A 72089-nucleotide genomic window follows, 5' to 3' on the forward strand; every position below is an offset into this window, starting at 1 on the left:
TTAGAAGTAAAGGAATTGTAAAAATGGTACTCTGTATGGAAACTTGTTTGCAGGATTGCTTATACATTGATATATCAAGAAGGGGCTAACACAAAGAATTTGATTGCTTATGGGTATGGGTTCAAAAAAGAAGAACTGTATTCTTTTCAGATTGAACTTTCTTGGTGAACATCTTACAAGTGTATTGCGTATTTTATTCAAGTCTCAGTAGTTTTACTCAGGCTGCTGCTTCTTCCCCAAAAGAGCTTTCTTCGTTATTCTGGTGAAACCTTAATCACTTGTGGGTCCTTGCCCTTCTGTGAAGTCCCTGACAAGCAGAATCGATAGCTCCATTTTTATTTCCCTTAGCCCTTTGTTACCTTACCACACGTGGAGCTTTTGTATCTGCCTCTCCTGCTCTGCCTTCTTGCATACAGAGATCAATTAATCATTCTACCTTCTAACTTAGCAACTCTGTACAGTACTTAAGTATAGTAGATATTAAAAATATATAGATTAAACTGATCCAAATATAATTTTATTTTTATATTCAACAGATTATTTTGATTATCATTAAAAGACTATACTACCTCAGTATTCAGAAACTCTACTTTTATTTTTTTCTTATTTCTCAATAAAAGTGGTGGTGATGTTGGCATTTGTTCTAAAGCATTCTTTCTTAGGTGAATATGATGTGAGACTTATTTCCCACTGAGTAATTCAGAAACAAACACACTCAATCACTGTGAACTACCCTACGGTGGAGATAGAGGGATAGGCTTCATCCACACACTGCTAGTCAAGGCTGAGTAATGGAGTTGAATGAGAAAACAAGTGAGGAAAGGCCTCTGCCTATCCTTTCCTTACCTTCCTATGAATGTATAATTTCAGCAAAACACTATTTTATGTCTGGACCTTTTCTTTCCAACCTTAGACCTACTTTCTCTTCCCTTTCATGTATACATCAGGCATAAAAATGCTATACACAGTGACTTTCAATACTGGATATTCTCTCTTAAATCTTTCAGACCATGAAGAAATGGCATGTCCATTCTGACAACCTGATTAGGGGTTCCATTTAAAAAATTTATATCTCATACTTTTAGATATTCCACACCTAGAGCAGGTCTCATTATCACTTATATATTTATTATAACTTTATTCGGCCTGAACAAATTAAATCACTAATGCATAGGAAACCATATTATTGTAGTAAACTAGGATTCAGGATGGTAATAGGAAGTTGTGGCTTCCAGTGGTCAAAATAGCCTTGTTTGTGATTTTAGCAAAAAAACAAAAGGGTTGTTTACTTAAGTCCAATATGTAAGCAGAACATATTTTATAACATTTCAGTAATTCTATAAAGGTTTTGAGTGATTCTGTTGTATTACTCATTGTACTAGATACTAGGAGGAATAAAAAATGAATAAGAACAAGTTACTTTATTAAAAGAGACTGCAATATCAGTTAGCCTTTCCTTTCACTGTAAACAAAATAATTCTATAACTTCCAGAGACATATATGCCAAACACAACTTGCTAAAACAATTGCTAAGTTCTGAAGTTCAAGTTTAATTAATTTCATACCACCTGACCACATTTAATTTGGGCTTGTTATATTAGAAAAAATATTTTATACAATCATCCATCAAATCATTAATTTTGTTAAATATCCCCTCCTCTCTCTCTTTATTTTAGAGTAAATATACATTACATAAAACCATGGGTAAATAAATTTTTAAAAAAACCACCTAGACTTTTTATCTTTAACTGGATGTTGAATAGTGAATGCCTCCCCTCAGGCAATTTAAATAATTTACATATATTCTCCTGATTAGTCTTATAGAGTCAAAATAGATGTGCGTGTGTTTTTTAAGTCTTATGTTTAATTACTTATCAAAAATACTTTAAGACTGGAAAATATAGAAGTTAAAAATATACTATTAAAGTATGGTAGCTAACAACTCAGCCTATAAACTAGAACTAGACTGATCGGGCTCAAATTTCTGCTTAGACATTTATCAGTGTGTCATCTAGGTTAAGTGCTGGGAAAATTAATGGGAAGAGATTTCTAAGAAGTAGGAACAGCAAGTAAAAAGGCCATGAGGCAGACCTGAATTCAGGGATCTAAGAGCAAACAGAAGGCCCACGTGATGGAGTGGAGTGACATCTAGTGTTTGGAGATGAGGTTGGACTAGTCAAATAATTTTAGATTAATAATAGATTCATTCAATGAATCAACAGAAATAATGGAACATCATGATAAAAAAATACCACAAAAAGTATAAAATCTTATGGAAATTAAGGGCATAACTAGATACTCTTATAAACGAGATTTTAGGATGTTGATTAGGATTTTTTCTGTTGCTCATAATTGAAAAGAAGAGTAAGTTACCTCTTTCCTATGAGAAACTCCAAAGAGATGCCAAAAATTGGGGACAGACACTGTCCTCTACTAAGGGTAGAAACACTGAGGTGAAATAACTTGCTCTCCTAACAGCAACCAGCTCCCAATATGACCAGAAAGAAAATTAGGGAGAAGAGTGGTGAAAATTAACAAACTTTTGAAGAGCCCAGTGTTCACAGGAAAAAGTTACACTTCTTTTTAAGGGAAACAGAAGGATGATTTTTTTTCTCCTCCTGAAGCCAAATGATGGAAGCCCATTGGGGGAATCATGTGTAAAGACTGCATATATATCTGCATGAGGGAGACTTGCCTCTCTTTCCTCAGCTAGATGGATGGAAGGTACTGAACACACATGTCTATCTGGAGCTGCTTTGGCAGAATACCATGGTTGAGAGTCTTCTTGGAGGAGTTAAGCATTTGCCACCTAAAGTTTGAGAGACACCTATGAACCAAAGGCAGCTGCTTATGTCTAGTCTTCAGATATTTGAAGAAGAGGAACTCACTGGAGTAGCTCACATTAACAGGTAAGAGGGACTAGAGTTCATTTTTGAGAGGGAATAAATATCCCCCTTGACCCTAACTCGGTGTCCTGTGGCTCTTGGAGGGTTCAGATGATGATCTCAGTGGCTACTATGGCTATGTGCAAAGTAGCACGGAGCAAAGGGACAGTATGGCTGCTAAGTGAGGGGAAACTACAGCTAGAGTAGTTAGGGGCAGAACTGGTGTCAGAGCCCGAAGTGGACATGGTTTCTTTCCCTGAGAAATTCCTCAATGATTACAGGGCCAGGGTAAAGCTGAATGCCATCTGAACAAAACCAAGCACATCAGCAGCACAGAGCTCTCAATAGCAGAAACTATTAGCAGTAGACAAAACTAAATCGAACAAGGAAAAGAGCTGGGACACTTTCCCACACCTACACATGGCTGATTATGTAGAGTTCTACCACCCTTATCTCCTCTTTCTGATTCCAAAACTAGAGGGGCTAACAGTGAGGAAGGAGGAGTCAGACCTCCTTCTACCTTCTCTACTCCAAGCAGCCAGCATTGAAATTTAAGCTTGTATTGAGGGGAAAAGAATATGATCCTATTTATATCAGATGCACAACTGAAGTTTTAACATTGACAAAAGTTCTAATAGCTGAAATTCGTGGAAAATGATGGCATCTATCAAAATTTCATTAAGGAATATGAAAAGGAGATTCGATACATCATGGTTGGAAGTCTTGATTGGATTAAAAATAAAACAATTTTGCATTAATCTTCCTGTTGTGAAACATTGTACAAGTAACCAAGCAATGAAAACATAATAATACAAACCGCACCAGATTTACTGAGTAAAGATACTCTAGTCTACTCTAGTCTGAAATCATAATCTCATGGGATTTTATTTAAATGTGAAATTTCATCCAGCTCCTCAGTTTTGATAAACTATTGATTCTGTCAACTGCCCCTTTGGTTTAAGAAGGTAGATTGATCTTCCCTCCATCAGCAATATATAATCTATCTCTCTAGACCTTTGCCAGGGATATGAACTCAGACTATCTCCTATTCTGTTCTCATAAAGGTCTTCTGAGAGAAGTGATAGTTGGGAAAGCTCTTCTAAGGAACATGGTACCTCTAGTATACATACTTTGAGTTCTATCTTTTTATCAAGTTAAGTCAGTGGACATATACATTCATGACCACATAAATACTCCTATAAAAATCTGTCACCAATTTCAAATTCAAAGTTATGTTCATAGGCTTCTTTAAACTTGTTATAAGAAATAGTTATATAAAATCCTCTTCTAGTTTTCAATAAAAATGTTGCTGATATTATTCAATGCATTGCTCAGTGTAACTATATATGAGAAATTTCTTCATTTAGTGGCAGGAGAATTTCTCTCTTGAAGTGTTTCTTGCCTTTTAATAATGAGAATTGTAAACTTTCTAAGTTTTCTATGTTATCCTTACTGCTAGGAAGTTCAAAGCCAAATTTGTAGCTCTATCAGAGCAAGTATGTTTAAAAAAATACATAGAACCTATTTGCGTTTGTACTTTTTCTTGAATTTTATCAATTTATTGTATATTTTAGGGAGTGTTTACTTGTAAAGTATAGATAAAAAAATTTACTTCACATCCCAGGAAGAGTCTTTTCGGGAGACTGAAAGTTGACCCCTCAACATGAAATTGACTAATCTTAAAAATATTTTTCAAAGACTGATGCAAAATTACTGTTTTAAAATTAATATAGGCCCCAAAACATTATCTTCATATACTCACTAGTTTAATAATATTAACCAGTCTGTATTGTATATACCAATAAATTATACAATAAAAATATTGTTTTAACATTGTTATTGCCTGCTAATTATAAAAACCTTATCTCTGATTTTTACTTTATATATTATTATGTACTGCAAAGTTTAGCAGAGCCTTCCAGTAATACCCAGAAAAATTAACTCCAGCATCATGAAGACAGTTATAGCAGATGCAGAATATCTTATAGAAGAATAGAGAAAACAAATCACATTTTGGTTAAGAAAATAAGACCAAGAAAAGGAAAGTCAGTGACACACAGTAATAGCTTGTTCTTCAGCAATACTTTTACATGGCCTCTTTTTGCTGAGATAGAAGCAAAGGTTAATTATGCTGATGTTCTTTGTTTTCTCAGCTTAAATAAATTAAGGTGCATGGGTAGGAGGAAATGGATTCACAAATGACAATAACTGTGTTTATCTGATAACTAGGTCATTCACTAGTTTATCTACATTGGTCAGTCTGTAATGTACAACCCAGTAAATTGACCAATAAAAGGATTGCTTTAGCATTAGAGAGACATAATTTAGGTATAATTTTGAGGGCTTCCATAAATTAATCAGACTGCCATGTATATGTATCCATGTATTAGCAGGCATAAAATAACTTGTTTCAAGCCAGGGGATATTTAAACAATGATAAAAATCATCCATGACTAGCTACACTGGCACTATACTTCTTTAGCATAATCCACGCTTATAGCCATCACATGCCTCGTTGCTATGACACTAATAAGTATAAAAAGGACGATGAAATAGTTTGTTGGCTGTTAAAAATGCCTATGGTTATGTTGGTATTTTACTAGTTATGCGATGTAACATATCTACTGTGGGTTTCAAGTCCACAAATATATTTCTTCCAACTCTGCTTTCACATTGCACAGGGAACAGGGAGGACAGACTGCTCTGATCTCGGACACAAAGAGAATGATAAATCTTTGAATAAATTTTCTTCACACCATAGTTTAGGTTAAAAGAATTGCAAAATAACATTTATGATTTCAGAAAAAGCAACAATGCAGAAAATAAATATTTGAATGAAAGACAAGGTTTTGCTCTAAGAGCCTTTTTTCTCTTAGAGATCAATTAATTTAAAAATAATTTACTTTGCTTATGTATCCTAAAACTCTAAGAGTAACTAGCAAATAAAAACCTAAATACACAAAATGCTCCATTCTATGGATAGAGTCTGAAGTTTCATTCTTCTTTTTTATTCCCCTGTCATTCTTCAAATTTCTACCGAAGTGTAAGTAATATCATGAAATTGATGACAGACTGTTAATGCTCTTTGAGTAGCCTGAATGAAGACTATTAATATAGAAAGGATGTAATTATGAAAATCTTTTGATGTCTTTAGGCTGACATTCACTTATCCTCTATTTATATAGCCTTAATCTCTGGTTTTCTGGTTTTGTATAAATTCTAGTTTATATTCATAGTTTTCAAAAATTCATTTTTGGGTGTACATAAACCTAAATATACAAGACCATAGGACCACATAAAAAATTTATTTGAGTTTGGAATCTGGATTTTAGGAAAAAAAAAAAAAAGTCCTGAAATTCTGTTAAAATGAGTCTGACAAGTCTTGGCTCAAAGTCACACTGGGGAGGAATCTGTTTTTCTTTGAAAGCAAGAGTATAATCAATATTTTCATTGAATGAGTATAAAATAGAATATAACATTATTAAGCCAGTATTAACATTTAGTTGGTGAAGATTTCGCTTTTTAAAGGCTGTAGAATAAGAACAGTTTAAACTCATAAAATGAAAGTTTTTACTTCATTATTGTTACCTCTTTATTTTTGGCTAAATTGTACTTTCAAGGGAGTAGTCAGAAAACTGTTTCTATATATTGAATAACTTCAAGTAAGTATACATGTTACTCAACAGCATTAAGTGATCTATTGGCCAGGAACAAAGAGTAGATACGATGCTCTCTCTAGGTTCCAGTATAGCGTGTACTAACTTAGAGGTTTTGGGGAGTTATTGTTAGAGAGAGATTCAATTCTTTGCAGTATAAGCCCACACTTTGCTGTGGATCCCAACTTCTACATCCGTTCAGAGAAGCCATTGGCTAGATGGATGTGTAGTAATAATAAACAGTGTTTATTTGCTTTCTTTATGGTGATTTTTAGGACTCGTCACACATACCCCATTATATCTTCCTTCCCTCCCTCCTTTCCACACATATTTTTAAGAACCCATATGTGTTAGGAATAGGGCTGCTGTCTGTTACTTATTCACAGTGGAGTTAAGACACAAGCAAACAAAAAATTCTAGTATAATAAGGTAAGTGTTATAGCATGAGAGCACAGAGGATAAACACCTAATATAGTTTATGGGGATTAGGGAAGGCAATTTAAAGATTATACCTGACACAAATACACAGATATTTGCATGTACGTCTGTGAACACATTTAAAAAAAAATACATTATTTACTTCCCAGAAATAAGACAGTAATGACTCATTGTTGGCTGATATACCTGTCTCCAGTATAATGAAGAAAATATACTGTCTCAATTGGGGGCTAATGTTTGTAAACTACTGGACTTTTCTAGATGAATGATGCCACATAATTTTAAAATATTAATGCTCTTCTAATCTCTATTGTATTTTTAACAGCTGACTTATAGTCAATACCAAAGGAAAGCTTTCATTATGTGCATGGTAGAGTGGAAGTCATGTCAAAAAAGTTTAAAAAATATGGGTGTTTGTCCTGATTTGGTGGTTCATAAACTATGGCTTAATTGTTTGCTCAAGTCATTTAACTTAATTAAACCTATTGTCTTCATTGGAAACACGAAGAGGCCAAGCAAGATGATTTTAGTTTCTTTCTAGATTTAAACATCTGATTCCTATAAATATTCTGGTTTATGTTAACATGTTTAAGTTATAATCTTAAGACAATAGCTTTTAAGTTCCCACTCCTAGAAAGTGTTTATAATTTATGTTCTCTAGCTCCCTATAAAATTTGACTTTGTCGTACTGGTTACACAAATAGTCCCGAACACACTAGCCAAGACCCGTCAGACTGGTTCTGTTTAGATCATCAGTGACTTCTTTCTTCACCTCCATCCAGCCCAGGAAGCAGCTGATAGAGCCCGAATGTACTCACTTGACTGCAGACCTCGATCTCCACAGGACTCCTTGCTGGTCAGCAATGTATTCGTGAGTTCCCTTTTTCTTTGTCTTAAGTTAGCGTCATTTAAAAATGACATAAACCACACCAAGGAATGTGAAAATCTCTGATTTATTGTTTGTTTGATATAGAAAAATGCTTTTGATATTTAACATGAAATTATGTCAAGAAATAGATTTCTATTCTTTCTATATTCATGTTTCCTGTTCTATATCCCATCGCAAAATGTTTTTCTACATATTTTTAGAAGAGTTCAATAAAAGGTAAAGGTACATTTTTTTGACAGCTGTCTTTTAGTTAGTTTTGTTTGTTTCGAGAAGATTAGAACACTTTTTTTAGCTTGGGCTTTGTTTGATTGAAAAAATACTCTTATTTTCAAAGTTATATATGATAAAAAATCTGAAATCATATAGATCCAAATTACAGTTATTTCTGTAAGTAAATAGTTAAATTTAAAAAGCACATGTTGTGAAAGAATAAGAAATAATTTAAGAAGACAATATCACTAAATTATAGTTGTATCTGGACACAATCAACTTTTTTAATAGGTAAATCATAATTATTTTAAAGTTGTTTTCTTTCAAAGTTAGAAAGTAAACAGTAACAAATTTTCAGTGTACTAGTTTGGATTCTGAAAATAATTTTATTTTCGGATTAAAATTTTATTTTCTTCGATTGATATTTTGGCATATTTTTAAAAATTAATTTCTACTTTGAGAAGAAAACAGCTTGAAAAATGTAAAACTTCCAATGGAATCTTAATAGGAAAAAACAGTCTATGTAGTTGATAGAAAGTTTTACATACTTGTTATGAGAAGTTTACTACTTTTATGCACATGTTAATGAAGAAATTAAGAGCTACAAGTATTACAAATGTAGTCAGACTTTTCCAGACTCCCTGCCTTTTGCAAGTACTTCTCTTAATCCATGATGGTTTTATGTCCCACCTTTTTAATCTGCATTATCATTAAGAACACTACCACAGAAAAGAATGCTTTTATTTAAACATATAACCTCTACCAAACTCAAGATATTAAATAGATTTCAGATTTTTCTATGCTAGATCTAAGTGAGTCTGGAATTTGTATAGAGGAGCTATAATGTAGGGGGTATTGGAGTGAATTTTTCTGCATATAGTCTCTAATTTGAAGCAAAAATTTTTAGTTTTGTTTCAGGGTAGATGGATGGTGCCTGTCAAGGAAAAATATAAAAAACAAAAAAAACACCTTTTTGATCTAAAAATTGTATAAAAAGTGGAGTACATCCATGTTTGAGTTCTAGAAAGTGTTAAGATAGTGAACGAGAGTGGAAAGGGATTAAATTTACTATGCACGTTTGCTGGAGTAAGTGTACCAACAGGAATGCTTTTATGAAAAAGGTACTATTGAAATATCTGAATATATGTAGACAATTTCTTTTTAAGGATATTGGCTCATAACTGTGAAGACATATAAGAAACAGGAGGATAGTTTTATCACATGGCATGCTTCTTCCTCTTTTGCCAAATTTCTTATAGTCCCTCCCCCACTTTACCTGTTTTAAAAGGGAACCACTATTTTAGAATTTAAGGGTAAGAAGATATTTAATCCGAGTAAACATTCTTCTTATGTTGTTATTTCTCCCAAACTCTTATTTTGTACTATTTGTTGGCATGAAAAGATCAACACATAGGTTTTATAAACACACACCCACAGTAGAAGATTTAAAAAAATGTTATCAGGAATAAGTTTATAAGGAAGGGAGTTGGGAAGAAAATAATATATTATTGGTGATGGGGCTATACGCTAACTGTATTCATCAGTAACCACTGATAAAAATTCAAGGTGAGCAGACCAAATTCATAGACATTTATATCTATACTTGTTTAGATAAATGAAGGTGAAATGAGTGTTATGCAAATTAAGCACAGTGGACAACTTTAATTTTTACTCAGTAGGGTAAGATTATCTCTCAATGTGTGGCCCATGGAGCCCCTGCATTAAATTCACTTAATTCACTTAATTAAATTCACAATGCTTATTAAAAATAGAAAAGTCCAGTTTTCATTCCAGGACTCTCTAATTGAGGCATGGAAAATGTATTTCTAAAAGTTACGCGAGGTAATTTTTATTTTCACTAAAGTTCGAGAAAAACCGATACTGCGAAAAGCCATAAAAAAAGAAAGGAACTTGTAAGATGGAAATAAATTAAAGCAGAAGTGAAGTGGGTCAGCTTTTAAAAGAGGCAGCCTTCTGTTTCATTTAAATTGGTATAATTATATCTTAATGGTAGGTACTCTCTCCCTAGTCACCTTTTTCTTCAAGGGCAAGGAGTACTCATTTATGCAACATAGTGATGATTAAGGAAGAGAGGGTAATTTCAGAAGGTATTGGAAACTGAAAGGAGGAGACTGACATGATTTGCAGTTTGTGTCAGAGAGGGTCATCTTTTTTTGGATTAAAAATCTGTTTGTTTACAGGGAAAACCTCAACATAAAACGAATCCGGCCAGATCCCCCCTGAAATTAGTCAATAGATAGTGATGCTGAAGGGCCACTCTATAGAGGGTTAGGCCCAGATTTACTATATAATTGAGCTCCAAGTGCTTGACACTGGGTCTCACTTCTCCTTCAGCTAAGATCAGTCATGGTCCATGTAACAACTTTTGGCAAGTTCTCATTGCGTTCTCATGGAAGAAAACTATCTGTTGAGCATTTATTATGTATTATACATTTTGCAAAATGCTATTATTTAATTTTAACAATACCTTGAGAAGCTCTTATTGTGATCATTCTTTTAAAAGATGAAATAACTGCAGCTCAGATTGTACATGGTTAGTAAGTGTTGTAGCTAGAATCTGACCTTGGCCTTTTGGGCTCTAAAGTCTACACGGTTTCTATTGTAACACATTGTCTATCACATGGGGGAACTAAAAGAAGAGTCTGTGGAAAGTTTTCACTGTAACAGAGAAATGGAAAACATGCACACATGCATATCCATGCGTGGAGAAAATGTGTTTATATGTATATACATACATGCCTAGGCGATGTATAGGCAAAGAAACAGATCATAGACAGATTAATATAAAATAACACACAGATATGCTGAAGGAAGAAAGATGGTGGTATAATTTTACTTTTATCGAAAGGTTTTTAAAAAACATGAAAGAATGCATGAAATGCCCTTATTTATTTTTCTTAAAACTGTATTTAAATAAGAATGTGACCTAATTTTTTCTGCACTATCTCAAAGGTGATCAGTGACTGAGAGTATAACATTTCAATTACATCATCACTATTTTATAAAAAGAACTACATTTGTTATTGTGTGAAAATCAAGTTCATTCTAGTGCAGCATTTCATGGAAAGAATTCATAAGTCTCTAGTAACTATAACTGTCCAATAGACCTTTGTTATTCTTTCATCGTTGTCTACTTTCCTCAAAAAATATGTCATCGCTTTAATATAAAGAGGGAATAAATAAAAACATTCAAGAAAAAAAGCAACATCATGTGCTTTAATATTTGCACTGAGGTTTATAAATACACCCGATGGCTTTAGTGCTTGAGAATGAAGTGAGTCCAGCAGTTGTGGATCATGTCTTCTAAGAAGGTAGATGGTGAAAGGAGTGCTTCAGCTACATTTCTTGCTTTGTCAGGGTCAGGATTTAAAAGAACTGCAGTAAGAATTTCTCAAAGCACACTCCTTTGGACATATTCTCATCAAAGATGGTGGGCGAGAACTGTGAGGAATGCTTTCGCAGTTTCAAGCATAATTTAGTAGGTTTGAAATGAGTGGATTAGAGATTAGGAAAGTTTTAAGAGGTTGAGAAAGAAAAAATGGGCTGCAGAGACACCAAGTCATGCCAGAACCTGCAAGCTCAACTTTCTCCCAGGTATAAACATCACCTGCATGGTTGGGCAATTTCTGAGATTTCTAAAATAATATTTCTGAGATGCTAGAATTAAGCTTCAGGGAATCCAAAGTATCATAGAGTCATCATTAAATTCTTATCTTGCAACATTTCATCTGAAGTTTGTCAGATGATGTCTTTTTTTCCGTGAAGCTGCAAAAGCAGATATAGAAGGATTTAGCACTATTTAAAGTCAAACTATGAGTCAGTGCAGAAGAAGATAATTGCTATTATTTGTTTCACACGTACTATGTGCCAGCTACTTTTCTAACACATCATGTGCATTAATCTTTATAACAACCTAAAGTTATATTATTATGCTCATTTTATAGATGAGGAAACTGAGGCTTAGACAAGTAACATTATTTACCCAGAGGCAATAAATGGCAGAACTGGGAATTAAGCCAGGTCTATTTCACTTTAAACCTATGCTCTTAATCACAATTTTATACCATCCTCACACAGTCTCTTTTATCTATTTAGGTGGTTCTACTACTAAAGATATTTAACTGTCTAGTGTGTTAAAGATATAAAAGTTAAATTTGCAGGAAACAATGTTATTATTCAATGGGTAATCTTCTAAATGGACCTCTGAGGTTGGTAGACAGGAAGCACTGCTGTCTGCGTTCTATAAAGTCAGGGATATAACATTCAAAGATTAGGTAATTTGCATGTGGTCATAGGAATGGGTGTGCCAGTCAATGCTAGAGATAGAATCTGTTCTCACAGTTGACCTGTATGCTGAACCCAATGTTGTCAAGTAGAAGAGTTAAATTAACATGGGTGTCTATATGACCAAGGAGATAGTATTGTGACTGTTATTACTATTACTATTTAAACTTGTATAGCAATATATGACCTTTTAAAAATTAGTCATTGTAAATTAAAACTTGTCAGGTCACATTTAGTAAAATTCAGAAGAGTACATATAGTAAAAATATATATTCATATATGCATTATATATAATATGTATGTTCTTTATACATAATTTTAACACACATTTTCTTATTTGGTATCTATCAACAACCTTGTGAGACAGACTGTTAATATTACCATAATTTTAGAAATAGGGAAACCAAATATTAGGAAGACTGAGACTTCCACATCTCTGAGTAAGCGATTGGTGGAGCTGGAGTTTGAACACACATGCTCCAATTCTATTTCTGTACTTTCTAGTACTCCCTGCTTCCTCCACTATGTCATGATTCCTGGAATCACAAGTACTCTTTTGGTTAAGCAGAGTTAACTTTCTGTGTTCTTCAAACAATTAGCTTAATCTTAGTGTCTCAACTTTCCTAATCAAGAGAATACCAGAGATAACAAATAATATATCCAAAACATTTCAAACCAATCTTTCATTCTATACAATACTTTTAAGCCATAATTAAGCACTTGGACATATATTACTGAATTCAACAGCAAAGCTAGATTTAGGCTTCATAAGTAGAGTTCTAAATCTTTACACTAAACTCTACACTTAATGGCTGACCATTGGCCTGACTTATAGCTTCTTAGAGCCAGGCAGGTCCGAAGATGAGTGTTTTTCCACATTTCCTTTACCAGTTGAATCCCTTTTGCACAAAAAGCCTAATGCAAAGCTCTGTTACATGGACCAGAGTTTCTATGGGTGGAGTGGGACTAAGGCTTTGAGACTCACCTGCTCTATCTTCTCCTTATTTCCTCAGGCACACGTGAGGAACTTGAGGGATTTTCCTACCCACTTTAAAAACAAATTAATTTCATTGTGGTTTTAATTTACATTTCTCTGATGATTAGTGACATTGAGAATCTTTTATATGTCTATTGGTCATTCGTATGATACCTGTCAGAATGGCTATCAATAAATCAACAAATAACAAGTATTAGCGAGGATGTGAAGAAAAGGGAATCCTTGTGCACTGTCGGTGGAATTTCAAATTGGTGTAGCCACTGTGAAAAACAGTACAAAGTTTCCTTAAAAAATTAAAAATAGAACTACCTATGACCCAGCAATTCCATTTCTGAGTATTTATTTGAAGAAATCCAAAACACTAATTCAGAAAGACACATGCACCTCTATGTTCATTGCAGCATTATTTATAATAGTCAGGCTATGGAAGCAACCTAAGTGCCTATGAATAGATGGTTGGATAAAGAAGAGATGATACATATATACAATGAAATTTTATTCAATTACAAAAAAGAATAAAATCTTATCATTTGTGATAAATGGATGAACCTAGAGAAATGTCAGACAAAGACAAATACCATATGATTTCACTTATATGTAGAATCTAAAGAAGCAAATAAATGAACAAACATAACAAAAACAGACTCATAGATACAGAGAGCAAACTGATGGTTGCCAAATGGGATGAGAGTTGGAGGGCTGGGTAAAAAAGGTGAAGGGATTAAGAAGTACAAATTGGTAGTTATTAAATAGTCATGGGGATATAAAATACAGCACAAAGTATATAGTCAATAATATTGTAATAACTATGTATAGTGCCAGGTGGGTACTAAACTTATTGGGGGGATCACTTCATAAATTATATAAATTTCTAACCACTGTGCTAAAACTAACATAAAATAATATCAAATGTCAACTCTAATTGAAAAAGAAAAAAATTAATATCTCCTTATGAAGGAAGAATAATGACAAAACAAACATTTGTTGAGCATTTACTGTATGCCTGGCAGGACGCCAATTGCTCTGTAAATGTTATTTTATTTAGCCCTTAGAAGAATCTTATAGTCAGGCCCTATCATTATTGTCATTTGTAGGTGGGGAGATTTAGACTTAGAGAGGGTGACTAAGTTGCTCAGAGCCGCCTAGCTGGTGAAAGTCAGAACCAGGACTAAAGTCAAGTTGTCTGATGGTCGAGCCCAGACCTTCTCCCACTAAGCAAAAAAATGAAGTCATTTACTTAAAGTCACAGAGCTTGTTACAATGAAATCATTGATGGAAACTTGATCTCCTGATTTATTAGTATTAGACATATTACTTGTATTTCAAAATCATGCTGCTAGAGAATATTAAGTAAAAATATTTTTATCATCTTCCTCATATACATAAATTATAAGAAAATTAGTAAATATGTTTTTTGATGTCCTCTTTTCCCAAAAGTAATTACCTAAAAATAGCAATTTACTTTGATCGTGACTAATCTATTTTGCATATTGTAATAGTACTAGATTTAGCTGTGAGAGGCAGTAAACCTAGGGTAAAGTGGCTTTAGTGTATGAAATGTAATTTATTTCGGTTTAATGTAAAATAAGTCTGAAAGCAGGCAGATAAGGACTGATAGGGAGGTTCACAAAGTAATTGGGAATATATGCTCCTACTATCATGCTGCCCCACCAACATGAACATATATCCTCTGAATCATGGTTCAATATGGTTACCCAAGTTCCGACTAACACATACGTATTCCAGCTGTGACATGCACACCTTGATTTTAGCCATCAGAATAGAGACTACGTTGGTCAGAACTTATTCAAATAGAGACTCCTATGGACAAGGGATGTTATTCTATTTTCCAAGTGGCTATGTGCTCAACCCAAATCCAAGATTCTATTATTAAAGAAAAAGGACAAATATTCAGGATAGGTACCTGTGAATCTCTACCACGAACATGTTAAGTTTGAATAATGACAGATATATCCTGTTGTGATGAACAGTAGGCAGGTAGATCTCTGGGTCTGAAGTTTAGACAAGTATCTGAGCTGCAGTTACAGATTTGGTAGCCATCAGCATATAGACATAAATTAAAGTTATGGACATTGGTAACTAAAAATATTTGGTTCTTTTGGATTAAATAATACTTTTATTATAATATTATGTTATTAATTTGCACAGCAAATTCTACTTTATTCTAACATGAATCTGAACATATGTCACAATGTTATTACAATGCCAATACATTAGAGTCTAATTAAGTTAAAGTGAGTATATAATAATCAATTTCACAAATCTCATGTTCCATCTAAAAGTTAAGACTCGATACTTGCATAAATTACAGTTCAACAATTGGAGCAGAAAATTCATTAATCAAGAAGTCTCACTTTTGGAAGAATAATATAAACATTAAAATAGTTCAAACATTTTCCAATTGTCTTTCATTACAAAGTTAATTCAGACAGGAAATTTTTAGATTACCTGAGGGATTCTTAGTTTGTGGCTTAGAATCTTGCCAGGGAAAAATAGCAAACTGGAGGACAGCACGGGGTCTTAACGTGTGTTTCAAGGGGCACATTTCAATTTTAAGATTCTTCAGTGGCTTATATAAACTAGATTTTATGGGTATATGGATTTTAAAATTGGCTTAGGATTCAAGTAATAAAGGAACTTCATGTCTTACTTATATGTATGATACTTGTATTATTTCTAATGACTAGTAGTCCCTTATTTTGACCATCCAAATTATTTGGCATATAGCCACCAGAAAAGTGATACATTTTAAATATTATGTTAGAGCTTATTGTTTAATAAGTGCTAAATTTAATTATAATAATATTAACTATTTCTAGGTTATGTGAGGCATGAAACACTAGCTTTGGTGAAAATTCGAGAGTATCTAGGTCATTTTAAATCCTCTTTGTTTTTTTTTAACAAATGAAGAAAATGAGAGCACATTCAACATCATACAAGTTGTGGGTTAGAGGATGCTGGAATTTGTGTGATGCTGAATATGTTCTCAGATTTCTCATCCGAAAAACTCAGGACTTAGATAAAAACACTTAGTCCTTAAATGAAAATCCTTAGGACTAAGACACTGGTCATTGGTCTTCAGGTTCAGAGATATTTCCACTGTATCATAGCAACTCTCGTAGGATATCTAGACAAAATCATGAGAAAGATTTGGTAGAAAGACATCTAACATTGCAGAAAGTCAATGAAAGTCTGTGTTATATATTAGCAGCCTCAAGCGTGTCTGTAGCTCAAGTTTTTCAATCATCTTTCTTCTGATAGACCTGCCATGACATAGTCACACATTCTCTATTAATTCTTATTTATATACTACATTTTAAAGTGTGTATAATTTTCTATGAAAAGTTGCAATGGCATTCCTTGTCAATATTTCTACTAGAAAATGCTGCATTCAAAGTTGTTTACTCAGATCATGCCAGTTTATTATCTAGAACTGGAAAGAGTTGAGAGGAAAAAAACAAGTATATTAATGGAATTAAGGGTTAAAATAGCTCAATCTATAAATTCTCTATAAACTCTATATTTAATTACTTAAAAATAATTTTGAACTTTTTGCTCCCCATCTATGTGTGATAGTAAATTTCTAGAGGTCAGGCAAAGTGTTAACTTAAACCTCAGTTTGTAATTTTCAATGCTGTACTGTATCTGGTTGGGAACTTAATAAAGAACTTGATGATAACACAGTGGAGATCAGAGACATTTTTTACTGTTGAGTTGCTACTAATACTTATATAGTATATGTATCTAGCAAAGTCTAATGATATCAGAGTCTATCTTCACAACTTTCTGTTAAAGTAGGTGGGAGGAAAGATATTATCACTAGAGTTTTATGGTTGGTTAAATTATAGGAATGATTAAGCTATGGGTTTTGCCTAAGTTAACAGTTAATGAGTGGTAGAGTTTTCTCTCATTCATAATATTTATTCAAAATTTCCTACTGTGCTAATACTACATTTATGAAAAACTTACCACTGTTATAAGCTATGTCTTTATATCTATGATTTCAATAATCACTAGATATTTTATAATGTAAAATGCCATACAGAGCCACTTCAGTAATACTTAGTGAAGTGTTCTCAGATGTTTTAAAAATTATCATAGAGCTTGGTATCTGAATTATTTCACAGATCAAATCGCTTTTATGAAATAATAATTGGTGCATTTGTTAGTATTGAGAAACCTTCTAAGAGTATTGTAATACTAATTTTTGTTTCTGTGCTAAGAATATTTTAGAGAATACAGTTCATTACATTACATAATTTTAAGAAAAATTTAAATAACTGTATTGTTGCTGAACAATTGCTCAGTTTTTATCTTATAGGTGCTGTGAAGAATGTACCTGAGCACGATTTACTTGTTTGCATCATTTTGTTTAGTTTTGTTTTTGAGATGGCTGCTAGAAAGCTACAAATTTTGTGGCCTGACTTAAGGAAATGTCTAGATGGGAATTATGAAATACAGTTTTAGTAGTATTTCCATGTTTTCACTTATGTTTTGCTTTGTTCTTGCATTTCTAAACTTAATTTAATACCACATATTTTATATACATCTCCTTGTAAGCCACCTTAATCCAGTGCAGAATGAAGTGGAATATAAAAAGAGATCAAATATATGATCAAATAAATAAATAAATATCTACAAGTGAAAAAAGTAAAAGAAAAACAGTTATAATAAAAACAATGAATTTCCCACCATTTGTCTTGGTGCTATAAAGAGAAAACGGAAGCAGTTGTCTGGTAATTAGACTACCACCTTAGTATAATTATAACTTCTCTATGAGAACAATTTATAGTTATTATTGTAGGGAATGCACACATAATTCAGCCCAAGGACCTGGATGATGCTTTTAGACCCTTTATAGATGTGTTTGTGTAACAGTAGACAGGACAGAATATGTTACTTGCAATTTTATTAAGGAGTTATTTGTTTCTACTGTTTTTTTTTAAACAGCAATAAAAAATATGATCCATGCACACAAATACAAAATTTTAGTTCCACCCTGGATATTTTTATAGTCTTATTCTAGAAAGTATAAAAAAGATTGCAGATCTCACTAATACCTGCTGGTATGAGTCTTCCACAAAAAAAAAAGCATCTGAAGTATTTGTGTGGATAGGACAAGGAAGCACAGTCCATTGAGCTAAGAAGTAAGCTAGAGCCAAACACAAAATAAAAACTGAATAAAATTCATTAATTTAAAATTTGAATCTTATGTACTAACAGGGAATTAGCAATGTCATAAGGTACTATGCTGTTACTTCATTGTAATATCTTTATTTATTGAATATTGTAACATGCAGACATTTAATGACCCCCAAAATAATATATTTCTTCTGAAATTAATGTCCCTTTATTTTCATTTGTTACTTTCTGTACTATGATAGCACTTTATGGTAGATAGGTCGAATCACAGTTGGAAAATCATATATTTTAAACAGAGATGAAATAAAAATGTTAACCATAAAGTCTCATCATTATATAAAGTGTTTTATGAAAATCAGGCTTTACTTAAATAGCAATTATTCTTCACAACGTTTGGCCTGTCTTTTGTTGTATGTAATATTCCAGTTTTTTTTCTAAAACTAGGGCAGACCAGAAGTGCTTTGAGAGAGATTAAAACCCATACTGTGGTACTGAGAAATGGTCAGTTCAGTTTGGTTCAGTCAACTTTAATTCTCTCTACTAACATCCCTTGAACACACAGTCAGAGAATATAGAGATAAGTAAGGCTTAGACCCTATTCCCAAGGAGCTCAAAATGCATACTTCAACATGATACTCAAGGGTGAATAGACCTAACTGAGGTGAAGGGGACTTTTTGATCTGGCTTTTAAATACATACAGGCTTTTATAATGCAGGCAAAGAACAGACTTTAAGTTACTCTACATAGGAGGCAACAGGAGCAGAGACTAAGAGCTTGAAAACTTGTAGAACAGAGAGGGAATAACTGAGGCTGACTTGAAGTTCAAGCGGTCTCACCAAAAGACTATATCACTTCTAGAAAGACAGCTTACTGTAATGGAGAATGATTTAGAGATTGAGGAGACAGAAGAGAAATCTATTATGAAGCTATAGGACAAGTTTTGGTAAGAATTGCCAGAACAAGGTTAGTAGCAATGGGATTGGAGATAGACTACATTAACTTTGCCATGAAAGTGAGACTAAAAAATGAAAAGGCCTTTATAGCTCCCCAACACAATTAGCATTGACTTGTAGGCTACTGGTAAGTCAGCCATTACGAAATTACAGCCCAAAGGCCAAATCTGGCCCACCACCTGTTTTTGCACAGTGCTTGAGCTAAGAATGGCTTTTATACTTTTAAATGATTGAAAACAAATCAAGAGAAGAAAATTATTTCATGATAAGTAAAAATTTTACTAAATTCACATTTCAGGGTACAGAAATAAAGTTTTATTGGACCTATGTTCATTTGTTTATGTATCATACAACTACAGAGGCAGAGTTGAGTAGCTGCAGCAGAGAATGTGTGGCCCAGAAAGCCTAAAACAGTAACTATTTAAACTTTTACAGAAAAGTTTGCCGACCTCTGGCTTAAGTAATTGATTATAATGCTTTGGCACCGCCAAATTTATAGATATAGATATAGATATAGTTGATTCAGAACAGCCCAGTTGACTGATCCCGTGAAACATGTGAACTAAGAATATCAGTGCTGCTTACCATTACAGAGACTCAGAAAAGAGTTCATAATCCCCTATCAATTAGTCCATGGTAAATTTTTCCATGAAGGACTGCGAGTCTTGACTTATTCTCCAGGGCCTGCCAAGAAGTTTATGTTATTGCCTTTTTTCCCCTTGCTTTTTTGTTGCTGTCGTTGCTCTTTTTTTTTAAATACTATTCTAAAAATGACATATTAAAAAGTGATAATGGTAATGTAACTCTGCACATTTAATTTGACTTCTGGCAATTTGGGGCTTATATACATGCACCTGTGTTTTAACTGCTCTAGTCACTGCTATGTTCACTGTCTACTCACATATGTCTCCAAATGGAAAAAGTAAATAATAGAAAGCAATTTGATGCCATTGAAGCTATTAGAATTCAACCAGTCCATGTGAAGTTGATTTTACATGAGGAGCTTCAGATAAATTTCAACAGGCTGAAGTGATGATTGGACAAGGGTTTATGTGCAGAGGAGGGTTAATTACATGTGTATGTTGATATATAAAATGGTTTTATTCCTCTATTTTACTAATTTTTTGGAGTAACTTCTGCTACACTCATTTGGAGCAATTCAGTATTGAATCATTTGCTGAGAAAGCAACAAAAAAGTAATTAAGAAACAGAGTGAATCAGTTCAAAAAGCAATGTCATACAGACTGGGAAGGGAAGAGATAGTATTTCAAATGACAAACATCTCAGTAATGTGGTCATTACCATTATTATTAAACATTAAAATAATGATGATAATAATAATAGTCCTTGCTAGTTGTACAATGATTTTCTTCTTGGGAGCTCGATGTAATAAAATACCTTATTAGTTTCATCTCTACATAGCTCATCAGGTTAGGAGGGGTCTGTGATTATTATCCCTGTTTTTCATGTGGAAAAAAATAAGAGAGATAATTGAATCTGCTGGTATAAGACTATGCAATACATAAGTTGGCGACAGGACTCAGCAACGTTCTCTCTTGTTTATTCAAAGTATTTTTTGATGGTTTCTCTTTTCTCTTTGTCCTATACTATTCCTCTTATCTCCTTTAAAGCCACCAAAGAGCATCACTGAAAGAGTTGTAAAAGGTAGGAGTCAGGAAAGAAGGACACACTGGTACTTTGGGTGTGATAATAATAGAAACTCCACAAAAAGGTGTATAATCTTTCTTGTTATTTTTCTATCTTTTGAAATTCAATCTCTCTCTCCATTTCTCTCTCTCAATCTCTCTCTTGTTTAATTTGAAAGCCATGAAGTTTATTGTTAGAAAAAATCCAGCATAACACAAAAAGTACATTAAAATTAAAGTTTCTCATTCCGCATCCTATTGTTTATAATTTTGTGTCTCTTTATATTTTGCTATGTATATATAGTTTTATTATTTACAGAAACTGGACACAGAATGAATATTATTCTACAACACTTTTATTAAAATATATGATTAACCTTGTACATGTTAATACATGTAGCTCTACCTCATCAATTTAGTGGCTGCATTATTTTATTATCCTTTCTTGATTAAAAATTATCATAAAACAAATAGAACTTCTGTCTTATATTTCACAATTCTACATAGTCATAATATACTTTTGATAATTATATTATGTTTCCTACAATTATAAATTCATGTTCTTTATCTGGCATGTTTTGATATTAGTGAGAAGCCCTTCCCTTCTCATATTTCCCCCCAAGTTTTGCTTACGTCTGCTCTGTTCATCTCCTTTCTTCTGCAACAGGTGAATAGCAAGCATTCAGGGATGAAAAAACAAGAGTCAGTTTTTAAGCTTCTTAGGCACATTTACACATTAAAAAAATAACCTTTTCCCAAAGAAGTCTTTTTATATTGTAGTAATTGCCATTCTAGGAACAGGTGTTTGGAATCTTACTCAAGGGAGAACTGGAGATAGAAGAGATTGGGGAGAGGAAGATGAGGTTTCCTTGACTATGACCCTATGGGAAAGTCACAGGAAGAATTAAGGAGACCAAGTAGAGTCCCAGGAGCCTTCCACTACATCCCAGTGCCTTTAGCACAGGCAGAGTCAAGTAGCGATGATGACACTATTGACTTCTGCAACAATGTTCCTACAGAACAGAATATAGGGGCAGAAATAGGATGTGATGATGGTGTGGCAGGGACCAAAATAATATCACTTTCTGGACATATATCACCAGGGAACAGAGTCCCCTTGATTTCTGTAAGCAAGAATTATTTATTGCAAAATGCTTTGCAGTTTGCAAGTTTTCACATTCATGATCTCATTCTGAGTCCCACAGTCAACTCTGTGCTTTAGACAGAATGGGTATCTTGTTTCTTACTGACAGAGAAACTCAGCTCAGAATCTAAATGATTTGTCCAAGCTGGTAAGGAAAGAGCGGACTCAGAATTCTCTTTATTCTGATTCAATTCTCAGTGCTCCTCCAGGATAACAACACACTGTACCCCTGGTTCCCACATATCAGACAGTGTTTTGGAAGTATGAATACATGCCACTGATTCTACCAGTATGATAAATATATCATATTCAAATTCTTTAGCCAACTCTGACTTATTGTTTTCTCTAGCTTTTGAGTTTGCTTAGCAATTATAACACAAGGAAATACTAACTTTACTAATCAAACAAAAACAGGTTGACCAACATTTTTCAGTAACGTGTTTTGAAGGCAGAACAAATGGGAGAGGTTGGGGGAGTCTCATGAAGAAGGGATTTCCTGCAGCATCACTGAAGTTTAGAGGTAAATGTTGGCTCAAACATTCAGGTTCTTTAGAAGAGACCTCTCATTATCTCTTATATATATCCTCAAAGCTTGTTTGGAAATAAACCAGAAATATAGAAAGAGATTGAATTAGAAACTTTATCTGGAACCTGGTCTAGTTCAAACTGTAACACATTTAATAGGCCTTTTAAGATTCTAGAATGGTAGAAACAGGCTTTAAACATTTTCATAGCTGCTACAATGCCTAAATCAGTGTCTTGCACATAGCCGGCTCAATAAATCCTAGCTAACATATAGCGCTTTCTACATGCTAGGCACTGTTGTAGGCACTTTACACGCAATAATTCATTTAATCTTTACAACAATCTTATGAGATAGGTACTACCATTATTATCTTCATTTTATGGACAAGGAAACTAAGGCACAGAGAAGTCAAATTACTTGGCGAAAGTTCAGGTAGCTAGAGCCAGATTGGTTTCAGGAGCCTGGGACTGGGGTGTGTTCTCAACAAAAATGGTATTCTACCATCTAACTGAGTGTTCTGAATTCCCCCAGAAATATCTGTTTTACTTAAGGAGTGGATGCAGTATACACTGTGATATAGTCCGTCTATTTGCTTTCTTTCTCAGGTCTCCTGTGATGAGGGCCAGGAGGAGAAATTGTTTGAAGCCATGGGTCATTGGACTCATCTCCTTTATATCCCTGATTGTCCTGGCAGTGTGCATTGGACTCATTGTTCATTATGTGAGATACAGTAAGTATGGGCTGCCCTGGCATCATGTGATTTACTCTGAATATTTCCTCATGTACATTCCTGTTTTGATTAGCCTCAGGATCATTCATTCATTACTACAATTCATTTGCATAGCTGGTACAAAGAACTCTTTAGCTGCCTTGTCTCAGGTTTAATCTTCACAAGCCAAGGAGAATTCTTTTTTCTATCTCTGATGAAGCAATACTTCCTGCGGGGAATAGCATTTCAGATTTCAAATTCATTGATGAGCAATAATCAAGTGTTAATTAGTAGAAAACCATAGCAGAGGTAGAGTCCAGTGTCCTAGAGTTGTTTGAGGCCTTAGGGCAATCACCTTGATAAAAGAATTCCAACTCATTGAAATCCTGACAGTCTAATACATTAATTACACAATCAGGGATCACAGAGAACAAGTAGGCTCTATTTTGTGCTAGTAGGTTGGAAAAATGCTCAGAGATATATTTTTGAATAAATGGCTATTTCTGTTATTTCAAATCTCACGGGATATATTAAAATTGATTAAAGAGGTAGGATATACTGAGAAGGTTACTTATAAAGAAGTTCACTCTGCAGTAATCGGGTGCCTCACTGCTAGATGAAACATGAACACTGCTGTTATTAGTAAGGTCCCCAGGGTACTTCAGAACTGTTTTTCCAGAGTACAACAACCTTTCTGAAGTTTCCTTCTACTCTGCTCAGATTTTAATTAGTTGACTCCACTATGACCTATTGGTTTACTATCTCCCTTAGTGACTAGATAATGCTTTGATGTTCAAGACTCTGAAAACAAAGAAGCTAATTACTTGATTCTAATTTAATTGGGAATTTGCAGAAGTTGCTTTCCTGTAAAGAGAAATGGTGATCCATAAATTGGTGATCTTCTTCTGCCAGGAGACACAAATTCAGTCTTAATTTTCCAAACAAGGTAGATAATTTCTGAGCAGGTTAAAGAAAAAACATTAAATGTAAAGCATTTTGTTTTTTCTTTTGGTAGAATTTGCCTATATGCAGATCTTTGAATTTGGAGTATCTGCATTTTGGTAATTTCTCTGGGACATATTTTTAATAAAAAAAGAATATCTAAAATAACTTTACAATTCTACAGTTCTGTTATAAATATATTGAGTCCCATGGTATTGTAAGCATCATTATTCTTCTCCATGGATGCCTAGGACTATGTTTTATTCACTTTTGTATTTCTAGAACTTAAGATGATCCTGGCAAATATTAGAAACTTAATTAATGTTTATTGAATAGTTAATAAAAAATGAGTGAGTCATAGTTATGACATTTTCTTGGGGCATACTTTGGCTTGTCTGACTTCATAAGGAATTCCTAATAATGCTAGGAGTCTCATTACCTTCATGACAGAAAACGTTTCTTATACTTCTTTGCCTCTTTCTAAGCCAAGTATTTATAAGACTTACAAATCTTATTCATATTCATACAATAAAAACCTGGCAAGATTTTTCCAATAATTTGTTACTGGATCCTAATATTTGGATGATCCACTGAGTAATATGGAACGCACAGCTTCCACTACCCACACAACACACCTGAATAAACAACAGTTGTTGTGTTATGTGTTATTGTCATATTTGTAACCTGCCCTCTGTTTGGGGATGTAAACTAAAAACAGACTGGATATAGCATATGTGCCATTTAGGAAGTGACACACCTAGATAACCAAACTAAACCAAACAAATCTGTTACAGAAACAGATAGGTAAAGATGGAAGTGATTAGATCTAGAGAAACATTGTTTTGGCATAATGCTCAAGATGGCATAGAATTTTATGTGAGATTTTTGTCCAGTGGTCTTTGGAGCTACATTTCTGTCCCCTCTGTGATTTGAATGACAGGAAGTGAATCTATTATGAGCAACATCATTGTAGGTTATAGAATCACAAACCTGTTAGAAATTATCAGCAAACTCACATTCATCCCTATTTTTCTTATCTGCTGATACTCTCAATGATACTTTTCAAGAACTACACATGCTACATAATTCTGGCAACTGGAAATATGTTTTGACACTTAATGACCTGCTTGAGTTTATTGAGTAAAGTAAAATATTGGCTACAGATAAGTCTTTCATTTGGTTGAAACATATGAAGCATTTGACCATTTTTGAACTATACAAATGGCAATTTCAAATGATTCAATATTAAAAATGATTTGATTTTAAAAAATCCAAATAGGTCTAAGGATATAGAAGAGTATTCTCCTCCTCTTTAGAAACTTAGTATTCAACATGTGATTAGATGCCAGCAGCATCAGCATCACCTGGGAGCTTGTTAGAAATGCAGAATCATGGGCCAGCTGTAGACCTAAGGTAAAGGTTTCAATAAATTAAAAATTTTATTTGAAAATTGTATATATTGCCAGGGACCTGCCTGCATTTCAAGTCACACTGGCCATTCAGGGGAAGGAGGTAAGAAGGAGAGAGGAAGGTAAAACCTCCCAGGCCCTCACTTGGGTGGCTAATGCTTAGGATACCTTGACCTTTCAGTGTCTCCAGCCTGCCATCCGACTCCTTTATGCATCACTCCAGGCCTTATCAGACTATGACCAGAGGCTTCTCTCTCTGTCTCACCAAATACTCTGGACAGACAGGATGTTCTTTTGAAATTTACGGGTAGTTTTTTTTTTTTTTTTGCATAACTTGTGTATAACAAGAGATTTCTCTTATAGCTTCAATGAGTAGGTTTGGTTTTTTTCCTCCCACCCTAAAAGCAGTATGTAAGCAAAATTTATGCTTTGGGAGTTAGACTTTGGCTTGCAGCCCAGTTCCGTCTTTTCTGGCTATGTCATATTAGGGTTAGGCAATTTATTTAAATTTCTGAGACTGTAGCCCTTATCTGATAAATGTGGATAATACTGCCTTTCTATGTGGGTTATTGTAAATAAAATGAAATATGTGAATATGCCTGGGACACAGGTGCCCAATGTTCATTTCCTTTCCCTTTGTAATTTAAGTAAAAAAGGGAAATAATTAGAAGCAAGAGAGAAAAGCATAGAGATTGAGATTTGGTAAGGCATGCTCCATTTTCCTATAATAAAAATACACAATAGTTTTGATCACCATTGTATTCCTAACATTCAGCACAGAGTCTCTCACAGAAAGTGTAGTTGGCATTAATATTTGTTGAATGAATCTTTTGAGAGCTCTGTGTTTGCTTCATGTGAAGGCGGGTAGACAAAAAGCTTTGCTTCATTGGTTCTTCTGCAGGCCAAAAACATGGCTGCTTAAACTGAGTGCAAAAAGTGGAGACAATGGATAAGGAAGCAGACAGACCAAGTCCTGTGGCCATTGGATGGAAATAGAGTGACAAGGGAGCCAGGTGAAACTAAGTAGTGTTCCTGGAAAGTTGTGCCAGGTGGGGGCTCTAGTCTCCTAAACTATATACTAAACTCCTAGCATTTTAAGCCCTACCTTCAACTTCGTTCTTTAGCCAAAATAAATTTTTTTTACACGAGAGTCCGTTTGGCCAGAATTGATGTGTAGTTTACTGAACTGGAAGAAATCTACTTTTGGAATATAAAATTTACTCTTGGGAAGCTTCTGAATCTATCCCTGTGAGTACGCTCAGATGGCGTGACTTGCTGCCTTTTGTGGCTTATTCAGAAATGGATAACACATGACTAATTAGCCCACAGGAACATCAAGCATTTGTTATGGCTTTTACACTCTAAAACTCATGATGATGAATTGTTGTTGTCTTTCTTTCTGAGATAATCATGAAGCTCAGGGCAGGATGATGAAGATAGTAACCTGGCTAGGGACATTCTTTCCTGTCTCAGCCTTTCCAGCAACCACCAAATGGGAAAATGATGATACTTTACACACGACTGATAAAAAGTATGATGATGTGTTTTTATCTCTTTCTTTGTAGATCAAAGGAAGACCTATAATTACTACAGCACATTATCATTTTCAAGTGACGAATTATATGGTGACTTTGGAAGAGAGGCTTCTAAAAATTTCACAGAAATGAGCCAGAAAATTGAATCAATGGTAAGCATTTTTTCCCCTCCATATTGCTATCACTTTTTAACCAAAATTTTTAGTACCCTACCTTCTAAAACATCTATTCAACTGATCTTGCTTATCTTCACAAAAGGAGAAGAGGCTACCTAAGAGATATAAAACAAAACTGACAATACATGACTTGAGAGAGCATGTCTTGCAGAACTGAACCAAGTGACCTTGGCCATTCCTTTATGTTCTTTCTGTTCCCCCTTCCTTAGCTAGGCCTATAATCTTAATCAGCAGAATTCAAAAATTCTGAGAATGTGAGGGTTGTGGTATCTTAGACTTCCTAAAGAAGAGACCTTGGGCAAAAGACCATAAGATTAAAACTATTTAGACACATACTTGAATAGTATTTTAGTATTTAAAAATATCTAATCTTGGACAAATACTTGGTACATAAGTATATAGAAAATCCATGGATTCTCATTCTATCCTTAAGGCAACAATATTCATCCTGAAGGATGAATCAAATATTTTGAAAAGTGGAAAAACAACCAATAAAGGCCAAAAGAGCAAGGGCTTGGGTGATAACTTTTCTTTGTACTTGTACACAGCCAGGAAAATATCGGAATAAGTTCTCCTTTAAGGCTAAATACATATGTAAAATAAAGGGAATTAAATGGAACTAAAAAGGTCAAGAAAAGATGCAACTATTTTTCTTGTTCTTTGTGCCATTCACTAAAATAAATTTTATGAGATTCGGACTGACTGAAACATATAGGAATATAGACAGGACTCTTTAATACTCTTCAGAATTAATAATAATTTTGAAATTATTTAACTAACAAAATCATTCAATAATAATTTCCAAGTGAATGCTGTCATTAGAGGACTCATTTGTACTGTGCTGATTTGTCTCATAATGAAAGTAACTGTCCTTGGTCACGAAGACTCAATGAAATGTAAGAAAGAATGAAAAGGCTCATTGTTTGCCAATCACCAGCTTGTAGTAACTACGTTTGGTAAATCTCTACACACAGAAAACAAAAAACACTCGACAATGTTTACTTTGACTCTTAATTAAAAATTTTAAGTTGGCTAGAATTCTTATTTATAGTAGTAAAAAATATCTCCACAAAATGCATTCTTTCACCTTATTAGAGTAAACCTCATAGGAAGTGTGTTAGGCTGAGTATCCCAGATTGCATGATCTTTCCAAAGAGCATTTTGAGTGCTGAATTGGGTTCAGAATATGCCAGGATATTAGAAAATTTTTTATAGCTTTGGGAGCCACGTGACACTGTTATGCACTCATTTCAATGACCCAACTATCACTTGACAGAATTATTTCATTTTCTTTGTCTCCCTTTGTCTGTATCTCAGAGTGTAAGCACTTATTTTTCAAAAATCAATGTTAATTCTCTTTGGTCCTTTTCTGAGTGTAGCACAACATATGTCACTCCTTGTCCCCCCCACCCCCCGCGCCGCCCCTCTACTATGGTTCCTGGGTTTCTATAACTTCCAAGGCAGAGTTCAGTGGAAATCACAGAGTAGAATGCCAAAAAAGATTCCTCAAGTTCAGCACATTGTGAAATATTGGTCGCTGTGTTTTTTTTTTTTTTTTTTAATTTATAAAATGTTTTTAAGCTTCAAATTAACTTGCAGAGTTTCAGAAAATTGTTCTTGCTGACATAATTTGAATATTTTGGAACAGGTGAAAAATGCATTTTATAAGTCTCCATTGAGGGAAGAATTCGTCAAGTCTCACATTATCAGATTCAGGTATGTAGATCTATAATGATGACTACAATTTAAAGCTAAATTGTAAATTTAGAATACAATTTAAAGCTAAAGTTGTTAACTTGGCCAGTAATAGATACTTTTTTGTTTGAAGTTTGAAGTATTATGATATGATGTAATTGAATTCAACAGATATTTATTTGGCACCTGTTCTATGTAAGTCATGGTTTACAATGTACTTTGCTTATTCTCTAAATCCAAAAGATAGCATTTGCAAGATGATTGGGAGGGACATATTATTGGTGGCTATGTTATAGAATTTTTTTGGGGGGGGAGAAGAGTTCTAATTAGCATAAATAGGGATCTAAGCCACATCCTCTGGTTTAATAGCAAATACTGTAGTAGATGAGATTTGTATTTACCGATTAGTTCTTATTAATTTTCTTTAATTTTACCCTTTCTACTCCAAATATTTAAGAAAATCTCACTTCTGATCACCAGCCGTTAATAAATAGAAGTTCTGAGCATCATATTTTAAGCAAAATACTATATGAGAAAATGAATATATTGCATGAATACAAATTAATTGTATTTTTCAAAAAATAGGATAAGAGCTATTTCCAATATTATTTCAATGACTAAATTTCCAAAAATTACTTCTTTGTCTATTCACTGACATATTTTAAATGTTACTTTGACCACTTTCTTCTGAAAATTCTGTACTTTCTGGTGTTTGAAATATTGTTCTTTCTTTGATTTGTATCTATTTCTCCATCCTTAAATTTTCACTCTCTAAAGGAGACTTCACCCACCCACATGGCTTCATATGCTATTGAAATCCAAGTTTCTATTACCAGTCTAAATTGTTTTCCTGGTTTTTAGAACTATATGCCTTCCCAGGCACATCTTCTCATGGAATTTCCACAGAAAATTCTTGAACTCAAGAAAAACCCAATCACACTAATGAGAAACCTGGAAGTTATCATACACTCCTTCCTTTTTTTGAGCCCTTATGTTTTATGTGTAATTAAGTTCTACCAATTTTATCTCCCAAACCACTTTCCATTTTACCCCTTTAACCTAGTAATCTTGCTACTCATTATTTTTTCTCCTGTTACTACAATAGGAAGTAGTACAAGTGTGTTAGAAAGACGAAGTCAGTGTTAAAGATGTTGAACTGATATATTAGGGGACCATATGAGCCTGAAATATGAGTCTGACTTGGGGGAGGTAGAGGGAACTAAGCTGAAGATATACATTTGTTCATCATTAACTCAAGGTTTGGAAAGTATGGCTATAAATGGAATTTCTCAGAAAAAGGTTAATACAAGACAAAAAAATTGGTGAGGAAAGCTTGAAAAACAACAATATTTAATGAGGTGAGAAAAAACTGAAACCTAGAAAATTGACAGGGAAGGAGCAGGAGAAAAGGAAACTGATGAAAGACAAAAAGTTTCAAGAAGAGAGCGGTCAGCATTGACAAATACTCATGAGAGACCAAGTAGTACGATTGGAAAGAATCCACTGGACATGTCAATGAGGAAGTCTTTCAGTGTAGAAAAGAGACTCAGTGGAATGGAAGAGGATGAAGTAGAGCTCCATGAAGTAAATATGAGGCAGAATATAATTTATCTTTTTAGGAAGGTTTTCTTGATAAGAAAGTGAGAGATAAATTGAATAGCTAGGGTAGAGAAACTGTTTTATTTGTTTTTGTTTCTATTAGTCAGATAGTATAGCAATAGTTGACTAAAAAGAAGAAAAAATTGATGTACAGAGTAACAGTGAAAGAGAATGAGATATATAACAATATATAACAATATATAACAATAATTTCTTTAAAGTACTATTTGTTTCTTCAGATTACAAAAGCAATACAAAAACATAAATCTCAATAACAAGGTATTACATAAAATAGAAAGTGAAAGATCCCTCTCCAGTAATTCCACTCTCAGAAATAACACATCTTCTTAACAATTTATTCTGCATATCTTTTCAATGACTGCATATACATTTATTTCATTCTTTAGCTGGCTGTATAGAATTTCACTACAGGTATGTGTCAGGGTTGATTTAGCCAATGCCTTTTTGATGGATACTTAGATTGTTACATATTTTTCTAATTTAAAAACAAATTACAATGAACATATGCACAAGAGCAAGTTTGAAGATTAAATTGCTAAAAGTAGAAACTCTGTATCAGAGAAGATGGATAATAAAATTTATAATGGATAAACAAAGCTGACCTCTAAAAATAAGATTCCAATTTCTATTTTCATTTACATTTAAGTGAGTAGGAGTAAATGCAGTTTAGAAAGAGGAATAAGATTGCTTGGGAACTGATTGCAGGTGAAAAACAGGGTGCGGAGTAGCTGACAGATGGTGAGAAAAGAATAGTCAAGGATGAATCCAAGGTAGTGACTCATCCAAGTAATACTAAGTCTAATTAATGCTCTATCTTGAAAATATAATCACATGAAGTCAAACATTTTGGTCAAGCTTCCTACTATTCTTAGAATTAGGAGTCGTTTATGAGAGCCTGAAAGTTGCGTAGGAGAAATGATTGGATTTAAGCCACTGAGAATTTAGCTGAGTTGATTTCATATTCAGTATACATTATATTTGATAATTTTGAGTGGTTGACAAGAGAAATATCCTTTTATGTTAATAACCATGTACTTATCTAGACCTTTTGGTGGTGACAGAGACCATGAGCATACTTGCTTACTATTGGGGAGGCTGAATTGGGAGTTCTACATGTGGTAAATGATAGAAATATAGAAGGAAACAAATTGGATATTTTAAAATTACCTTTATGGATTTTTGTGTGTGTGTGTGTGTTTCAAATGAATGATAAAGAAAAAGATATGGTATTACCATAAATCATATTCTAAACTATATCTTTGAAAATCACATTTTTGTTTTTTTCTTTTTGGTCCACAGTAAAGAGGAAAATGGAGTGTTAGCTCATATGCTGCTGATTTTTAGATTTCGCTCCACTGAAGATCCTGAAACCATAAATAAAAATATTCAACGTGTTCTACATGAAAAGCTTCAAGATGCTGTAGGACCCCTTAAACTATATCCTGAATCAGTTGAAATAAAAAGTAAGTTTATTTAGTTTAATCTCTTACATAGAATAGCTCCATGTTAAGTTTGATCTTTGGCAATGATTTTTAAAAAGTATTTTGGATGTCTTTTAGTTATGTGATCTTGCCATGGACAAAACATTTCTTTGGGACAATACTGGTCTAACAAAGTATTTTAATTTTGAATACTACCCGAAACTTATGCTTTCCTTGCAAGTCTGTTATTAACTCCTGGGCCTGAATTCTTTTTCTATACTGGGTCTTACACTTTAGCTATAGAATCTAATGATTAATGCTGAAAGTGGCTTTGTATATTTATTCCTCTTCTTTTTCTTGTTGCTTGTATTCTATATATTATATGCTCTGAGAGTGTGATGTGTGAAAAGTTTCATGCCATCCACATATTTGCTTCAAATGTTGATATACCTTGTCATAGCTTCTTCCTTTAGATAATTTACTAATAAAAAATATGATATTTTTGGTATATTTTACAACTAATATAAAAATCTGAGTGTTTTTTTTTTTCAGGGCAGGGACAAAATGTGCAGTGATAGATCCTCATTACTAGAAAGTAAGAAACATAGGAGTTCCTTGGTAGAAATGAAAATCTGGTTAAGAGTTAAGAGCTAAGTCATATGCTATAGAAAAATGCTAGTTTATAGAAATACTATGCAGGCCAAAAGTATAATCTTAAACTTTCTAGTAGTTATTAAAAAAGTGAAAGTATTATTATTTCAACAAGTAGTCAATATAAAAATTATTTATGAGATATTTTATATTTTTTTATATTAAAGCTTTGAAATCTAATGTATATATTTACAGCACTTTTCAAATTAGATGAGCTGCATTTCAAGACCTTACTAGGCAGGTGTGGCTAATGGAAACAATATAGGATATGGCAGCACTAGAAACTAGAGAACTGGGGACAAGGAGATATACAAAGTGCTACCATCAAAGCTAGTAGACTTAACTAGGGGCCTAACTTGCTGATCAGCTATCTGACTTGCTTTGAAAGGGAGCCTTTACTAGTCAGGACCAACTACATAATTTGTGGGGCCTAGGGCAAAATGAAAATGTTGGACTCTTCAAAAAGCAATAAAAAAGGACTTTTAAAGGTACATTATCTACATTAAAGTTTAGGAAACACTCTTCACAACACCCTTTTCCCCAAGACAGTGAACATACTGTTTCTATGAAAAATTAACTGTATTGCTTTTTTTTTTTTTTACAACCTAGAGATACTATCTTAAAATGGAATTAAGCAACTTTTAGTACTTGAAATAGTCAGAGACATTATGCAGTTCTGATGTGCTGACCCTGTTCACCATTTCTGTGTATTTCAGAAATCAACAAGACAGAAACAGACAACTTTCTGAACAGTTGTAAGTTTAATATATTTAATAAATTGCTTTACTTGAATGTAAAACGTTAACACTAGATCATTTAGGCTTACTTTGTGTGATGTTATAGGGTCAGTATAAAGTCTGATTGATCTGTGCATAGCTCATGGTGCTTTATCTTATCTCTGAGGCACATTTAAGACTAAAGAATCACAAAGTTGGAATAATTTTGGAGTGGATGTATGGGTGTCCATGGCAGATGTGTAGTAAAGTGAGTGCTACAATCGTTTAAGAAGAGGCAAAAAATATTCACTTCTTAATCTTCTGATTAAAGATATCTATAATATACTCTCACAAAAGTTTTCTAAAGATTATACAAAAGTAATTTGTATGTTGGTATTTTTCAGCTAGAGGCAGAAAGTTGTTACTCTACACTAAATAAAATATTCTTGATGCTATTAATCTCAGGTTATAGAATCACAGGCAATTATAGGGTTGGAGTATATATCGATGAAATTACCAAAGGCTCATATAATATCTTTACTCATATTTTTAAAATACTGACTCTAGGCCTAGTATTTCTCTTCCCTTATAGCAGAGTACTCCACCATGTATTTAGAGAATACATTTGATAGTTACAAAATTAGTACAGAATACATTTATCTTAAAAGTTAGAAGAAAGTGTGCTATTCACCAGCTCGGAATGTTGGTTGCTTCATAAACATAACTAAGCATGCAACCAAAGGATAATCTCATTACCTAAATAGCATATATTCTTGTAGCATATATTCTTGCCACCAGTATTTATTAGGTACCTACTATGTGCTAGTGCTATGCTAGGCAATAGAGATATGAAAAAGATTAGATATTATTTCTGCCTAAAGAAGCTCGTATTCTAATGGGACTAGATGTACAGGACTATTGCATGAACACATAATTCTAAAACAATAGTTCTCAAACAGGAATAATTTTGACCCACAGGGGATCATGCCCCATGGTGGCATTTTTAGTTACCATGATTGTGCTTGTATGGGGTGCCACTGGTATCTAGTATGTATAGGCCAGGGATTCTTCTAAACATCCTGTGATGCACAGGATAGCAACTCCCGCCGCTCCCCACCCCCCAAGAACTATTTATCCAAAAATGTCAATACTGCCAGGGTTGAGAAACCTTGTAATAAATAATGTTGAAGAAAAATATATATAACTATAGATATAGAAACATATATACATATATATATGTTCTATACATGTATATATTTCTATATCTATAGTTATATATATATATATATAGAGAGAGAGAGAGAGAGAGAGGGAGAGAGAGAGAGAGAGAGAGAGAACAAAGAGAGAGAGAAAGAGAGAATTGTTATTATTTTTTAATGGCAGCATCAAAAAAGTTATAACTAGTCCAGTGTGAGGGTGAGGAATTGTTAGAGAAAGTATCCTAGAGGAAGTAATGACTGATTTAAATCTTACAAGATGAATAGGAGTTAAATAATGAACCACAACAGTTTAAGGAAAGGTAAGAACAAGAGAAAATATCTGATACTATAGAAGCAAAAAGTACAAGAAATTTGGGACATAGTAAAACAATTTGATATTTAAAAACAACTGTTAAGTAATGTATCATCTCTCTTTGGCAGGCTGCGGGACTCGAAGGAATCAAACTACAAATCAGAGTCTCAGGATTGTTGGTGGGACACAGGTAGAAGAGGGTGAATGGCCATGGCAAGCTAGCCTGCAATGGGATGGGATCCATCGCTGTGGAGCAACTTTAATTAATTGCACGTGGCTTGTGAGTGCTGCTCATTGCTTTAGAGTGTAAGTCTTGAACTTCGAGAGTGACTGGGGTTAAGCAGAGTGTATTGGGGCTTGGCAAGAAGGATATACATTATAAAGTTCAAGAGAGATGTTTGTTATGTATTAAAAAACATATGTCACAAAGAAACTGGGACTCATAAACCTTTGTAAGAAGTTTTGTAGTCTGGAAATGGAAATGGCATCAAAGTACAAGTAGGTGAATTATCTATTGATAAATACACAATAATCTGTTAAAGGAAGAAGGAATTTTAAAATCATGTTTGGACTTTGAGCTTGATGTCAAAGAGAAGAGGCAAATCTCTCTGCTGCATATCTGTCAGTACAGGCTAGGTAGATTGTAGGTTTGACCCCAATGGGGAAATTCCACGTATTACAATTTAAACATGAAGAAATCTGGTAGTAAGAAATTATACAACTGAATAGGTTGACTAGCTATGTTTTAATGAATGAAAACCTTTCAACACAATATAAAATGCCCACAGTATTGTGATGCTTTGTTAAATTATTGTGTAGCCTTTTTGGTTTTCAGAGAAATGTATATGTTTTGGGGTACTTGATATGGTACACATAGAACACATTTAGTTCTCTCATTCTGTACAAGATATGCTTTCCATATGTCTCTTGGAGTCACTGATACCCAGAAATGTCAAAAGGCCTCAGGATCTGGAGTGGGTGCTTCAGCATGCAAAACAGCATGGATATCCCAAGAAACATGCCATTGTGCATTTCTGTCTGACCTGACCCATGAGCCTGATTCTCAGATTGGAAAGAGTTTGTTTTTATACATAGAAACTATAATTTTAAAAAGAGAAACTTATATTGACACCTGAAGACTAAATTGCTTAATAGAAATCGTTATATTGGTAGCAAATGGTAAAGTGGAATTTATTCTTCATACTTTCCTCCCTAGGTATAAAGACCCAGCCGGATGGACTGCCTCCTTTGGAGTAACAATAAATCCTCCAAAAATGAAGCGAGGCATCAGGAGGATAATTGTCCATGAAAAATATAAATACCCATCACATGACTATGATATTTCAGTTGCAGAGCTTTCTAGCCCTGTTCCTTACACAAATGCGGTACACAGAATTTGTCTCCCCGATGCATCCTATGAGTTTCACCCAGGTGATGAGATGTTTGTGACTGGATTTGGAGCACGGCAAAATGATGGTGAGAATCTGAGGAGAAAATCAAATCATAGTAATCTAAGTTTGTATTCTAAGACATGTAAAGAACGGAATGTCATTATGCCAAAATACGTTAGTGAGTTGGTCATATTGACCTGGGCCAAGTCAAGCCCTGTTTGTGAACTAAGTCATTTAGCAGATACATAAATTCCTTCATGCCTTAGATTTCTATCAAGTGCATCACTACTACTATAGTGATGGTGCTTGGTAAGATATCTGAAAGAGTAAATATATCTGAACTTTTTACTAGGAAATTAATGGCATAAGAGATTAGGGGTCATTAATATATTCAATTGCCAAAGATCAGAGAATCCTAAAACCATCATGCCCCCTACTAAAATTACCTGCTAAGCTTAACAACAAAATGAACATTACTTAAACAAACAACTTGATGTTCTTTTTTAGGCACCTAACTTTTCATTTAAAATGGGAAAGAATGCTCCCCAAGTATACTATATCTGAAAAAAAATACATATCCTAAGATTCTGTATCACCATCTTGTCCAATAACTATGAAAGACTTTCTTTAGGTCTACAAAATACGTATATATCTACAAAAATAAAGACTATTTTTTCCCTTTAGGTAACAGTCAAAATCATCTTCGGCAAGTACAAGTGAATCTCATAGACACTAAAACCTGTAATGAACCTCAAGTTTACAATAATGCCTTAACTCCTAGAATGTTATGTGCTGGCTCTTTGCAAGGAAAAAGAGATGCATGCCAGGTAAGTGATTTGGCCTGTTAGTATGCTGCATAATTTTTTGTTCGCCTTATATTTTGAAATAATTACAGATTTACAGAAAGTTGCAAAAGTAGTAGAGAGGGGTCTTTTATACCCTTGACCTAATGTTTGCCAATGATTACGATATAAAAGCTAGGAAAGTGACATTAGTACAGTGTGTGCTTCTAGTACTATGACACTTTGTCACGTGTGCAGACTTGTGTAACTACCCCTGCATTTGAGAACTATTTCATCACCATGAATCTCTCCCTTTAGAGTAACACCACTTTCCTCCCTATCATTCTCTAATCACTAACACCTGGCAATCGTTAATCTGTTCTTCATCTCTATAATTTTGTAATTTTGAGAGCATTTTATAAATAGAATCATACAATAGCCTTTTTTTCTTTCTTTTTTTTTTTTTAGAATTCCATTTTGTTTTATCTATTAGTGTTTTTGCCTAGATTATCTCTGTAGAAAAAAAATTTTTGGTTCCTCTAAGTTATACATACATAATTTATTACAGTCTACTGGTTTTCAGATTTTACTAGTTTGAATGGTGTGTACAATAGAAAACTTACCTCCCTTTACATTTCTTTACCCTTCCTCACATAATATTAATATTAATAAACATAAATATTTCCTCTACATATATTAAGATCCATATTAGATAATAATTTTGCTTCAAGTGCCAAACAGAAAATTCAAGAGAAGCAAGGTTTGTTTAACCATAGTTTTGATTTTCTTTTTTTCTGGTTTTCTAATTTTTTTTATCATTTCTTTTCCGCTTTAGAAACTTCCTTTAGCCATTCTTTTAGGGTAGATTGGCTAGTGACAAATTTTCTAGATTTTCTTTGTCTGGCAAAATACTTTATTTCCTATTAATTTCTGAAGCATAATTTTGCCAGATATAGAATTTGGGATTGACAGTTCTTTCCTTTCAGCATTTAAATCATGGTCTTCTTGATTTCAAATGACAAATCTGCTGTTATCAGAATTTTTTCCTTATAGAGGAGGTGTCATTTCTTTCTTACTGTGTTTAAGATTTTTTTCTTTGTCTTTAGTGTTCAGAAATTTTTGTGTCTTGGTAGGGATTTCTTTAAATTATCTTGTTTGGGGTTTGCTTGGCTTTTTAATCTGCAGATATATGTCCTTTGACAAATTTGGGAAATTTCAGCCAGTATTTTTTGAATACTTTTCAGCCTCACCTTCTCTTTTTTGTCTCCTTCTGGGACTCTAATGGCAGGAATGTAATTCTTTTGTTATAGTCTCAGAGGTTTCTAAGCTTCTGTTGTTCATCGTTTCTTTCCTACTTCTTTTTCTCTCTGTTGTTCAGATGGATAGTTCTATCATTCTATCTTCAGGTTCACTGGTTTTAATTCTGTCATCTCCATTCTTATGTTAAGTGTATCCAGTGAGTTTTTAAAATTTTTATTTTGATAATATTTTTCAGTTTTAAGATTTCCATTTGATTCTTCTTTATATCTTCCATTTCTTTGCTGAAACCTATTTTTTTTTTCATTTGTTTTAAGTATGATAGTAATTACTCGTGAAGACAATTTTGCGATGGTCGCTTTCAAATCTTTGTCAGATAATTCCAACATCTGTGTCATCTTAGTGTTGGTATTTGTTGATTGCCTTCTCTCTCTCAAGGTTTTCTTGGTTCTTGGTATGAGAGTGATTTTCAAATGTATCCTTGACTTTTTGAGTATTGTTATGAGACTCTGGATCTTATTTAAATCTTCTATTTTAGTGGGCCTCCTCAAACATGACACTGGAGGGAATAAGGAGGGGCTGCCTCATTTCCCGCTCATTCTCCATTAACACCTGGGTGGAGGAGTAGTGCCTCATTACTGCTGAATGGAGGTGGAATTTCAGGCTCTCCACTAGGCTTCCTCTGATACCTCTGTGACTGGAGTGCCTTGTTAGTGCTCCTCTTGTGGCCTCCACTGACATCATGGGACAGTGGACTCAATACTGCTTGGCGGTAGTGAGTGTCCTGACACTCCTCCACTGGGTTCCTCTAACATTACCTAGTGGGAGAGAGAGTTATGCCTCATTACCACTGGGCAGTGATCTATCTTCCAACTGGTCACCAAAAGGGAGATAGAGGAGGCCTTTGTTGTCACCTGGAGGGATGAGAGTCTGGCTCCACACTCAGCCTTTTTCTGACACCAGTCTGGTCAGGGGTTGGGCCTCAGTACAGCCTGATAAGAGTAGAATTCCAAGCTCCCCACTTGGCCTATGCTGACAGGGGTTGGGATGGGACCACAGATTGTTCTGTGTTTTGTTGGAGTAGAGACGATATTGTCCAAATGTCTTCCTAGGTTGCTCCCTTTCTGGTTCTTTGACTAGAGAAAAAAAATGCTTTTCTTGAGGCTTCTTTTTTATTTGCACCTGTTGCCAGGATGCTAGGTTGCTGGTTTCTTCAGCTCCATGCCCAGGATAAGTGAAGAAAAAAATAAAATAATCTAGGGTTTAGGAAGCTCACCGCTGTGTCATTCCTTGAGTTCTGAGGTTCTTAGCTTACCTTCCTTCTTCGCTCTACCTTTTAGAATCTTTTTATATTTGTTTTCTTCCTAATGTTCAGGGGTTTTGTTTTTGTTTTTAGATGTATCTAGCTTAGGTAAAAGGAATAAGTCGATTCCATCTTGGTCCAGAGCATAGACATGTTTTGGACCCTGATCTTGCTTTCTGGTACACAGGCCAGCACTGTCAACTGTGTGCATTTGCCAGACTTGACAATCATGACCTATATGTCTTCATGCACACTACTGATAAATATTGGAGGGGATCAATAACTGAGTCCTTAGATATGTCCCTAAATACTTTTATATTTTTTACTTCATGATTTGACAAGTATTATATTTAATACTATTCTGTGTCCTTTCCAGTCTGGATTTAGAGTGGACATCATTCATTTCTACATTTTTTTTGGAACTTTTCATTTTTTTTTTCTCTCACGTACACACTGCACCTATTTTTTCCCTTTGTTGGCTTCACTTCTCTTAATGCACAGTTGACTTCACCATAGTCCCTTCCCAACATTTACCTGTGTGTCAGTCACTTTATATTGTTCAGTTGGTTACATTAAACCCTTTCACCCAGTTGACCTTTCTGCACACTTCTGCCAAATTCTCGAGATTGAACTCACTTCATTGTGTTTCTTTTCCTGCTCTGAGGCCGTGTTTGTTCATGAAGGAAGACATGAAACAATATAGATTCCTTCCATTGCAAAATTCTATGGAAAATTCAGGTTGATTCTGTAACTAAACCTATGAAAATAAAACCATCTGAATAAAAGATTCACTGGAAAATACACTTGATTCTCGTTATTTGCAGATTCCATACTTGTGAATCTACCTACTTGCTAAAATTTGTTTGAAAACCCGAAGTTAATACTCAAGGCACTTTCCTGATCATTAACAAACATGAACAGAGTGGCAAAAAATTTTTGCACGATCCTACTTCAGGTCTAAAAAGATGATGCTGCCCTCTTGTTTTAGCTTTACTACCATAAACTTATATCCTTTCTGTGGTCTATTTAATGCCACATTTTTCACATTTTTATGCTTTTTGTTGGTGATTTTGCTATTTAAAATAGTCCCCAGGTGTAGTTCTGAAGTGAAGTGCAAGAAGGCTATATGTAACTTATGGAGAAAATATGTATATTAGATAAACTGCATTCAGGCATGAGTTACAGTGCTGTTGGCTGTGAGTTCAGTGTTCATGAACCAATAATATATGTTAAATAAGGTGTCTTTAAACAGAAACACACACAAAATGGTTATATATTGATCAATTGACAAAAATCTGACCAGGGACTCATGGAAATCTAACCCTTTATTTTCCCTAGGAGCAATGATTGATTGATTGATTATTCACTAATTCAGTGTTTGCAGCAACTTCATAGAACATAACTACCATGAACAATGAGAATCTTGATAATCACAGAAAACGGATCTGCAATCATTGTTTAGATATTATTATATATCTCTCATTTTAATCCCATTCATCCTACTTGCCTCCAACTTTACTAAAACTATTGAAAACACCTTGCGCTTTCACATCCATGATCATTATTTATGATCTTTATTCAAATACCTCACTTCTATTTACAGTAACTTTCTAAAAGTTTCGGAGGAACAATTGTAGTCTTTAGCTTTTTATTTTTAAATTTTGATTACAGAAATTTCAAATGTATGCAAAAGTAAAGAGAACAGTATAATGAACCCCATGTACTTATCACCCAGCTCCAACAATTTTCGACTCATGACCAAGCTTATTTTATCCCTATATATTCTAACACAATCCCCTCAACCCTTCCCTCCACCTCAAAATTCCAGACCTATTTTGAAGTAAATCACAAATGTCATTTGTGATTTCATCTGAAAATATATTCCCTATTCTACAATGTCACTTTGATGATGGTATTAAAGGTTTATATTCTTTACAAATTTGAGAAATAAAAGATAAGGAACCAAGTTCAGCCCCGTGATTACAATACCCTACTTTCCTATCTCTGAAAGAAACTGGCACCATTTTTTTTCTCTTTTATGTCTAGCACCCACAATTTTGCCACTTGACTGGCTCCTTATTTTTATATCACAGAAATCATCAATAACTGCACATGCAAAAATATTTACTTGGGTCTTTTAGTCTTTCTCATCTCAGTGACATTTTGCCTCCTATTCTTTTATAAAATGTGATCCTCCTTTGGCTTCTATGATCCTGAAATATTGGTTCCTCTTTCCTCGTTCCCTTTCTCTAAGCCTGACTACCCTTCAAGAATCAAATCTCAGATGAAAATTTTCTCTGTTCTCTACATATTCACTTAAAGAAGCTATCTTTTCTTTGAAGTCAATTATCACTTTAATGACTTCTACATCTACATGTCCAGAATTAATCTCTTGTCCAAATTTAGTCTTACAGTTCCACCTACTCCTAAACCATTTTTATTTATGTTTTAAGTTATTAATATAAGACTGAAATTCATATATGTGCCATCATAAAGTCAACGGGCATCATGAAATGTTAACTGTTTTTCATTTTTAAGTTTCTCCTTTATGTTATCGGCTTTCATTATTCTTCGGGTCTTTCATCTTCTTCACATGTAGTCAGTCAAGTCCTAGAATATTTCTCCTCTTTATCATATCTTCCAGATTTATCTTATTTGTCTCCATTCTGTTATGTGCATTCGTGAATAAACTTCCTGTTCTGTTTCTCACTAAACCACTCACCAAAAATAAGAGGATTTATGGAAAGAATAGAGTTGAGACAAACCAATGGATCCTCAAAGGCTATGCAACTTAGTAACCAGAGAATTAACAACAAATAACTGTACTTTGAAAAATAACTTGAACAGAGTAGGCAGGCAGAATGCCCAGAGTGGCTGGTGGCTGATTTAGGGGATGTTAAAAATGCACAGAAACTGTAGAGTGGAAATACCAGCTTGCTGAGGCTGAGACAATGCACATAGGAGTATAGCCTGAAGCAGAGGAAGAACTACAACCTGTCGGGATCTAAGAATTAAGCAAAGCTGGGCTCTGCCTCTTTCTCACCCTCTCTCTCTCTCTCTCTCTCTCTCTCTGTGTGTGTGTGTGTTTGGTGTCAGGGGGTGAGGGAGTCCTGGGCACAGGCGCTTTTAAAACATTTTGTTAAAATAGAGCCCCAGAGGCTTCTGCCTGTGAATAGCTGAGTTGATAGTTTTTTCCTTTTCTCTTGAAGATTATAATTCTCCTCCCATTATTCTAGCCCTCTTGCATGAGACAAAACACATATAAACCATCACTTCTATCTTATACTGACATAACTCCCCTATGCACCAATTGTGTGTGACCTAATTAGTGTTAAAGAAATAGGCTGTATCTTTATTCTGATACTTCCTGGACATTACCTTATTTTTCATGTTTTACTACTGTTAGATGCATTACTATCTTTTTTCTTTGATTACTTTTTTCTCAGACTTTTTCACTCTTGTCTCTTAAACAGATTTAAACTTTGTCATCTCTGACATCTACTATTTCTTTATCCTAATCTGCTCTACCTGTGCTTGAGTTTCAATTATCAAAATGATTTATTTTCAAATAGCATCATATGGCACTTCTTATTTCTATAAATAGATTGTAGACTCCTTGAGGGCAAGGCCTATGTATTTCCACTCTCTTTATATCTCTTATCACATGTGAGGGCATCAGTAAACGCTATTGGTCATTCATTTCAAAATTACAAACACTATTTCAAATTCAGCTATTATGATTATTAAATATTTTTACATAGATAGAAGAAAATTCATAAGGAAGATAGTATAATGTAAGGGTAGAGAACATATTCTCTGAGTTAGATCACTTTAGATCACTTTAGATCACTTTAGACCTTCAAGTTCTGTTACTAAATAGGACGGGACAGAAGGTAAATTACTTAATTTCTACAAGTTTCAGTTCTTTATTGTTAAATGGAAGAAATGAAACCTAACTTCATGTTTTGTTGTCAGAATTACAGGAGTTAATGAGAGAATATGTTAATTAGGAGAGCTTCATAGAGTGCTGAATACTTAATGGATGGTCAGTAACTACAGGTCCCAGGGATTTGAGGAATAATCAGCCAGTACCTTTTTTGAAAATAACCTTTTTAAGGAAACACGACCTCCGGAGTTCACTAGATATAAACAATTGGCATTTGTGATTTTGTGTATATATTTACTAATTACTGCTTTGTGCCAGGATCTATGCTAAGCACTTTGCATACTATTTTACATAATCTTCAAAATAATCATCAGAGGCAGGGATTATTAGGAGTACTGAAATAAGTAAATTAAAGATCTTAGCCAGCTTGGAAGGGCCATACTTAAGATTTAAGCCTGGATGCCTGACTCTAATGTTTGTACTCTTTACTGGTAATAGACTCATCACCCTTCTTTTGGAAGCTATGTCACACTGGTAAAGAGGCAACCAGTAAGGAGAATTACTTTGTCAGATATACCAGACAGGTTAAGAATATTGTTTTCCAAAGAGATGGAGTCTTTAATATCACTGTAGTGAATCCCGAGGCTAAGGCAGTTTCAAGGTGCTGGAGCCCCTCCTTTATGTGAATTACTGACTTAGAGGGAATCGCTTGTGCATTTGAACACACTGAAGACTTTGGAAAACTGCCTTCTCATTAAACTCATTAGAAAAATAGTAAATTTCTCTGTATTGAATAAGATATTAATTACTAATCTCTTCCTTCTCCTTTAGGGTGACTCTGGAGGACCACTGGTTAGTCCAGATGCTAGAGATATCTGGTACCTTGCTGGAATAGTGAGCTGGGGAGATGAATGTGGGCAACCCAATAAGCCTGGTGTTTATACCAGAGTGACTGCCTTTCGGGACTGGATCACTTCCCAAACTGGTATTTAAGAGAGAAAAACCTAGCAGAATGGTATGCATTTTTGTTTATAAGCCATTCTTAGAGATAAAGAATTGCAGAAGAAGCCTTTCAGGTCACCTGAATCTGACCAAAAAATGAAACTGTCTGCTTGATAAATAATTTTCTTCCTAGCTCTGCTGCACATGTGAGCATACTGCTTCTGCCTTATTTTCTAGAATTTTTCTGTCATTGAAATTTTGCCTTGTTGACATAAATTTCTCATGAGTATTTACAAATTGCAATGATCCCTTTCTTCATTTCCCCAACTTCTGTCATCTCAGTAAATTTCCACTTTCAAGGGACAAGACAAAGAATAAAAGGAAATATAAAAAAGGAAAAACTATATTTTTATGTACAGAAAAATATTTGGTTTTTTTTTCTTAGCTGAATGAGGAAAATGATCATATTCATTATGAGAGGTCAAGCAGAGACAGCAGAATATCAAACACTCCATGATGGAGAAAGAATGGGAACTAAGTTAAGGAAATATATAGAGAAATCAAGATATAACTTTTTTTTTTTAATTTCCAGTTAGACAACTATAGAAATAAATGTGGGGAAAATTCCGCTTTATTGTGACCCACGATATTTATTTAAATTCTATATAATGTACTTGTTCTAATTTAAAGCAAATAATGTTTACTTAACATTGCATTGCTAGGATGTCAATATATAATAATTGCTTGACATCATAATATGATAATCTATGAAGCAAGGAAAGATGAGGAAGTGTCACTAATTAATTTATTGCAAATCTTTTTTTAAAATCTGAGGCTAAAATGAAAACTATTTGACAACCATCATACCTTATGTGGTAAGAGTTTTTTGTGAGGTTGAATGTGAGGGAATAAAGAGAGAATCAGTTCAAACTATTAAGTGAAATGGGATTATCACCAAGTACTTGTGTATTTGTGTTTGAATCTTTTCCAAACTGTAAAGCCTTGAATAGGAATAAGGTCCAGTGTTAGTATATAGCTATAGTCATGCAAATGAAGCTAGAGCTCAGACCAATATTCTGAAATAATTGCATGTCTTCCCCTGCTGCTGTGGTTCTATTCCATGCTTGCACTCTGAGTTTATTTAGGTTCGGATGGGAAGATCTCATAGATATTCTGGAAGCTGACTCCTTGCTAAATGTAGTATGGCACTGAATTGCTAACAGCTCAGGTATAAAATAGAAAAGTAAAAACCTAATATCAGCCATCTTCATAATTTTAGTTTTGGTAAATTACTACTGAGCTGTTAGAGATACAATATTCGAGTGGTCTAAACCAATATGAAATCATGACTGGTGCTATGACATCTGGCATGTTAATGGGGAGATTCACTGAATCTTTTGTTACCCTTCCCTCATTGTACAAAGCTACTCATGAAAGTTCTGTATGGTACCACAAGCACTTTGAAAATCAACATTAATAGGAACATTTTGACTTTTATTGACCTGAATAACATTGGCATATGAATTGATAAAATTTAGGCATTTGGTTAAAGTAACACATGAAAACTGACTTGAATTAAGTGTTAAATATTTTGCAGAAACTACTTTTGTTCCATATAATAAAATATTTTGAGAAAAAACAAAATTGAGGAAGTAATGAATTTTAAGCAAAGATTTAAGTACGTTTCAAACTAAATTACGCTGTGTTCTGTTAAAAATTGGTTCCCCTTTTTCAGTATATTCTGCAGTCTTACCTCTAGGTGGCATCCACAAGCTGCAGGCAGATACAGAGAAGAAATGTCTGGATCCTCAAAGCAATAATGAAAACTGTAATAGAAGTTCTATAGTAGGGTCTTGTAAAACCAAAAAAATACAATTCATTTTTGAAAAGGTATTTAAAAATTAACCCATGTAAACTGGCATTATGATTAGTATTTTCCAGATTCCTGGAGCTGAATTTCCAAACTAAAATAAAATTTATTAATGAGACATGAGGAATTTCCTCTGTAAGCAAACTTGAGATTTAAACTGACAAATTTTAGAAGTTTAGTTTCACAGTGGCATCATATTCCTCAGAGAAATATTTTTTATTTTTATTTTTTACAAAAGATTTGAGAAACAGGTTGGGTACAGTGAAAATATGAGTAAAAGTTCACACTTAACGTGCACAGAGAAATAGGTAATACAGTATCACATTTTTGAAATGGTAACTTCTTCTGAAAGATAACATTTAAATGATTTCAGCGTGCTTGGACATATCTGTTTTAACCAATTCATTGGATAAAGTTAAGTCATGACAAATAATATTTGTTAATTGTACAAGAGGGCAGGTGGTCCTCTTCCATATTTTTATGTCTCTTCCCACGGCACCTAGTAAAGTGTTCAATATCTAATAATAGTCTTTAATTAAATGTTGTTGAACTCTTTTATTTCAGTATTATGCAGAAAACATAGCTTTATTATTGTTTACACATTGATTTTAAGGAATAATGTCAGTTTTTACACTAATTGTGTGACTAAAGCCAGTTATTTAAACTCTTACTATTATTTACCTCAAATGACTATTTAGGGATTAAGATGAGACAATATTTGAAAGTGCTTAGCAAAGTTCTTGGAAATAGTAGGTGCTTGAGAAATGATACTATTATAACTGTTGTAATGAAACTGCAGTCTTGTTTTGCATAATTGCTACTTGACTACAATAGTCTGAATAAATATTTTTAAAATGAAGAGATAATTAGACCAACTGGTTTCTTGTTTAATTTTGCTGCTCCAAAATAACTTTTATTGAGATCATTCCAAAACATATTGTCAAGTTCTTCTCTGACAGTGATTCTAATTTTTTATTTCAATTTTTGAAAGCGACAAACTGTATTAACCATAGAGTGATTGAATTATATCAAGATCTATAATCTAGTTCAAATGATGCCTCTTCCATGATGACTTCCTTGACTCCCTCAAGTAAATAAAGTCAAGGAAAACTTTATCTTTTCTGAAATTCATTAACATTTAAAAAAAACTTTTTTATTTTCAGATAATCATAGATTCACATAGAGCTGTAAAATATAATACAGAGAGATCCTGTGTATTCTTTATCTGGTTTCCAGAATAAAGATCTTTTTTTTTTTTAATATATGAATTTATTTGAGTCAAATTAATGATATATGCTAGGAGCAAGATCTCAAATACTCCTTCAATGGTAACAATTTGCGTAGCTATAGTAAAATATCACAACATGAAAGTTGATGTCGAAACAATTCACCAACCTTATTCATATTTTACTAGTTATAAAAACATACAATGCAATTATGTCTGTATGTGTTATTTAGTTCTATGTAATTTTACCACATATGTGGATTTGTGTAACCACCACTAGGTACACAATAGTTTGATCATAACAACCCCTCACGCTATTCACAATCACCTGACTCCCTCCCTACCTTTTTCCCTAGTCTCTAACCCCTGATAACCACTAATCTATTCTATATCTTTATAATTTTGTCAATTCAAGAATGGTATATAAAGGAAATCATACAGTATGTAACCTTTGTAGGTTGGCTTTTCCAAGTCTTGCGTGTCAATAGTTCATTCTTTTTTAATGCTGCATAGTATTTCATGGCATGTATATATCACAGTCTGTTTATGCATTCACCCATTGAAGTGCATTTAAGTTGTTTAAGCTTTTGCCTATTATGAATAAAACTACTATAACATTTATGTGTAGATGTGTAGGTTTTTGTGTTCATTTCTCTGAGATTAATGGTCTAGAGTACATTAATGGTTGTATGGTAAACACGTCGGGTTGTTAAGAAACTGCTATAATCTCTCAGATGGCTTCTTAACCATTTTTTAACTTCTCTGTAACTATACGTTCTTCTCATTTTTTTTTTTTAGACACGTGTGAATAGCTCTGATTTCAACACTAGACTGTAAGTGCTGTAAGGGTAGGGACCATGACTGATTCATTTTAATAACCTTCACAGTCTATAGGAAAGTATATTTTTTATAATGTGTACTCAATAAAGATTAATTAAATAAAGATTGATGATAGCAATAACAGTAAAAAAGCATAGCAATATATGTAAAATGGAAAAGAAGAAATTACTTTGGGTAGAAAAAAATTAATAGTATTATGTCCTTCATAAATGTATTATGTCCTAATTTCTATAATTCTGGGCTCTACGACAGTACCTCTAAGTATCTAATAATAGTAGATATAAAATCGTCACTTTCCCACATGGTACACAAACACACACTAAAGACATGATTTATATGGTGATTCCATCCTCGAGCTTGAATTTATTTCCTGGTACATGATACATTTCATGGTTTTCTGATACATCTGTATCAGCTTCTGCATTGTACTTATGGGATGATTTCCAGGATAGAGATATACTCAGTAAATATTTGTTGGTTTTTATTTTTATAACCATGACTCTATAATTTATTTATCCTAATGTAATTTTTATTGTACAGCTTTCAAGGCAGAGTGAAAGATGGATGCCAGTGAAATGCAATTAGATCTCTCTTAGTTGACACTGATCCATTCTTTAAGCAATATATCTGTGGCATAGCTGTACTCAGCTTCAATAAATACCACGGTCAATCACTATAACTGCCTTGCATACACCCTTGACGCCTGTCCTGCTTCTCTCTTGCTTCACCACTCTGTGACACTTGCTTTTTATCATAACCCTCATTAAACCCAACTCTCCACCTTCTCTTTTCCTATACCATGCAGTTGAACTTGTTTAGAGAAAAATACACAACCACGCTGACTGATGTAACTTCAAATTCATGATCAGAAACCTCCAGCATACTCTTAATGCTTCTCCATCATTATACTAACTTTTTCATTCACTCTCTCACTCTCCTAGATGCCTTTTTTGCATCTTTTTCTCTCTTCAACTCTCCTAACATCTATTTATCCATCCCCATTTTCCACTGATGATCTTGTTTCCATCTGCCTTCACTGAAAATTGAAGCATCGTGAAGAAAACCTCCACCACCTCTACTCACTTATCAACAAACAGTTTCACCCTCACACTTGGCCTTCTTGCCGGATGCCCAGGTACTCACATTGAAAACCATTCCCTACATCTGCACACTAGCTCTTACCTTCTCTCACCTACTTAAGGAATTTGCTCCAGCAACTCTTTTCTTCCTTTCTTATATGGTCAACTTTTCTTTTATTATTTCCATCATCTTAAAACAAATGTACAAACATGAAAAAAAAAAAATCTTGACCCCACTTTCTCCACCAGGTGCTACTCACAGACTTTGTTGCAGAAAATCTTGAAAAAAATTGGTTTATATTTACTATCTCTTACACCTCTCCTTCCATTATTTCTTAAGCACATTTCAAACTTTGGTTCCATAATCTCACTAAAACTGCTCTTTGCAAGGACATTTAGAGTCTTCATGTTGCTAAATCTCATGGTGAATTCTCACGTCTTTTTTTTTTTATCTTTATTGAAATATAATAGACAATTAGTGGCTTGTATTTACATTGTACAATTCAATGAGTTTTTTAAAAATTATAGTTGGCATACAATAATATACCAGTTTGAGCATAGCATAGTGATCAGAAATCCACATAACTTGCAAAGTGGTCACCCCACTAAATCTAGTACCTGTCTTCCCCTTTACATGTTTATTACAACATTATTAACCTTATCTTCCCCATGCTACACTCTACATCTCCATGTCTATTCTGCAACTATCCTTTCATACTTCTTAATCTTTTTGCCTTTTTTTTTGTCCCCTAAACCCTTTCCCATCTAGTATTCCTCTAAATAGTCTCTGTATCGATGAGTTTATTTCTGCTTTCGTCATTGTTTTTTAGATTCCACATGTACATAAAATCATGCAATATTTATCTTTATCTGACCCATTTCATTCAGCGCAATACCCTCTAGGTCCATCAAGGCAATATCTTTTTCCAACTCCTTCCTTTTAGTCTGTGTGTGTCTTTTAATCTGAAGTGATTCTCTTGTAGGCAGCATATGTAGGGGTCTTGTTTCCTTACCCGTTCAGCCACTCTATCTTTTGGTTGGAGCACTTAATTCTTTTCCATTTGAGGTACTTATTGACAGGAATGTAGTTATTACCATTCTTTATTCCTGTTTTTGATGCACTTTTTTTTTTTTTTCCTTAAAGAAGTCCCTCCAACATTTCCTGTAATACTGGCTTGGTGATGATAAATTCCTTTAGCTTATTTTTGTCTGGGAAACTCTTTTATCTGTCCTTTGACCCTAGATGATAGCTTTGCTGGTTAAAGTATTTTTGGTTGTAGATCCTGGGTTTTCACCATGCCAAATCTCTGTTCTGTTCTCTCATATGATTTCTGCTTCTTTGTCTTCCCATTGTGGCTGCCTTTCTGTGTGTTTCTATGTACTAAGCAAAGCTCTTAAGTCTCCCGGTCTTATTAGTGTGGCTTTGTGAAGTAGGTGTCCACTGGCACAGTCCTGAGAGGAGTTCAGCTGCAGGTCAAATTCAGTTTCAGCCTGTACCCCTCCATGGCCACCTGTTAAGATTCAGCAAGCAATTCACAGATGCTGTGCTTATAGTTGCCTCAAAAGGCCACACCAGAAACTGAGGCCAGCTGCCACCAGTGTGAGTCTAGGCACTGCTCAGCAAGGAGCAGCTGACTCGTTGAGGTTCTACTTGGATGTGGCTTGGGTGGGGCCACAAGTTGGGGAAAGCAGAGTTTCAGGGAATCCTCTGGGCTGAGCAACCTCTGCTTTCCAGTTAGATGACATCACAGCTATGGTGGCACTGTGTTTGTACACTGGGAGCGGGGAGGGCTTAACAGAGGAACAATGGATACCACCAGCACTTCTGTACAGAGTGAGTCTTGCCTTAGCCCTCACTCCAACAACTCAGTGTCCCCTGTAAGTCCCTGGTGCCCCCTGTGCAGCTGAATTGGCACTGGTGCTCAGAGTGAGCAGGTCCATCACCGTGAAAGTTCACTCGTGGATGGGTCCCTTTAAGAGGCGTCTCCAGCTGCCGCTGCCTCAGCCTCTGTCCCACTCAGCCTCTTGGGACTGGGCAGCCTCAGGTCCTCGCCCGGTCCTACCTTCTACTGTTGCAGGGTGATTTCTTAGATTTCTTAGATTTCTCTCTAGTTGTATGACTTGTTCATCTAGATCCCAGGCAATTTTTCCTTGCTGTTTGCTTTTTGTTTCTGTTACAACTTTGATTTGGTCACCAGGGGATGAACCCTCATATGACTTATTAATAGCATTTGGCACAGTTGATTCACCCTTCCCTCTTCATTAACCTTCTTCTCGGTCTTCTAGCACACAACATATTCCCGATTTCATGCTACTTTTAGACTTCATACTTCATCACAGGCTCATCTTATTTTCTGGTTGCGATTCTTGTCCTCAACTTCTAATGTTGGATTACTGTATAACTAAGACCTTATTATTCTTCCTTGGTGATCTCATTCAGTCTCATGACTTTAAATACCATATACATGATATATCCAGATTTTTATCTTTGGTACAAACCTCACTTCCCAAATCTGAGCTCATATGTCTAATTGCCTACTGGTAACCTCAATTCAGCCTCCTGGTCACAGGCTGTCAAGGCACCTCAGCTAATCTATAGTTTACTCTCTTTAGACATCTATAATAATCAACTTGCTGGGCATTTCATCACAAGAAGTGGTCTTCAGTTTCCTCAATTTCCAAATTTTATTTTTCCAGCTACAACTTTTTCAATGAACTCCAGTCTCATAGAAGCAATTACCTATTCAACAGCTCCCCATAGATATCTAAAAGCCCTCTATAATGGAACATGTCTAAAACTGAGATCTTGATTTCCAATTTTCACTCTTTATTTTTCTGAGTGTTACCATCTCAGTTAACGGCATTACTGTGAATCCAATCGCTCAGGCTGCAAACATTCTACTGCATGCAATTTATCAGTCCTGCCAGATCTACCTTGCAAAGATACCAGACTTCATCAATTTCTTATTGCTTCTGCAGTCCAAATAGCCGTTTTTCTCACCTAGACAACTACAACAGCCTAGTAACTCCTTTATTCCTGCTCCTACTCAGCCCTGACATCCACTTTCTTGCTTCACACAGCCACTGGGAATATAAATTTGACCACTTATATTTCCATTTTAAAACCTTATAATGGCTTTCCGCCAAACTTAGAATAAAATTCAAAATTCTCATTATATCCTATAATATCCAATAAAAACTCTTTCTCTTTGACCATTATCTTTATAACTTCTTATCTTTCTACTCTTTTTCTAACTATCCAACTACTTTGGTCACTTTGTTGTCCCTCAAGCATCTCACAAATTCTTCTGCCCCCACATTTTTCCTTATGCTGCTTTTTAGACCTGAAAAGCTATTTCCCTAGATAGTCATGTATTTTTTTTTTTTTCACCGAAGTCTTGATCAAATGTCAATCTCTCAGAAAGGCCTACTTTGACCACCTTACCTCATATTGTAGCCTCTGTTACTCATTTTTCTTTTATCCTGCTTTACATTTCTTTATAGCAATTATTTCTGCCTGACACCACACACACACACAAAACAAACAGACAAATGTATATTTGTTTATTGTCTATCTTTTACACTAAGATGTAAACTCCATGAGGCAGAGAATATTCCTCTCTTGTTTGTTGTTTTTCCAGTGTGTCTAGCACAGACAATTGTTCAGTTATTACTTATCAGAAGAATAAATGAATGAGATGGTGACTTTAAACCTTGAGATTATCTAAGAATCTAAAAGAAGAAATCTGAAAGAAGTCAATTAGGGCTCAGGATGCTTGACTAGGATGAGAGGCATTGTTTCCCTTTGTCTTAAAATACATGGGCTATCATTATTCAAGTACTATTCTAATTGATTAGTTTTCTTAACATCCTTGAGACCAGATGAAAGTACTTCAGTTAGTAGACATAATACAAATATTTTACTTTTGGTCCACTGTTTTTTTTGTTTTTTTGTTTTTTTAAATTAAGTTTATTGGGATAACATTGGTTAATATAATCATATAATTTTCAGGTGTACATTATCATTTGACATCTGTATATTCTATTGTGTGTTCACCACCCAAAGTCTTGTTTCCTTCAGCTACCATATATTTGATCCCCTTTACCCACTTCACCCTCCCCCTATCCCCCTATATTTGAACCCTTTTACCCTGTTTACTTCCCCGCTCCTTCCCCACCCCACTAATAACCACTACTCTATAGTCCTCTGGTAACCACTAGTCTGTAGTCCATGTCCATGAGTCTGTTTTTTTGTCCTGCTCATTTGTTCCTTTTAGGTTTATATCCCATATATAAGTTATATCATGTGATTTTCAACTTTTTCTGTCTGGCTTATTTCACTTAGTATGATTATCTCGAGGTCCATCTATGTTGTCACAAATGGCAGTATTTCATCTCTTCTTATGGCTGAGTAATATTCCATTGTATATATGTATCACAGCTTCTTTAGCCAATCATCTATCATAGGGCACTTCGGTCGCTTCCATGTCCTGGCCACTGTGAATAATGCTGCTATGAACACTGGTGTGAAAATATCTTTATAAGTATGAGTTTTCAAGTCTTTGGGGATTGCCAGATCATATAGTGATCAATTTTTAGTTTTTTGAGGAACCTCCATACTGTTTTCCATAGTGGCTGTACCAATTTGCAGTCCCACCAGCAGTGTATGAGGGTTCCTTTTTCTCCGCATCCTCTCCAACGCTTGTTATTACTTTTCCTGTTGACAACAGCTATTCAAACAGGTGTGAGATGGTATCTCATTTTGGTTTTGATTTGCATTTTCCTAATAGCTAGAGATGTTGAGCATCTTTTCATATATTTGTTGGCCATTTGTATGTTCTCTAGGGAGAAGTATCTGTTCAGGTCCTCTGCCCTTCACTGTTTTTTTTTTTTTTTTAAGTGTTTGAATACATAGTCACATTTGTTCTCTCACCCACACCAGGTATGAGAATGGCTTTGTTGTCAGATGGAGTTCTAATGGTAGTCTCTCCCATAAGACTGGAGTGAGACACTACTCTCTTCTTTTAAGTCAGGCCACCAATAGTTCTTGTCTTCACGTAGGGCTTTACATTAGTTATCTATTACTTGAGAAATAAATTACCCCCAAACTTAGCAACTTAAAACAAACACCACTTAATAATATCTTGTAGTTTCCGTGAATCAAGAATCTAGGTTACCTTTGCTGGATGTCTCTGGCTCAAGACTGCTCACAAAACTTTAAAAAAAATTTTTTTCAGGTTTTGACTTTTTAAAATTAAATTCACTGGGGTGACATTGGTTAATAAAAATATGTAGATTTTAAGTATACAATTCAATAATATATCACCTTTATATTGCATTATGTGTTCACCACCCAAAGTCAAATCTCCTTCTGTCACCATATATTTGACCCCCTTTACCGTTATCTATCCCCCACCCATTTTTCTCTAGTAACCACTAAACTGTTGTCTTTGTTTATGAGTTTGTTTGTTTGTTTTGTTTATTCATTGCTTTCAGTTTTATATTACACATATGAGTAAAAATCAACTTTTCCTGTCCGATTTATTCATTTAGCATGATAATTTCAAGATCCAACCATGTCGTAGAAATAGCAATATTTCATCTTTTCACATGGCTGAGTAATATTCCAGTGTATATACATACCACATCTTTATCCAATAGTCTATCAAAGGACACTTTGGTTGTTTCTATGTCTTGGCCACCATGAATAATGCTGCAATTAACATCGGGGTGCCTATACATTTACAAATGTTTTCAAATTTGGGGGTAGACACCCAGAAGAGGGATTGCTAGGTCATATGGTAATTCTATTCTTAATATTTTGAGGAACCTCCATACTGTTTTCCATAGTGGCTGTACTAATTTACATTCCCACCAGCAATGTATGAGGGTTCCTTTTCCCCCACAACCTTTGCAACACTGGTTATTACTTGTCTTGTTGATGATAGCCATTCTAACAGGTGTGCAGCAGTATTTCATCGTGGTTTTGATTTTCATTTCCTTAATAGCTAGTGACTTTGAGTATCTTTTTATATATCTATTGGCCATTTGTATGTCTTCTTGGGAGAAGTGTCTGTTCAGGTCCTCTGCCCATTTTTTAATTGGATTGTTTGCTCTTATCACAAGTAACCTCTTTACATAGCAGATGAATTATTTTCTGTATCTTAAATCTACCCTTACAGCATCTTGACAAGTGTTCTGCAGCATAGTAAGGTTTCAGTATATATTGTTTATGTGCTTTTTATTTTGCTTTCATACTGAAATAATTCTTTTAAAAAATAGCTTACAAATTAATTTTTTTTCAGAAAATTTGCCATGAAGTATAACACATACAGAAAAGAACACAGAAGACAAATGTACAGATTAATGAATTGTCAAGTTGTGTTTGACTTTTACTGAAATAAAATTGTATGGTATATATTATTTTGTGTCTGATTCTTCCATTTGTGAGATTCATCTATGTTTCTGCATGTATCTGAAGTTCTTTTACTTAAAGCATTGTAGAATATTTTATTGTATAAAAATACCATATTAATTATAAAATAATATATTACACAATATTAATATATATGCATGTATGTGTGTGTATATATATATTGTATATATTTGTGTGTGTGTATATATAGTGTATATATAGTGTATATATATATATAGTGTATATGTGTGTGTGTGTGTGTATATATATATATAGAGAGAGAGAGAGAGAGAGAGAGAGAGAGACAGAGACAGAGACAGAGACAGAGAGAGTATGTAGCCATTCTACTGCTGATGAGCTTTTGAGTTGTTTACACTTGGGACTATCAGGAATAATGTGACTGGGAATGCTCTTGCACGTGGCTTTTGGTGCACACATGTTTACCATCACCGGTGGATTCAGAATAGTAGTGAAATTGCTGGATGATAAGGCAGGAGAGTATTCTGCTTTAATAGAAAATGCCAAATAGTATCCCAAAGCGGCTGTAGCAATTTACATTCTCAACAGTAGTGATTTATGAGCTCCTCTTCTCACCAACTTGGTATTATTACTTTTTTTAGTTTAAGCTATTTGGTTAGTATGTACTGATTTCCATTTCCCTGATATTTAAGCCATTTGGTTAATATGTACTGATTCCCATTTCCCTGATGAATAATGAGGTCGAACATTGTTTCATATGATTATGGACATCTGTATATCTTTTTTTTTTTTGAAGTTCTATTAAATTTTTTTTCCTATTGAAATGTCTGCCCTTTATTTTTAAATTTATAGCAGTACTTTTTCTATTCTGGAGATAAATCTTTTGTCAGATAAATGTACTGCAAATATCTTTTCCACTCCAAAGCTTGCCTTTCACTTTCTTAATGTCTCTTTTCATAAAGATGAATTCTAAATTAGTCCAATTTATCAACCTTTTTTTTTAGGGTAAATAGTTTTTGTGTATTGTTTGTGTGAAAACTTTACTTTCTTCCAGATTATAAAGATCTTTTCCTAAATTATCTCCTAAAAGATTATTGTTTTACCTTTTACATTAAGTTCTAAGATCCTTCTAAAGTAGAATATAGTGTAGGGATCCAATATCACTGCTTTTTTTCCCCATAAAGATATCCAATTTCAGACAGTAAATATATACTTACACTTAGGATGCTGCCTTTCAGGAGCTCAACTCAGAGCATGGTCATGTTATCAACCACCCACACACATAACAGGTCCTGGATTCCATTTTCTGACCCTGCTACCCTCTTATGGTCAGATGCCCTTTTCTGCTTTTCAGGATCCCAGAATCCTCTTTCAGAAATGGGAGCTCCAAATAGGAAGTTAACTTCTTTGGGTTTATCTTTACTTAGATCTTGTTAGCTCTACTTTCACTTAAAAAAAAAAAAATGTTAACTATACATTTTATCCATTTTTCCTACTATAATTATCTGAAGTATTGGTCTAAATTGCTTAGTTTATCATTACAGGAAATTCCAATCTCATATAATTTTTTAAAATTAACCTTAATTTTACTATTCATGATAGATGTGACCTTTAATTAGTAACTGAAGCTATCTGAAGCTCAATTCCTTTATCTGTAAAGTGAGAGTGACATTTATTTCATAGAATTATTGAAAATATTAATATGAAATAGTATATGTAAAAACATTGGAAGAGACCATATAAGTCTGCTGGTATACCTTCAGTAAATGATGACTATTATTTTTGTTATATTAGCGAAGATAATAATTATGAAGATGATGAGGACAGCAGTATTTCTGAGTTACTCAGTCTATCACACTGCCTTCATCTTCTAATCAAAAAAGTATATAAGATTAATTTGACAACATTTATTTAAAGTGAACCAACATAGGCTTCAAGTAATGATTTCTTTCAAGTTTTAGATTTGTCTAAATCATACTTTTAATAATTTATTCTGGATTTCTTTTACCTAAAATTAATGTCAGACTCAGAGATAAATAATGTTTTCTTCTATGCATTTTATTGTTTCAGGTCTTATATTCAGGGCTTTAATCCATTTTGAGTTAATTTTTTTGTAACAAATAGCAATCCAGTTTCATTCTCTTGCATGTGGCTTTCCAATTTTTCCAGAACCATTTTTTGAAGAAGCTTTCTTTTCTCCATTGCATGTTTTTGGCTCCTTAAAAGTTATTTGTCATATATATGTGGGTTTATTTTTGGTTTGGTTGTTTATTTTTCTAAAAGGGTGAAGGCATTCAACTATGGTGACAGAAAGAAGAGTTTCTTACTTCCTGTTTCATGTTGTAAGAATGAGATGCTCAAACTGAAAGTGCTTATTAAGAATCTGGAATATGTGAAAAACTAGTATAGTATAAGACATAAATCCTACACTTTGGGACCTTAAAATCTACTTGGGGAAACAAGCATGGCACTAATAGAAAAATAAATAATGAATTGTTATGAGGTATGTGAAATTTTATCACAGAAAATAATAAAATTAATGTGAGCCAGAGTTACTGCAGAAGATTCAGCAGAATGTCTTAAGATAGTTTTGAAGAATTTTGAGGATTTTGAAAATGAATGGATCTAGATGTAAAAACCATGATGAAGCTTTTGGGGAAAATATAAATCCAGGAAGAAGAAGTGCTGTCATGGGATGGATAATTCCAGTTGCTACAGAGCATTTGATTAATTCTTATCGAAGCTGGCATTAAGACTTCATGGTTGAGTTGAAACTGTAACATGCAGTCTATGGGAGTGTCTTTGGAACAGATACATTCTATAACTCGCTCATTTAAAGTGTGATGAATCAACAAGACCACAAAAATAACAAGATGTAAATGTTTTTCCTTTGTAATTGACAGAACTTCTGTGGTTATGGGACCAAGAGGAGAAAGATGACATAAATATTAAAATTTTAAGCTTTATTCAAACGAAAAAAAGGTTCATCCCGAATAACATGAAAGTTGGAGAACCACACCAGTCTATAGTTGTTATTTTTGATATTAGAAGCAAATCAAAAGGAAGAAGATATGCATATGAGATGATTGATATACAATATAAATACTTTATATATATATCAATTTTAAATCTTTAAGTCTTATTTTAAAAAGATAAATTGACTATAAATATTATATAACATCTTTATTGTTACAGATAATATTTATATTAGCTTTTTCAATAGATGAATCCCTGAATCTCAGTGAGCTGGTAAAGTAAAAAGTTTATTTCAAGCTTATGCAAAGTCCAAAATGTGGTCTGCTTGAAGGGCAGTTAGCAATCCTTACAGTGGTGACTATGTCAGTTTTGGCAACTTGAATTTTTTCCTAAGAATTCATTCACTTCATACAAATTTTTAAATTTATCTGCAATAAAATTATTATTTCCCGACTTGTTTTATAAGGCCAAAATAATTTTGATTACAAAACTTAATAATGACATTAAAAAAAAAAAGAAAAATCATGTCATTCTCTCTCAGAAGCATGGATACAAACATCTTAAACAAAATAGAATAAAAATCTAGTGATATATAAAATGTATAATGAATTGCAATGGAGTTAGGATTATTCCAAATATACGAGGTTGGTTTAACATTTAAATATCAATCAATGTGATTTACACTATTGATCAAATAAAGATAAAAAACATAATTATTTCAATAAATGCAAAAAAACCCCGCATTTGATCAAATTCAAAATTTGTTTATTATAAAACTTATTAAACTCAAAACAGAAGAGAATTTCCTTAATTTTATAAAGTGATGGGAAGCATCCTATGTAATGACAAAATATTGAAAACTTTTCCCTGACATTGGGAACAAGAGAAGTTATCATCATGACATTCGACAGTGACTAGAGTTCTATGACATAGGCAAAAAAAATCCATCAACCAATCAACCAAAACAAAATAAAAAATACAAGCAATGGAAAAGAAGTAGTTATATCATCCTTATTGACAGATAATTTGATGTAGGTATATTAGAAAAATCCAAAAGTATATCCAATAGAGAAAATAAAATTAATAATGGAATCAAAAAGTTTTCTGGATACAAGGTCAATATACAAAAATCAATTATTTCTATATTCCAGCCAAAAATTTAACATAAAATTTAAAGAATAACACCATTTAAAATAGGAAAAAAATAAATCCAATACATGAGACCTAATCTAGGAAAACACGTACACAACTTCTACTCAGATACTTATAAAGCACTATTGAAAGTTTAAAAAAAAATCTGAATGAATAAAAATACATGCCAAATTCATGAATTGGAAACATCAATAGTTTAAGAAGTCATTCTCTCCTAATTGATCTATAGATTCAAAGCCATACGAAAAATACTTGAGGAATTTTGTTTTGGAAATTGATCAGATGGTGTTAAACTTTATAAGAAAATACAATGGACTAAAAATAGCCAAGACAACTTTGAAAAAAGAAAGCAAAGATGGACTTAAATACCAGATATCAAGGCATTCTATAACTTTAATAATTAAAGTAGTGTGATGTGGCACAGCAAGAGAAACACACATCAAAGAAACAATGAAAAGTTCAGAAATTGACCCACATTTTATTTCTACATGATTTATAACAGAGGTGGCATTTCAGTGCAGTGGATAAAGAATTGTATGTATGTACATTTTCAATAAGATGTGCAGGGTCAACTAATAGTTATATGAAAAAATGTATCTTTATTCCTACTTTATAATGTACATAAAAATGAATTTCATATGAACTATTGATCTAAGAGCAAATGGTAACGTGTTTACGTTTCCAGAAGAAAACATGGGAGAACATCTTTATAAAGGCAAAGAATTCTTAAACACACTGCATACATGTAGACAAAAAATACTAGAGAGAAAATATTAATAAACTTTAAACTAAAATTAAGAAATTTTGTTCTTTAAAAGTCACTAATAAGGAGTTATGCTTACTGCAATGATAAAGTATCTTATACTGAATTCTCCTAGAGTTAATAATTATAAACTTTGGAAAAAATATGAAAACTAACTATATGAAGGCAGGGGAGAGTAACACCAAACCAGCAAACACTGGAGGAGAGTCATCAAAGGAGAGTCAAAGGAAAAAAGTATGCTGGGTGAAATTTACATACAGATGGTTTCTTGCCAGGGAGCATATTCCCATTCAGGTGGCAAAGGGCAGCTAAAGAGTTTAGCAGTAAGGCTATACAGTCTTACTGGCTTTAGGCATTGAAACACAGAAATTAGGGCTGCTATGTGGCTAAAGACTACTAAAGAGAAAAATCCTGAAATGGTACAATATTAACTCTGAGACTATGATAAAGATGCACATTTTTAATTCCTAGGATCGTCATTTAAAAAGTAATGCAAAAAAGGGGGAGAGAAAAAAATAGCATAGATGATAGAGACCCTGTTCATCCCTCTTGCGATGAAATCAAAGTTGTGACAGAAACAAAGAGCAAACAGCAAGGAAAATCACCTGGGATCTAGATGAACAAGCTCTACGACTAGAGAGAGAAATAAGAAATCACCCTACAATGGGAGGAGGTAGTACCAGGCGAGAAGGCAAGGCTGCTTTGTCCCTAGCAGTTTGGAGCAGTTGAATGGGACAGAGGCTGTGGCAGCAGCAGCTGCAGGTGCTTCTTAAAGAGGCCGAGTCCACCAGTGGACTTATGTGGTGACAGATCTACTAGCTCTGAGCACCACCACCGGGATCTGCTGAGCAAAGGATACCCGGGACTTACAGGCAGGACACTGAGTTGTCAGAGTTAGGGCTAGAGGTGAGACTTGCACTGTCCAGAAGTGCCGGTAGTATCCATTGTTCCTCCATTGAACTCGCCCCACTCCCAGTGTGCAAAAGCAGTGCCGCCATAGCTATGACATCATCAAACTGGATAACAGAGGTCGCTCTGCCCAGAAGATTCCTTGAAACTCTGCTTTCCCCAACTTGTGGCCCCGCCTAAACCACATCCAGGTGTGTCCTTGGTGAGACAGGTGCCCCTTGCTGAGCAGGAACCAGACTCACACCGGTGGCAGCTGACTGTGGTTTCTGGTGTAGCCTGTTGAGGCTACTATAAGCACAGTATCTGTGGATTGCTTGCTGAATCTTAACGGTGGTCCTGGAGGGGCACAGGCTGGGGCTAAATTTAGCTTGCAGCTAAACCCCTCTTAGGACTGTGCCAGTGGACACCTACTTCACAAAGCTGCACTGATAGGACCGGGAGACTTAGGAGTTTTGCTTGGTACATAGAAACAGATACAGAAAGGCAGCCAAAATGGGAAGATAAAGAAGCAGAAATCATATGAGAGAACAGAACAGAGATTCAGAAATAATGGAACCAAGCAATCTAACAGATGCAGAGTTCAAAACACTGGTTAAAAAGATGCTCAATGAACTTTTGGTAAGTGTAGATGAATTCAGTGAGAACTTCAACAAAGAGATAAAAAACATAAAAATGGAAATGGAAATTATAAAAAGAAGCCAGCCAGAAATGATGAACACATTATCTGAGATGAGAAGTATATTAAATGGAACAAACAGAGTGGATAAAGAAGAGGATCAAGTGACCTATATAGAGGATGGAAAAACCAAGGACACTCAATTAGAATGGCAAAAAAAAAAAAAAGAAGCCAAGACTATAAAAATAATTTAAAGAGCCTATGGTACACTAATAAAGATAAAAATATCTGTGTCATAGGGGTACCAGAAGGAAAACAAGACATTGAAGAGCTATTTGAAGAAATAATGATAGAAAACTTTCCTAACCTGTTGAAAGAAATAGACATACAACACCAGGAAGCTCAGGGAGTCCCTGAAACCAGGAACCCAGAGAGGCCCACACCAAAACAAATCAAAATTAAAATTCCAAAGGTTAAATACAAAGAGAGAATCTTAAAAGCAGCAAGAGAAAAGCAGTTGGTTACCTACAAGGGGCACCTATAAGACTGGAAGCTGATTTCTCAAAAGAAACCATGTAGAACAGAAGGGTTTGGCACAAAATATTTGATGCGATGAAAACCCAGGATCTACAACCAAGAATACTTTATCCAGCAAAGCTATCATTTAGAGTTGAAGGACAGATAAAGAGCTTCCCAGACAAAAACAAGCTAAAAGAATTTATCACCACCAAGCCAGTATTACAGGAAATGTTGGAGGGACTTCTTTAAGAAGATAAAACATGTATTAAAAACAGAAATAAAGTATGGTAGTAAATATATTCCTATTACCAAATACCTCCAATGGAAAAGAATTAAGTGCTCCAATCAAAAAATGGAGTGGCTGAATGGATACAAAAATAAGACTCCTAAATATACTGCTTACGAGAGACTCACTTCAGATTAAAAGACACACACATACTAAAAGGAAGGGGATGGAAAAAGATATTGTCTTGATGGACCTAGAGGGTATTGCGTTGAACGAAATAAGTCAGATAGACCAATATCACATGATTTCATGTACACTTGGAATCTAAAGAACAAAGTAAACAACAACAAAAATGGAAATACATTCATAGATACAGAGACTATTTTAGATGGGAAAGAGGTTGCAGGGTATGGCAAAAAAAGACAAAGGGATTAAGAGGTACAAATGGATAGTTACAAAATAGACATGGAGATATAATGTGTAGCATAAAGAAAATAGTTAATAATGTTGTAATAAAATTAAAGGAGAAGTGGGGTGATCACTTTATGAGTTATATAGATCTCTAATCACTATGCTGTAAAACTGAAATGAATATATTATTGTGTGCCAACTATAATTGAAAAAAACTCATTGAATTGTACAATGTGAATACAATCAACTAATTTTGATTATATTTCAATAAAGCCAAAAAAAAAAAATCTGAAGGAAAAAAAGAAAGTAATGCAAAAAGGAAGGTCAAGCTATTAATTGTTGCAAGTTCTCATGTTAAAATTTATGTAAAATAATAAAAATAAAATATAGAAATATGAAAGCAGGTGAGGGGAAATGTAATTAAAACATTTTTAATGATCTATAAGAAAGTCAGGACAGGAGAAAAAGACACAACTTGTCTTCCAAAATTTGCTCTACCTTAATGGGAAAGGAGTGTGGTAAGAGGCTAGGAGAGTTTGAAAAATTAGAAATGATCAAAGCCAATTCAATGTAATTTAAACTTTTTGCAAAATTGAGGAAATTAGAGCAGTTCTTTTGAAAACAAAAAGAATTCTGAATTTGTATAGATGTTTTGGAGAAAAAAATTAAAAGAAAAAATTGATGATGTTTATAATGAGAGCTAACACATATATTTTATAACTAGTATTTCTTATCTAACTCTGTGTGTGTTTATATGTGGGTTTTACTTTTTTAAATCTTTGAAATTGTCTCTTAAGGGATAAGATTGTGGTATTAATGCAAGCTTAGGAATTAAAGATTATAAATTTGGAATCCTAGTGGCAGCTTATATAAAAAACACTTTTTTACATTTAAAATAAGGGAAAAACGATATATGAAATGTGAAGCTTATGATAGAGGAGAGTCATGTTCTAGGTTAAATTCATCTCAATTTGGTTATTTAATAAGCAGATTCTCTATTTATTTATTTGTATTAACAAGTATTCTGTATCTGTAACTTCTCTTGACACAAAGAGAAATGTTTAATAACCAGACATGAATAACAGCAACAAAACTTAAGTGTGAAAAAATAAAAAATTAAATTTTAGATGGAAATTCAGGAAAATGCTTTGAAGAATCATGGTGGGGGGGGAAATATTTCTTAACATTACGGTTCATAGTTTGATAAATTAGACTATTGAGAACTTAAAAAATGTCCTAGTATGAAAAGACCACATTAAATAATGAAATGTCAAATTGCACCCAAAGAATAGATAATTATTAGAAGGTGAACAGAATTGGTTAACATCCAGTGTATATATTGAAATGATGATGAAATGACAATGTAATTCTTTTGTAGTTTGTTAATATGATGAACAGCATTAACTGATCTAAATGTCGAACCAGCCTTGCATACCTGGGACCACTTGGTCATGGTGTATAATCCTTTTTATACTTTTTTTTTCAGTTTTTTTAAAATTATTTTTTATTTAGTTTTAAGTATACAGTACATTGGTTAGACATCTATATAGTTCATAATGTGATCCCCCTAAATGCACCCTCCCTACCCTGACCCTCCACCTAGCTAATGTACTAATGCTAACTACATTCCCTATGCAGTGCTTTCCATACCCATGACCATCCATCAGGTACTAATTTCTACTTCTTTACCCTTCATCTCACTCTCCCAGCCTCCCAAATCCTTCTAGGTCCATCGAAGCAATATCTTTTTCCATCCCCTTCCTTTTCATATGTACGGGTCTTGTTTTCTTATCCTTTCAACCACTCTTTCTTTTTGTTAGAGCACTTAATTCTTTTCCATTTAAGGTATTTATTAATAGGAATGTAGTTGTTACCATTCTTTATTCCTGTTTTTGTACATGTTTTTTCTTCTTAAAGAAGTCCCTCCAACATTTCCTGTAATACTGGCTTGGTGGTGATAAATTTCTTTAGCTGATTTTTGTCTGGGAAGCTCTTTATCTGTCCTTCAACTCTAAATGATAGCTTTGCTGGATAAAGTATTCTTGGCTGTATACCCTGGGTCTTCATCCTGTTGAGTATTTTTTGCCAAACCCTTCTGTCCTGCATAGCTCCTTTTGAGAAATCAGCTTCCAGTCTTATAGGTGCCCCTTGTAGGTAACCAACTGCTTTTCTCTTGCTGCTTTTTAAGATTCTCTCTTTGTATTTAACCTTTGGCGTTTTAATTATGATGTGTCTTGGTATAGGCCTCTTTGGATTCCTGGTTTTTGAAATTCCCTGAGCTTCATGGGGTTTTATGTTCATTTCTTTCACCAGGTTAGGAAAGTTTTCCATCAGTACTTCTTCAAACAGCTGTCAACATCTTGATTTTCTTCAGTTACACCGATTAGATGAATATTTGGAGCTTTAGTAGTGTTCCATATCCTCCTTAAATAATTTTTATAGTCTTGGCATATTTTCTTGCCATTCTGATTGAGTGTTCTGATTGGCTTTCCTGTCCTTTAGATAGGGCATTTGATCCTCTTCTTTATTCACTTTGTTTATTCCTTTGTTTATTCCATTTAATATACTTCTCATCTCAGATAATGTGTTCTTCATTTCAGACTGGTTCCCTTTTATAATTTCCATTTCCATTTTTATGTTTTTTATCTCTTTGTTGAAGTTCTCACTGAATTCATCTACACTTACCAAAAGTTCATTGAGCATCTTTTTAACCAGTGTTTTGAACTCTGCATCTGTTAGATCACTTGACTCCATTATATCTGGATCTCTGTTCTGTTCTCTCATATGATTTCTACTTCTTTGGCTGCCTTTCTGTGTCTATTTCTATGTACTAAGCAAAGCTCCTAAATTTCCCAGTCTTCTTAGTGTAGATTTGTGAAGTAGGTGTCCAGTGGCACAGTCCTGAGAGGGGTTCAGCTTCAGGCCAAACTTAATCCAAGCTTCTACCCCTCCGGGGCCACCATTAAGATTCAGCAGCAATCCACAGATGCTGTGCTTATAGTTGCCTCAAAAGGCCTCTCCAGAAATCGAGGATGCTTCCAGCGTGTCTCAGCAAGGAACATCTGACTTGCTGAGGATACTCCTAGGTTTGGCTTGGGTGGGACCGTGACCTGGGGGTGGCGGGGTTTCAGGGAATCCTTTGGGCAGAGCAACCTTTGTTATCTAGTTTGATGATGTCATGGCTATGGCGGTGCTGCGTCTGTGCATGGGAGGTGGGAGGACTCAACAGGGAACAATAGATACCACTGACATTTTTGTACCAAGCAATTCTTACTTGGCCTTCATTCCGACAATGTCTTCTTGTAAGTCCCTGGTGCCCCCAGCGCACAGCCAAATTGACATTGGCGCTCAGATTGAGCATGTCCGTCACCACGAAAATCCTTGTGTGGATGCAACCCTTTAAGAGGCTTCTGCCACAGTGTCCGTCTTAGTCACTCGGGATTGGGCAGCCTCGCATCCTTGCCCCATCTTACCTTCTGCCATTGCAGGGTGATTTCTTGGATTTCTTCCTAATTGTATGGCTTGCTTGTTTTCTAGATTCCAGGTATTTTTTCCTTGATGCTGCTCCTTGTTTCTGTCACATCTTTGATTTGGTTGCCAGAGAGATGAACAGAGCCTCTATCATCTATGCCTTTTTTTTCTCTCTCTTTTTATACTTTTTTTGATTAAATTTGGTAACATTTTGTTGGGGATTTTTGCATCTATATTCACAAGAGATGTTGGTCTATAATTTTCTTTTCTAATGCTGACCTCATAGAATGAGTTAGAAAGTATCTCTTCTGCTTCTACCATCTGAAGGCGATTATAGAGAATTGGTACAATTTCTTCTTTAAATGTTTGGTAGAATGCACTAGTTTTTAATTATTGGGAGGTTGATAATTTTTTAATTATCAATTCACTTTAATATATATATAGGCTTATTCATACTACCTATTTCTTGTGTAAATTTTGGCAGATTGTGCCTTTCAAGGTCTAATTCATCTAGATTATCAAATTTGTGGGCATAGAGTTGTTCATAGTATTTTTTTATTATCCTTTTAATGTCTATGGGAGTTGTAGTGATATTCCTTCTTTCATTTCTGATATTAGTAATTTGTATTCTCTCTTCTTCCTTAGTTAACTAGGCTAGAGGCTAATTGATTTTATTGCTCTTTTCAAAGAACCATATTTTGATTTAATTGATTTTCTCTATTACCTATAATCAATTACACTGAATTCTGTTCTACTTATTATTTCTTTTCTTCAGATTACTTTGGATTTAATTTGCTCTCTCTCTCTTTTTTTTTTTTATAGTTTCCTAAGATAGAAACTTAGATGATTGATTTGGGATCTTTTTTCTTTTCTAATATATTCATTAGTATTATAAATTTCCCTCTGAGCACAACTTTTATTTCATCTCACAAATTTTAAGTCATGTTTTTGTTTTTATTTAGTTCAAAATATTTTAATATTTCTCTTGAGACTTCTTTTTCATCTATGTGTTATTTAGAAGTATGTTGTTTAATCCCAACATAATTTGGGATTTCCATTTATCTTTCTATTATGAGAACATTGTATGATTTTCATTCTTTGAAATTTGTCGAGGTGTGTTAGATAGCCAAAAATGTGGTCTATTTTGGTGACTGTTCCATGTGATCTTGAGAACAATCTGTATTCTGTTGTTGTTAGGGAAAGTAGTCTATAGATGTCAATTATATGTAGTTGATTGATGATGTTGAGTTCAACCAAAATCTTTACTAATTTCTGCCTGGTGGATCTGTCCATTTCTGATAGAGGGGCACTGAGTTCTCCAACTATAATAATAGATTCATCTGTTTCTCCTTGCAGTTCTCTCAGTTTTGCCTCATGTAGTTGAACACTCTGTGTTTAGGTGCATACACACGGAGGATTTTTATGTTCTATCAAAGGCATCTTCATTGTCATTAGTGTCTTTTATCTCCAGCATTTCTTTTCAGTTCTTTCATAGGATTTCCACCTCTGTTTACATTTCCATCTGTTCTTGCATGCTGTCTACTTTATGCATTAGAGTATTAGTGTATTAATCACAGTTGTTTTAAATCCCTGGTCTTATAATTTTAATATTCCTGGTGTGTCTGTTTCTGATGATTGCTCTGTGTCTTCAGATTGTGTTTTTTGCCCTTGGTATGATTTGTAATTTTTTCTTGATAACTGAACATGACATACCAGGTAAAAGGAACTACTATAAATAAGCCATTAGCAATGTAGTGGTGAAGTATGGGGAGATGGGAAATGTTCTATAGTTTTCTGATTAAGTGTAGTCTTTTAGTGAGCCTATGCCTCTGGATTGTGAACGTTACAAGTGTTTCTTAGTTTTTTTACTCCGCTCTCAGGTGGGACAGGATGGCAGGAATGGTCTGAATTGGATATTTCCCTTCACCAGATCCATGAGGCTCTGATAATACCCTAGTAAGTTATGCTCTGGTTAACTAGTTATCCCTGATAGGTCTTGTTAAGAAGAATAGAATAGTCTTTAATATTTCAAAATGGTTCCTTTTTTTCCTTTTACTGCCAGAAGACCAAAGGAATTTTTCTTCAATATTTTTTCTGGGAACCTGGTTGAGCTTTGTACTTATTATCAGGATGGAGGAGTGACTTCTAAGCACCTTATATGCAGAACTGCAATACTTGATATATATAAAGAACTCATATATATCCATAAGAAAACAGAAAAAAACAATAGAAAAAATAAGCTAAATTTATTAACAGGAGTCTCAGAAGAGGAAACCTAGATTCTCCCCCTGGCCCCTGGTCAAATATGTGAAATGACGATCATTATCACTGGTAAATAGGAAAAAGTAAATGCAAACTACAATGAAATAGAATTTAATTTTCATCAGAATGATGGCAATATTAGTTATATTGAAATTGATTCCTTGTGGAAAGTCATTTGTCATGAACTTCTACCGAGTTATAGCTGGATTCGGTTGAGGAGGAAGAAGCTAATATAATAGGATTGTTCAAACACAGAGTTAGGACTATCCCAATTTACCACAAAGCTGTTTCTTGGGTGTAACTTTTAAGTGATCTTTTTTTTTTTTTTTTTAAATAGCCAAGTCAAGGAAGTTTGTCATTCCCTGGATGACTCCTATCTTGAAACTATAGAAATATGACAGTTATTAACACTAGCCAGACAAGTTTCATCTAATTTGTTTCGCCCAGCCCATAAAAACAAACCAACCAACACTGGATGTAGCACATACTCCTGTGAAACTTCAATCACCTTAAAAGCTACACAAGAAGGTTCTTATTTTTATTATCACCATCATCTCTGTCATCATCATCATCATCACCAGCATTGTACCTGACACCACTACGACAATCAGAATATTATGTACAGGTAAATGGAATTTTACTTGAGTAATTAAGTCTTCAAACTTAACAAGTTACTACAGAGTATCTTCTAGCTTTTTGTTGATCGGTTGCTTTCTATAATTTAGATTTTTATTTCTGGACACTGTCAAGAAACATGCTGTTGTTCCTGAGGTATAAAGGCCTTGTGAAGTCTCTAGGAAAGTTTTAGAAAGTTGGGAAAAAAGAATCAGATTTCAGCAAAATTTTGCTTACTTTTTTTTATAACCACCCATAAGAACATTACCATTTTTGTTCTCTAGTAATGTAAATGAAATCATATTTTCTAATATAAAATGTTTTATAAAAATAATTTAAATATCTAAGTCTCTTTATAGAATTTTGTAATAATGTACTTTACAACACACATCCTGAATTAGTAACTGGCAAACTTCTGGGGGTCCTCAAAACTTCATAAATATTTAAATGAGCTCCCTTCCTAGGGCACTCTGCTTTTCTAGAGTTGCAGGAGGAAGATAGAAGATTAATGATCATTTGATCATTAATGTTTCTGTTCTTTATTCAGAACTCTGTCCCTAGTGATTTAAAGTCCTCTATGACAAATAAGAGGTTTATCTTCACAAAATTTGGGGAATTTTGCACTAGAATCTTGCTTTAATACTCTTCAGTATATAAAAATTTAGATACATCTAATTCAAAGGGTCTATAAATAAAGATCTAATAAATGAAAACTACAGTTTGTTATGCTTTGCAGTTTAACTGCTAATGCAATATCAGAATGTGGTTATAAGGAAACCTAATCTAGGAAATGATACATGGTATGAACTGTGGGACAAATTATAGTGAGACCAATGTTTTAAAATTGTGAATAATGTTGTTACTATTATTTTTTAATCAGTATTATTTTTGCAATTTGATTGAAGTGAGTAGCTGATCACACCAGAATAGCATTTTGATTAAGGTGAATAGCTGATCATGCCAGAATAGCAATGAGCTTTTACTCGAAATACAGTCAGTCCAAAATTAAGGCAATTACAGTTTAGTTAAGTATATGGAATTGGTTAAATTCATTGAAGATTAAAATTTTTAACCTATTTGTTCAATGAGAGGTTCATCTTGGAATGCGAATCTTTACAATTAAAAATCTTATGTCTAGAAATTAATTTGGTAAAGGAGAGAGTTAAACTATTTTATGAATGGATTTTTTTTTGTTATTTAGAACATCATTTTAACAGTTTCAGCTATTATTCAAAAATAATAATTAATTCCAAGATTGTGCATCACATTTACTGGAGGAAGTGTTAAATAAATCATAAACTACTATAATCTTTTTGAGATGATAGAATCTTCCTAATTGTTTATGACAGTAAGAAATCCATAATGAGGAGAAAAAGCCATATTAGCACTATAGTCGACAATATGTATCCTTTAGAACTTTCCAGAGCATCTAAAAGGGCTTTCGAAGAAAAACACTTTATAAGTTGTAATGTAGTGATTATTTGTATAGAAACCATTGTAGCCACATAAGAATCACCATTCAGGCTACATAATATTTGAGTTCCTCAATTAACATGCATATTTCAGAAGACTAAAGTACTGGTCTAAGTCAACTGGCTAATCAAAACGAATTTGAGATCTCAATATCACAGTGAACTTCTAGTCATTAGAAGAGACATATCACCTGAATATAAGACCTGAAACAAGAGAAAACATAGGAACTAAACTCAAGGACCTTGGACTTAATGAGGATTTTATAAATTTGACCTCAAAGGCAAGGGAAGTAAAAGCTAAAATAAATGAATGGAACTACATCAAACTAAAAAGCTTCCCCACAGCAAAAGAAACCATTAATGAGGTAAAGAAACAACCATTCAAATGGGAAAATATATTTACAAGCAATGCCTTCGGTAAGGGCCTAATATCCAAAATATACAAAGAACTCATACAACTCAGTAACAACAACAACAAAAAACAAATGATCCAATCAAAAAATGAACAGAGAACCTGAACAGACACTTC

The 72089-nt window shown here is 34.0% G+C and overlaps 2 protein-coding genes across 2 annotated transcripts in view; both read left to right on the forward strand.

Moving 5' to 3' along the window:
- The first annotated feature begins 2829 nt into the window (after window positions 1–2829).
- On the forward strand, window positions 2830–44824 carry TMPRSS11E (transmembrane serine protease 11E). Its single transcript, XM_006916527.1, has 10 exons — window positions 2830–2909; window positions 23419–23543; window positions 27439–27560; window positions 29233–29300; window positions 32199–32362; window positions 33688–33726; window positions 35328–35505; window positions 36416–36675; window positions 37275–37417; window positions 44650–44824. The coding sequence occupies exons 1-10, from the start codon at window positions 2830–2832 to the stop codon at window positions 44809–44811; spliced, it is 1341 nt and encodes a 446-aa protein (XP_006916589.1). The 3' UTR covers window positions 44812–44824.
- A 25208-nt stretch (window positions 44825–70032) lies between these two features.
- Window positions 70033–72089, forward strand: part of LOC102879003 (transmembrane protease serine 11B) — a 13826-nt gene continuing 11769 nt past the window's right edge. The window contains exon 1 of the mRNA XM_006916509.1: window positions 70033–70098. Within this exon, the coding sequence (XP_006916571.1) occupies window positions 70091–70098 (8 nt within the window). The 5' untranslated portion in view covers window positions 70033–70090. The remainder of the gene's footprint in view (window positions 70099–72089) is intronic.

Source organism: Pteropus alecto, unplaced genomic scaffold (assembly GCF_000325575.1).
Source record: "Pteropus alecto unplaced genomic scaffold, ASM32557v1 scaffold46, whole genome shotgun sequence".
NCBI lineage: Eukaryota > Metazoa > Chordata > Mammalia > Chiroptera > Pteropodidae > Pteropus > Pteropus alecto.

Coding starts and splice junctions, on each gene's coding strand:
- TMPRSS11E (XM_006916527.1), top strand. CDS start 2,830: ATGAACCAAAGGCAGCTGCTTATGTCTAGTCTTCAGATATTTGAAGAA. Junction 23,544..27,438: donor TGTTCATTATGTGAGATACA/GTAAGTATGGGC, acceptor CTTTCTTTGTAG/ATCAAAGGAAGACCTATAAT. Junction 37,418..44,649: donor GAAAAAGAGATGCATGCCAG/GTAAGTGATTTG, acceptor CTTCTCCTTTAG/GGTGACTCTGGAGGACCACT.